Source organism: Gadus morhua, chromosome 18 (genome assembly GCF_902167405.1).
Source record: "Gadus morhua chromosome 18, gadMor3.0, whole genome shotgun sequence".
Taxonomy (NCBI): Eukaryota; Metazoa; Chordata; class Actinopteri; order Gadiformes; family Gadidae; genus Gadus; species Gadus morhua.
The window spans coordinates 268041-328988 of NC_044065.1; the positions used below are offsets into that span (position 1 = coordinate 268041).

Here is a 60948-nt window from a genome sequence, read left to right on the forward strand (position 1 = left end):
AAACATAAGGGGTAACACTGTTGTTTTTTATTGGTCGTCATGAAAAAACAAAAGGGGCAACACTGTCGTTTTTTTTATCAGTCGTCATGAAAAAAACATAAGGGGTAACACTGTCGTTTTTATCAAATGAAACTTGAGGGGTGACACTGTAATTTTTCTTTGGTTGTCATGAAAAAAAACAAGGGGTAACACTGTTGTTTTTTAATCAGTCGTCATGAAAAAAACATAAGGGAAATAATAGAAACACACACATACATTTTAATGTCATGTATATCCTCTCTATTGATGATTGATTATTGTGTATTGTCATCGCCTCAGTGGTGCAGTGGAGTGCACTCTGCATAACCCACTGGAAACCGCTACTCAATTTCTGTGGAAAACACAATATCTTCGATTTGAAACGTAATGCTATCATGTCTATTGCATATATATTGTCATATATAATCACAGACATATTTAATTTATAAAACCAAGTGGGATGTGGATAGAGCTGTGACCTTACCCTCTGGAGACCGGGGTTCAAGCTTGATGTCCTCTGTAGGAAGTCTCTTATTTCTATTTCATGCGAATTATAAAGTCAAGTATAACCATTGTGATGACTTCATTCGGTGTCTTGATGGTGCATTGATAAGTTCGGAGGTTAACACTCTAAACAGCTCAGGTTTGGATCCCCGCAATAACGTCGACAGGGGTAATACTGTGGTTTTATATTGGTCAACATGGAAAAAACATGAGGGGTAACTCTGTCGTTTTTTTATCGGCCGTCATGAAATGAACATAAGGGGTAACACTGTCGATATTCATCAAATAAAACATTGGGGGTAACACTGTCGTTTTTATCAAATGAAACATGAGGGGTAACTCTGTCGTTTTTTTATCGGCCGTCATGAAATGAACATAAGGGGTAACACTGTCGATATTTATCAAATAAAACATTGGGGGTAACACTTGTTTTTCTTTGGTCGTCATGAAGAAAAACAAAAGGGGTAACACTGTCGTTCATATCAAATAAAACATGAGGGGTAACACTGTCGATATTTATCAAATAAAACATAGGGGATAACACTGTCCTTTTTTTTATCGGTCGTCATGTAAAAAACATAAGGGGTAACACGGTCGATATTTATCAATTAGTACATAGGGGGTAACACTGGCGTTTTTATGAAATGAAACATGAGGGGTGACACTGTTGTTTTTCTTTGGTCGTCATGAAAAAAAACATAAGGGGTAACACTGTTGTTTGTTTATTGGTGGTCGTGATAAAAAACATAAGGGGTAACACTGTCGTTTATATCAAATGAAACATGAGGGGCAACACTGTCGATATTTATCAAATAAAACAAAGGGGGTAACACTGTCCTTTTTTATCGGTCGTCATGAAAAAAACATTAGGGGTGACACTGTCGATACTTATCAATTAGTACATAGGGGGTAGGGGTAACACTGTCGTTTTTACCAAATGAAACATGAGGGGTGACAGTGTCGTTTTTCTTTGGTCCTCATGAAAAAACACATAAGGGGTAACACTGTTGTTTTTTATTGGTCGTCATGAAAAAAAACATAAGGGGTAGCACTGTTGTTTTTTATTGGTTGTCATGAAAAAAATCACAAGGGGTAACACTGTTGTTTTTTATTGGTCGTCATGAAAAAAACATAAGGGGTAACACTGTCGTTTTTTATTGGTCTTCATGAAAAACACATAAGGGGTAACACTGTCGAAATGTATCGAATAAAACATAGGGGGTAACACTGTCGTTTTTATCAAATGAAACATGAGGGGTGACACTGTCGTTTTTTATTGGTCATCATGAAAAAAAACATAAGGGGTAACACTGTTGTCTTTGTCAAATAAAATGTAAGGGGTAACACTGTCGTTTTTTATTGGTCGTCATGAAAAAAAACATAAGGGGTAACACTGTTGTTTTTTTATTGGTCGTCAAGAAAAAAACATAAGGGGTAACGCTGTCGTTTTTTTATTGGTCGTCATGAATAAAAACATAAGGGGTAACACTGTGTTTTTTTTATTGGTCGTCAAGAAAAAAACATAAGGGGTAACACTGTCATTTTTTTATTGGTCGTCATGAATAAAAACACAAGGAGTAACACTGTTGTTTTTTTATTGGTCGTCAAGAAAAAAACATAAGGGGTAACAATCGTTTTTTTATTGGTCGTCAAGAAAAAAACATAAGGGGTAACACTGTCGTTTTTTTATTGGTCGTCATGAATAAAAACATAAGGGGTAACACTGTTGTTTTTTATTGGTCGTCATGAAAAAAAACATAAGGGGTAACACTGTCGTTTTTTTATTGGTCGTCATGAACAAAAACATAAGGGGTAACACTGTTGTTTTTTTATTGGTCGTCAAGAAAAGACATAAGGGGTAACACTGCTGTTTTTTATTGGTCGTCATGAAAAAAAACAAAAGGGGTAACACTGTTGTCTTTGTCAAAAAGAATTTAAGGGGTAACACTGTCGTATTTTATTGGTCGTCAAGAAAAAAAAAACATTAAAAAAAGAAAGAAAAGTGTCCTTATCAAATAAAATATAAGGGGTAACACTGTCGTTTATATCAAATGAAACATGAGGGGCAACACTGTCGATAATTATCAAATAAAACAAAGGGGGTAACACTGTCTTTTTTTATCGGTCGTCATGAAAAAAACATTAGGGGTGACACTGTCGATACTTATCAATTAGTACATAGGGGGTAGGGGTAACACTGTCGTTTTTACCAAATGAAACATGAGGGGTGACAGTGTCGTTTTTCTTTGGTCGTCATGAAAAAACACATAAGGGGTAACACTGTTGTTTTTTATTGGTCGTCATGAAAAAAAACATAAGGGGTAGCACTGTTGTTTTTTATTGGTTGTCATGAAAAAAAACACAAGGGGTAACACTGTTGTTTTTTATTGGTCGTCATGAAAAAAACATAAGGGGTAACACTGTCGTTTTTTTATTGGTCTTCATGAAAAACATATAAGGGGTAACACTGTCGAAATGTATCGAATAAAACATAGGGGGTAACACTGTCGTTTTTATCAAATGAAACATGAGGGGTGACACTGTCGTTTTTTATTGGTCGTCATGAAAAAAAACATAAGGGGTAACACTGTTGTTTTTTCATTGGTCGTCAAGAAAAAAACATAAGGGGTAACAGTCGTTTTTTTATTGGTCGTCAAGAAAAAAACATAAGGGGTAACACTGTCGTTTTTTTATTGGTCGTCATGAATAAAAACATAAGGGGAAACACTGTTGTTTTTTATCGGTCGTCATGAAAAAAAACATAAGGGGTAACACTGTCGTTTTTTTATTGGTCGTCATGAAAAAAAACATAAGGGGTAACACTGTTGTTTTTTTATTGGTCGTCAAGAAAAAAACATAAGGGGTAACACTGTTGTTTTTATCAAAAGATACGTAAAGGGTAACACTGTCGTTCTTTATCTGTCATCATGAAAAACCCATAAGGGGTAACACTGTTGAAACGTAGAGAATAAAACATTGGGGGAAACACTGTTGTTTTTATCAAATGAAACATGAGGGGTGACAGTGTCGTTTTTCTTTGGTCGTCATGAAAAAACCATAAGGGGTAACACTGTTGTTTTTTATTGGTCGTCATGAAAAAAAACATAAGGGGTAACACTGTTGTTTTTTATTGGTCGTCATGAAAAAAAACATAAGGGGTAACACTGTTGTTTTTTTATTGGTCGTCAAGAAAAAAACATAAGGGGTAACACTGTCGTTTTTTATTGGTCGTCATGAATTAAAACATAAGGGGTAACACTGTTGTTTTTTATTGGTCGTCATGAAGAAAAACATAAGGGGTAACACTGATGTCTTTGTCAAATAGAATTTAAGGGGTAACACTGTCATATTTTATTGGTCGTCATGAAAGAAAAAACATTAAAAAAAAAAAGAAATGTGTCCTTGTCAAATAAAATATAAGGGGTAACACTGTCGATAATATATCAAATGAAACATGAGGGGTAACACTGTCGATATTTATCAAATAAAACAAAGGGGGTAACACTGTCCTTTTTCATCGGTCGTCATGAAAAAAACATAAGGGGTGATACAGTCGATATTTATCAATTAGTACATAGGGGGTAGGGGTAACACTGTCGTTTTTGCCAAATGAAACATAAGGGGTAACACTGTCGTTTTTCTTTGGTCGTCATGAAAAAACACATAAGGGGTAACACTGTTGTTTTTTATTGGTCGTCATGAATAAAAAACATAAGGCGTAACACTGTCGTTTTTTATTGGTCTTCATGAAAAACACATAAGGGGTAACACTGTAGAAATGTATCGAATAAAACATAGGGGGTAACACTGTCGTTTTTATCAAATGAAACATGAGGGGTGACACTGTCGTTTTTTATTGGTCGTCATGAAAAAAAACATAAGGGGTAACACTGTTGTTTTTTTATTGGTCGTCATGAAAAAAAACATAAGGGGTAACACTGTTGTCTTTGTCAAATAGAATTTAAGGGGTAACACTGTCGTATTTTATTGGTCGTCATGAAAAAAAAAACATTTAAAAAAAAAAAAGAATGTGTCCTTGTCAAATAAAATATAAGGGGTAACACTGTCGTTTATATCAAATGAAACATGAGGGGTAACACTGTCGATATTTATCAAATAAAACAAAGGGGGTAACACTGTCCTTTTTTATCGGTCGTCATGAAAAAAACATAAGGGGTGATACTGTCGATATTTATCAATTAGTGCATAGGGGGTAGGGGTAACACTGTCGTTTTTACCAAATGAAACATGAGGGGTGACAGTGTCGTTTTTCTTTGGTCGTCATGAAAAAACACATAAGGGGTAACACTGTTGTTTTTTATTGGTCGTCATGAAAAAAAACATAAGGGGTAGCACTGTTGTTTTTTATTGGTCGTCATGAAAAAAAACATAAGGGGTAACACTGTTGTTTTTTTATTGGTCGTCAAGAAAAAAACATAAGGGGTAACACTGTCGTTTTTTATTGGTCTTCATGAAAGACACATAAGGGGTAACACTGTCGAAATGTATTGAATAAAACATAGGGGGTAACACTGTCGTTTTTATCAAATGAAACATGAGGGGTGACGCTGTCGTTTTTTATTGGTCGTCAAGAAAAAAACATAAGGGGTAACAGTGTTGTTTTTTTATTGGTCGGCATGAATAAAAACCTAAGGGGTAACACTTGTTTTTTATTGGTCGTCATGAAAAAAAACATAAGGGGTAACACTGTTGTCTTTGTCAAATAGAACTTAAGGGGTAACACTGTCGTATTTTATTGGTCGTCATGAAAAAAAAAACATTTAAAAAAAAAAAAAAAAAAGTGTCCTTGTCAAATAAAATATAAGGGGTAACACTGTCGATATTTATCAAATAAAAAAAAGGGGGTAATACTGTTGTTTTTCATCAGTCATCATGGGAAAAAAACATAAGGGGTAACACTGTTGTCTTTGTCAAATAGAATTTAAGGGGTAACACTGTCGTATTTTATTGGTCGTCATGAAAAAAAAAACATTTAAAAAAAAAAAGAAATGTGTCCCTGTCAAATAAAATGTAAGGGGTAACACTGTTGTTTATATCAAATGAAACATGTGGGGTAATACTGTCGATATTTATCAAATAAAACAAAGGGGGTAACACCGTCCTTTTTTATCGGTCGTCATGAAAAAAACATAAGGAGTGATACTGTCGATATTTATCAATTAGTACATAGGGGGTAGGGGTAACACTGTCGTTTTTACCAAATGAAACATGAGGGGTGACAGTGTCGTTTTTCTTTGGTCCTCATGAAAAAACACATAAGGGGTAACACTGTTGTTTTTTATTGGTCGTCATGAATAAAAAACATAAGGGGTAGCACTCTTGTTTTTTATTGGTCGTCATGAAAAAAACAAGGGATAACACTGTTGTTTTTTATTGGTCGTCATGAAAAAACATAAGGGGTAACATTGTCGTTTTTTATTGGTCGTCATGAAAAAAAAACATAAGGGGTAACACTGTCGTTTTTTATTGGTCGTCATGAAAAAAAAACATAAGGGGTAACACTGTTGTCTTTGTCAAATAGAATATAAGGGGTAACACTGTTGTTTTTATCAAAAGATACGTAAAGGGTAACACTGTCATTCTTTATCTGTCGTCATGAAAAACCCATGAGGGGTAACACGGTCGAAATGTATCGAATAAAACATTTTTATTGGTCGTCATGAAAAAAAACATAAGGGGTAACACTGTCGATATTTATCAATTAGTACATAGGGGGTAACACTGTTGTCTTTGTCAAATAGAATATAAGGGGTAACACTGTTGTTTTTATCAAAAGATACGTGAAGGGTAACACTGTCATTCTTTATCTGTCGTCATGAAAAACCCATGAGGGGTAACACGGTCGAAATGTATCGAATAAAACATTTTTATTGGTCGTCATGAAAAAAAACATAAGGGGTAACACTGTCGATATTTATCAATTAGTACATAGGGGGTAACACTGTCGTTTTTATGAAATGAAACATGAGGGGTGACACTGTTGTTTTTCTTTGGTCGTCATGAAAAAAAACATAAGGGGTAGCACTGTTGTTTGTTTATTGGTGGTCGTGATAAAAAACATAAGGTGTAACACTGTTGTTTTTTATTGGTCGTCATGAAAAAAAACATAAGGGGTAACACTGTTGTTTTTTATTGGTCGTCATGAATAAAAACATAAGGGGTAACACTGTTGTCTTTGTCAAATAAAATGTACGGGGTAACACTGTCGTTTTTTATTGGTCGTCAAGAAAAAAACATAAGGGGTAACACTGTCGTTTTTTTATTGGTCGTCATGAATAAAAACATAAGGGGTAACACTGTTGTTTTTTATTGGTCGTCATAAAAAAAAACATAAGGGGTTACACTGTTGTCTTTGTCAAACATAATTTAAGGGGTAACACTGTCGTATTTTATTGGTCGTCATGAAAAAAAAAACATTAAAAAAAAAAAAAAGTGTCCTTGTCAAATGAAATATACGGGGTAACACTGTCGATATTTATTAAATAAAACAAAGGGGGTAACACTGTTGTTTTTCATCAGTCATCATGGGAAAAAAACATAAGGGGTATCACTGTCTTTTTTATCAAAAGATACGTGAAGGGTAAAACTGTCGTTCTTTATCTGTCTTCATGAATAACCCATAAGGGGTAACACTGTCGAAATGTATCGAATAAAACATAGGGGGTAACACTGTCGTTTTTATCAATTGAAACATGATGGGTGACAGTGTCGTTTTCCTTTGGTCGTCATGAAAAAACCATAAGGGGTAACACTGTTGTTTTTTATTGGTCGTCATGAAAAAAAAATAAGGGGTAACACTGTTGTTTTTTTATTGGTCGTCAAGAAAAAAAACATAGGGGGCAACACTGTCATTTTTTTATTGGTCGTCAAGAAAAAAACAAGGGGTAACACTGTCGTTTTTTTATTGGTCGTCATGAAAAAAAACATAAGGGGTAACACTGTTGTTTTTTATTCGTCGTCATGAAAAAAAACATAAGGGGTAACACTGTTGTTTTTTATTCGTCGTCATGAAAAAAAACATAAGGGGTAACTCTGTTGTTTTTTTATTGGTCGTCAAGAAAAAAACATAAGGGGTAACACTGTCGTTTTTTTATTGGTCGTCAAGAAAAAAAACATAGGGGGCAACACTGTCATTTTTTTATTGGTCGTCAAGAAAAAAAACATAAGGGGTAACACTGTTGTCTTTGTCAAACAGAATTTAAGGGGTAACACTGTCGTATTTTATTGGTCGTCATGAAAAAAAAAACATTAAAAAAAAAAAAAAAAGTGTCATTGTCAAATAAAATATAAGGGACATTAAAAAAAATTATCTACACTGTCGTTTATATCAATTGAAACATGAGAGGTAACACTGTCGTTTTTACCAAATGAAACATGAGGGGTGACAGTGTCGTTTTTCTTTGGTCGTCATGAAAAAACACATAAGGGGTAACACTGTCGTTTTTTATTGGTCTTCATGAAAAACACATAAGGGGTAACACTGTCGAAATGTATTGAATAAAACATAGGGGGTAACACTGTCGTTTTTATCAAATGAAACATGAGGGGTGACACTGTCGTTTTTTATTGGTCGTCATGAAAAAAAACATAAGGGGTAACACTGTTGTTTTTTTATTGGTCGTCAAGAAAAAAACATAAGGGGTAATGCTGTCGCTTTTTTATTGGTCGTCATGAAAAAAAACATAAGGGGTAACACTGTCGTATTTTATTGGTCGCCATGAAAAAAAAAACATTTTTGAAAAAAAGAAAATGTGTCCTTGTCAAATAAAATATAAGGGGTAACACTGTCGATATTTATCAAATAAAACAAAGGTGGTAACACTGTTGTTTTTCATCAGTCATCATGGGAAAAAAACATAAGGGGTATCACTGTCGTTTTTATCAAAAGATACGTAAAGGGTAACACTGTCGTTCTTTATCTGTCGTCATGAAAAACCCATAAGGGGTAACACTGTAGAAATGTATCGAATAAAACATAGGGGGTAACACTGTCGTTTTTATCAAATGAAACATGAGGGGTGACGGTGTCGTTTTTCTTTGGTCGTCATGAAAAAACCATAAGGGGTAACACTGTGGTTTTTTATTGGTCGTCATGAAAAAAAACATAAGGGGTAACGCTGTTGTTTTTTTATTGGTCGTCAAGAAAAAAACATAAGGGGTAACACTGTTGTTTTTTTATTGGTCGTCAAGAAAAAAACATAAGGGGTAACACTGTCGTTTTTTATTGGTCGTCATGAATAAAAACATAAGGGGTAACACTGTCGTTTTTTTATTGGTCGTCATGAATAAAAACATAAGGGGTAACAATGTTCTTTTTTATTGGTCGTCATGAAAAAAAACATAACCAATAAAATACTGTCGTATTTTATTGGTCGCCATGAAACATAACCAATAAAATACTGTCGTATTTTATTGGTCGCCATGAAAAAAAAAAACATTTTTGAAAAAAAGAAAATGTGTCCTTGTCAAATAAAATATAAGGGGCAACACTGTCGATATTTATCAAATAACACAAAGGTGGTAACACTGTCGTTTTTCTTTGGTCGTCATGAAAAAACCATAAGGGGTAACACTGTGGTTTTTTATTGGTCGTCATGAAAAAAAACATAAGGGGTAACACTGTGGTTTTTTCATTGGTCGTCAAGAAAAAAACATAAGGGGTAACACTGTTGTTTTTGTATTGGTCGTCATGAAAAAAAACATAAGGGTTAACACTGTCGTTTTTTATTGGTCATCATGAAAAAAAACATAAGGGGTAACACTGTCGTTTTTTTATTGGTCTTCATGAAAAAAAACATAAGGGGTAACACTGTTGTTTTTTTATTGGTCGTCAAGAAAAAAACATAAGGGGTAACGCTGTCGTTTTTTTATTGGTCGTCAAGAAAAAAACATAAGGGGTAACACTGTCGTTTTTTTATTGGTCGTCATGAATAAAAACATAAGGGGTAACACTGTGGTTTTTTATTGGTCATCATGAAAAAAAACATAGGGGGTAACACTGTTGTTTTTTATTGGTCTTCATGAAAAACACATAGGGGGTAACACTGTCGAAATGTATCGAATAAAACATAGGGGGTAACACTGTCGTTTTTACGAAATGAAACATGAGGGGTGACAGTGTCGTTTTTCTTTGGTCGTCGTGAAAAAACACATAAGGGGTAACACTGTTGTTTTTTTATTGGTCGTAATGAAAAAAAACATAAAGGGTAACAATGTCGTTTTTTATTGGTCGTCATAAAAAAAAACATAAGGGTTAACACTGTTGTTTTTTATTGGTCGTCATGAAAAAAAACACATTTGAAAAAAAAAAAAGATTTTCCTTGTCAAATAAAATATAAGGGGTAACACTGTTGTTTTTATCAAAAGATACGTAAAGGGTAACACTGTCATTCTTTATCTGTCGTCATGAAAAACCCATAAGGGGTAACACTGTCGAAATGTATCGAATAAAACATAGGGGGTAACACTGTCGTTTTTATCAAATGAAACATGAGGGGTGACACTGTCGATATTTATCAATTAAAACATAGGGGGTAACACTGTCGTTTTTATCAAAGGAAACATGAGGGGTGACACTGTTGTTTTTCTTTGGTCGTCATGAAAAAAACCATAAGGGGTAACACTGTTGTTTTTTATTGGTCGTCATGAATAAAAACATAAGGGGTAACACTGTTGTTTTTTATTGGTCGTCATGAAAAAAAACATAAGGGGTAACACTGTGCTTTTTTTATTGGTTGTCATGAAAAATAACATAAGGGGTAACTGTTGTTTTTTATTGGTCGTCATGTAAAATAACATAAGGGGTAACACTGTTGTTGTTTTTTGGTCGTCATGAATAAAAACATAAGGGGTAACACTGTTGTTTTTTATTGGTCGTCATGAAAAAAAACATAAGGGGTAACACTGTTGTCTTTGTCAAATAAAATATAAGGGGTAACACTGTTGTTTTTATCAAATGCAACCTAAAGGGTAACACGGTATAGAATAGAATAGAATAGAAACACACATGCACACACTCGCACATGCACACACACACACACACACACACACACACACACACACACACACACACACACACACACACACACACACACACACACACACACACACACACACACACACACACACACACACACACACACACACACACACAGGATCCGATCGGGATTTCCGTTGCGATGGGTTTCCTCCATCAGCGACTTATACAATAAACAAATTATGTAAAACAAAACCCCTCTTTCATTTTAAAAGTATGCAAATATGTTGAATAGGACTCCATCTTTTTTATACTTTTAAAATGTTCCTATATAGCCTATTTTATAGCTTACACACTGATATTTTAAAACAGGAATGCGATTTGCGAAATGCGAAATGCATCCTGGGATATTTAACGGTCCCAAGTCCACACCATGGACATATTGGGCTAGCCCCACCAATAACTAAAATAATCTCCGTCCACTTCAACAGAGAAACACTCTGAGCATGCGCATTTCAATGTTTCCAGTCCAATACACATTGCATTGGGCTGGTGGGGCTAGAGCCCCTCTTGCCCCTCCAGACGAACTCAGCCGGAAGAAGCAAGCCAGGGTCGACTTAACATTAAATAAACGAGCCAAACTTATTATTTTATAGTACTTTCTGGGGAGATTATTTTTTTTAAATATATATATATATATAAAAAGATATATATGTTCTATTTTTTATATATTTCCTTTTTTTCATTTTCATTTTCTTTTCTTTTTTTCTTGTGAGAGTAGCGACTTGCCCCTAATGACCAGTAGCCACTGGTCATTCTGACCTGTGACATTTAGAATTGTCGGTCCTCCTCATTTTTTTCCGGTCATTGACCGGTAATAACCGAAAACTGAAACTCTGCTATAAACCGGCCTAACTTTCACCGTCAACACCGAACCCCTTCTTCTTCGCACGGCTGTCAACATCCGAAACATACGCTAGTTAGATTTTCTCAAACAGCAGTTTCAAGTACGGGTAGCATAGAACTAACGTTAGCCAAGTGGGGGCTCCATGATTGCTAAATCTAATGAGAGAGGTAAAATTGCCATTAAGGAAGGAAAGCATAGTATGCCTTGCGACTGTGCTTCGCAGTATGCCTTGCGGAACCCAGTATGCCTTTCGAAACACCTCGTGATTGGTCGATGAAACGCTACCAGGAACGCCTAAAGGGCGTCCTTGTGTCATGACAGAAACGCCCAAGCCTGCAGCTGGACCCTTCTCGTAGGTTCACGATACAACCCCCCCCCCCCCCCCCCCCCCCCCCCTGAAGATAGTCTTGCCCGGGGCGTAACTGGACGTAGAACCGCCACTGGGCATCATCAACCTCTAACCTCTAACCTCCTCTGCTTCAATGACCGACGCTAACTGAAAGGAACGACTGAAGAATGAACATTCAATTAATTTAATTTTAAAAATCTCTATTTTAATGAGAAAATACAGTTGGTACACAGAGCATTTGCATTAACTACAGGAAGCCAGTGCATATTTATATATATATACAATATAAAACACAACTACAAGCAAGAAGGTTAAAAAAAATGTTATTGGTCGTTAAAACGATAAACGGAATTTAAAGAATGTTCACAGGAGCTCTTGTCACCGTGACAACCTGTCGACGTCAGGAGCTGCACCTTACAAAAGAGTTAAAAAAATAAATACTATAAAGATGTGTCTGTACTTTGAACCAGTTTTGTGGCCGGAGAAGGCACTCCTTGTATCACTAAGATATAAAAACAACTAGAATACACGGGACCACCCACGACGGTCATGATATATAAACAATAACTGGTAGAGCTGACGGTGTTGTGCTGGCGTCTCGGTGCTGCAGGACGATGTGCTCGAGTCAGGCTCTCACTTCATCTGGGCCTTCAACAACAGTTAGTGGGGTCAGCTCGGCAGGGTTAGGAAGGTACTGGAACAGGGAGACATTCAGGCTGAATGCTGCAGGATTCTTACAAAAATAGAACTACGTCACATTAAAAACAGGAGAAGGCCCGCCGTGATGTGTTTGGTTTCCTAGGATTCCCAGTGTGCTGAACGGGCTCACCCCTGTTCCCTTGAGCAACATGAACTCCTGATGTTCAGTCTGCAGGGGCCTGTTTCTACGAGGAGCCATTGTTCAGACGCTACATTCAAAAGGCTGTGATGTTCCCGCTGATGTCTGTTGGTCCCGGCCAGCGTCCCCCGCCACAGAGCTGGGGGGCCCCTGGCTCTGGGGGGCCCCATGCTGCCGGTGAGGTCCCAGGGGCCCCCTGGGTCCTCAGCGGCCTCCCGGGGCCCTGCTGCTGGTGGTGGTGGTGAGGAGGGCGAGTCGGGGGCCCCTGAAGAGACGTCCCTTCACTTCCTCTGAATGGTTTAGATTTCTAATATAAATGACGAGGTAGTCCGTCATAAACCATATATATATATATATATATATATATATATATATATATATATATATATATATATATATATATATATATATAAATATGTATATAGATACATATATATATACATATACATGTATACATATACTATAAAGGATAATTATACATATACTATAAAGCTTAAGTATATATTATAAAAGTGTTTCCTTGTCTCCGCGGTAACCTGAACTTGATGAGGATGATGATGATGAGGCTGTGGGTGAGAGGTTTCTCCTTCAGATCACATGATTACAGTCCATGTTCCATATGTTCATCAGGACGCTCCATGAGACCCTCTGGGGTCAGGCCTGGTACAGGGGGCCGGCCGTCTCCTCAATGGGCTCTGGGGACACAAGACAGGGCGTTACTCCCTGAACCCGCTGGCTCCTACGCCCTGAACTCCGTCAGCTCCTCCTACACCCTGAACACGTCAGCTCCTCCTACCCTGAACTCCGTCAGCTCCTCCTACCCTGAACTCCGTCAGCTCCTCCTACGCCCTGAACTCCGTCAGCTCCTCCTACACCCTGAACAAGTCAGCTCCTCCTACCCTGAACTCCGTCAGCTCCTCCTACCCTGAACTCCGTCAGCTCCTCCTACACCCTGAACTCCGTCAGCTCCTCCTACCCTGAACTCCGTCAGCTCCTCCTACACCCTGAACTCCGTCAGCTCCTCCTACCCTGAACTCCGTCAGCTCCTCCTACACCCTGAACTCCGTCAGCTCCTCCTACCCTGAACTCCGTCAGCTCCTCCTACCCTGAACTCCGTCAGCTCCTCCTACACCCTGAACTCCGTCAGCTCCTCCTACCCTGAACTCCGTCAGCTCCTCCTACCCTGAACTCCGTCAGCTCCTCCTACCCTGAACTCTGTCAGCTCCTCCTACACCCTGAACTCCGTCAGCTCCTCCTCCACCCTTTCTGATCCGGCTCAGCTCCCTCTCCACGCTCTCAGCCAGAGCCAGCCTGTTCCTCGTGCGGTGGTGACCTTCGACCCGGGCACTCACCCCGTAGCGGGCGTTTCTGCGCCCTGCGGCGATGCAGCGTCAGCCCGACCAGCAGGGCGGCGCCCAGGAGCACCACGGCCAGCACCGAGAAGCTGCTGATGGCGGCGAGACGCCACACATCAGACGTCTCCTCCATGTACACCCGGCCTGAGGACAGAGGGACAGACGGACGTGGTTGTGGACAGAGGGACAGACGGACAGAGGGACAGAGGGACAGACGGACGTGGTGGTGGACAGAGGGACAGACGGACGTGGTGGTGGACAGAGGGACAGACGGACGTGGTTGTGGACAGAGGGACAGAGGGACAGACGGGCGTGGTTGTGGACAGAGGGACAGAGGGGCGTGGTGGTGGACAGAGGGACAGAGGGGCGTGGTGGTGGACAGAGGGACAGAGGGGCGTGGTGGTGGACAGAGGGACAGAGGGGCGTGGTGGTGGACAGAGGGACAGAGGGACAGACGGGCGTGGTTGTGGACAGAGGGACAGAGGGGCGTGGTTGTGGACAGAGGGACAGAGGGGCGTGGTTGTGGACAGAGGGACAGACGGGCGTGGTTGTGGACAGAGGGACAGAGGGGCGTGGTTGTGGACAGAGGGACAGAGGGGCGTGGTTGTGGACCGTGGACACGCCTCCCCCGCGGGCGGGAACCAGAGCCAGCGGGCGCTGAATGCATCCGTCAGCGGGGGCCTCAACACACCCTGATGGCTCCACATAAACATTTCATGCAGCCTGAACCGGGTAAATGCTTACATGTGTTGCATGATGGGGTCTTGGGGTATTGCTTGCATGACGCACATGGCACACACATTTCCAAATCCGAATTCCAGAACTGGGAACTGCTGCACTGGCCTGCAGAGAGAAACGCAATGGAAAGGCGCTGTTAGCTCATGTCATGGAGGTCCCATGAGTCACGGCTCTGGACGCCCCGACCGTCACGACGCCGGCCGTCGGGTTTCCATAGCGCCGCAGCACTCCTCCTCCGCCTTGTGGAGCCAGGTCAGCCGGGAGGAGAAGGAAGAACAAACAGGAGGACAGAGCGGACCAGGAAGAAAACGGGATCGCTGCGCAGCGCAGGTCCCGGGAGACCCCAGCAGATGGTTTGGAGAACGAGAGAACACAATAACAGGTCCTCTGGAAAACACAGAGACAAACTGGGAAACACAGAGACAAACTGGGAAACACAAGGAGACAAACTGGGAAACACAGAGACAAACTGGGAAACACAAGGAGACAAACTGGGAAACACAAGGAGACAAACTGGGAAACACAAGGAGACAAACTGGGAAACACAGAGACAAACTGGGAAACACAGAGACAAACTGGGAAACACAGAGACAAACTGGGAAACACAAGGAGACAAACTGGGAAACACAAGGAGACAAACTGGGAAACACAGAGACAAACTGGGAAACACAGAGACAAACTGGGAAACACAAGGAGACAAACTGGGAAACCAAGGAGACAAACTGGGAAACACAAGGAGACAAACTGGGAAACACAAGGAGACAAACTGGGAAACACAGAGACAAACTGGGAAACACAAGGAGACAAACTGGGAAACACAAGGAGACAAACTGGAAAACACAGAGACAAACTGGGAAACACAGAGACAAACTGGGAAACACAAGGAGACAAACTGGGAAACACAGAGACAAACTGGGAAAAACAAGGAGACAAACTGGGAAACACAAGGAGACAAACTGGGAAACACAAGGAGACAAACTGGGAAACACAGAGACAAACTGGGAAACACAGAGACAAACTGGGAAACACAGAGACAAACTGGGAAACACAAGGAGACAAACTGGGAAACACAAGGAGACAAACTGGGAAACACAAGGAGACAAACTGGGAAACACAAGGAGACAAACTGGGAAACACAAGGAGACAAACTGGGAAACACAAGGAGACAAACTGGGAAACACAAGGAGACAAACTGGGAAACACAAGGAGACAAACTGGGAAACACAGAGACAAACTGGGAAACACAGAGACAAACTGGGAAACACAGAGACAAACTGGGAAACACAAGGAGACAAACTGGGAAACACAAGGAGACAAACTGGGAAACACAGAGACAAACTGGGAAACACAGAGACAAACTGGGAAACACAAGGAGACAAACTGGGAAACACAGAGACAAACTGGGAAACACAAGGAGACAAACTGGGAAACACAAGGAGACAAACTGGGAAACACAGAGACAAACTGGGAAACACAAGGAGACAAACTGGGAAACACAAGGAGACAAACTGGGAAACACAGAGACAAACTGGGAAACACAGAGACAAACTGGGAAACACAAGGAGACAAACTGGGAAACACAGAGAAAAACTGGGAAACACAGAGACAAACTGGGAAACACAAGGAGACAAACTGGGAAACACAAGAAGACAAACTGGGAAACACAGAGACAAACTGGGAAACACAGAGACAAACTGGGAAACACAAGGAGACAAACTGGGAAGCACAGAGACAAACTGGGAAACACAGAGACAAACTGGGAAACACAAGGAGACAAACTGGGAAACACAGAGACAAACTGGGAAACACAGAGACAAACTGGGAAACACAAGGAGACAAACTGGGAAACACAAGGAGACAAACTGGGAAACACAGAGACAAACTGGGAAACACAGAGACAAACTGGGAAACGCAAGGAGACAAACTGGGAAACACAAGGAGACAAACTGGGAAACACAGAGACAAACTGGGAAACACAGAGACAAACTGGGAAACACAGAGACAAACTGGGAAACACAAAGACAAACTGGGAAACACAAGGAGACAAACTGGGAAACACAGAGACAAACTGGGAAACACAGAGACAAACTGGGAAACACAGAGACAAACTGGGAAACACAGAGACAAACTGGGAAACACAAGGAGACAAACTGGGAAACACAGAGACAAACTGGGAAACACAGAGACAAACTGGGAAACACAGAGACAAACTGGGAAACACAGAGACAAACTGGGAAACACAGAGACAAACTGGGAAACACAAGGAGACGAACTGGGAAACACAAGGAGACAAACTTGAAAAGACCAGGAGACAAACTGGGAAACACAAGGAGACAAACTGGGACGCTTGTGAGTGGGACTCAGAGAGCGAGAAAACAAAGCCAAACTTCAGAGAAAAAAACAACGCTGGTTTCCGCTGCTTGTGAAATCGAGACGGGAAAGTCCTCGCTGAGGCCGACTTTCACACAATGAGACTCCGGCTCTGATGTGGTGGCAAAGACATGCATCAACACACACACTCATCACATTGTGTGAGAACGGCCGCGCTCGTGCGTGTGTGTGTGTGTGTGTGTGTGTGTGTGTGTGTGTGTGTGTGTGTGTGTGTGTGTGTGTGTGTGTGTGTGTGTGTGTGTGTGTGTGTGTGTGTGTGTGTTCTCGCTATGGTTTCCTGGTGAATGCTCTTGAAGATTGTATAGACGTGACACCAGACAATAATCAGATGTGGTCGATGGTATCTCCCTGAAGGGAGCCGCAGTCACACCAAGAACCAGCCGGTCACAACAAGAACCAGCCAGTCACACCAAGAACCAGCCGGTCACACCAAGAACCAGCCAGTCACACCAAGAACCAGCCGGTCACACCAAGAACCAGCCAGTCACACCAAGAACCAGCCGGTCACACCAAGAACCAGCCAGTCACACCATGAACCAGCCGGTCACCAGCCCCCCCCCCCTTCCCCCTGCCCTTGGTCTGACACAAGAGAGAGAATCAGCCTCAGTCTACGGGACACAATGGAGGCCATGTCTCCTAAGGGAGGCAAGGCCCTTCCTAGGTGATAAGAGAGGAAGTGACCTCAGAGCCGCCCGGTTAAAGGTCCAGGCTCCTTCTTAGACGAGAGGAGCCTGGAACCCGGTTCTTCACCTGGAACCCGTTCCTTCACATGGAACCCGGTTCTTCATGGGGAACCCGGCTCCTCTCGTAGAACCCGTCTCCTCACGTAGAACCCGGTTCCTCGCGTAGAACCCGGCTCCTCACGTAGAACCCGGCTCCTCACGTAGAACCCGGCTCCTCACGTAGAACCCGGCTCTTCACAAGCATTCGGGCCGTGTGAGGCGGGGGTATTTCTCAATAGTTTGGCCGCCGTCTGGAGTTGTTCATGGTAAGATGGATGTGATTAGCAGCAACACAATGACATCAGGGATCCTGAGGGCAGGAATTAAAACCAGCGGTTGAATAGCGGAGTGTGAACCAGGGGGGGGGGGGGGGGGGGGGGGGGGGGGGGCGGGGGGGCCATCCTGTCTTCACTGCTCACACCGTGGAACGGGTTCATTTGAAACAGAACTCGTAGTGGGGATATTAATTAAAAGGCCAGTTGTTTCCAAAACAAGGATCCAGCATTAATGTGTGCTTCACGTTTGTCAGCCTGGAAGAGGATCCGAGTTCTTGTGTCTGACGAGCCTCCGAGCAATGACTAGAGCAGCCAGCGATCAAAGACCTCAGCTTCCTGCAGGATGACAACATGAGAGCTGTGGCCGCAATAGCAAACATCTTCCTGGAGTTTACATCTCCTGGATAAAACTGTTTGAAGTATTAATGGAAACTGAAATATCTAATGGGAGAATAACTTTAGAGTGCAACCACAGATATGCACAAGAAAAAGTACCTTTTCTTCTGAGAAAATAAAGGCTAGCCTTGCTGACCGTTGGCTGAGATGACCAACCAGAGCACCTTTCAAATCAAAACAATCCTTGTTTCCACATAGTGGCGCCCAATAAAAGAATGCATTTCTACTCCCTATTCAACCAAGCAGATCTGAATAATTTGCTTCCACAGCTGAATAGGAGAAATCCAATCCTGTACCTGTGATGTCACATCCGTGGGACGCCGGCTCAATTCAAACAGGCTTCCTATTTTCATAGCGCTATCAGAGCAGCTCGACGCCCCACAGAGGAGAGGGTATTGGAGCAGTTCCTCAGGGTCGAGATAGAAGTGTCCTGTTGAGAACCCTGAGACCACTTAGAATATTTCAATCCAGATGCTGAATTATACTGTTGAGAGCTGTTCATATTATTATTATTATCTAACCTTCTGTGTAATCTAAGGAAAGGGAAAAGGAAAGAACTTCAGAACTCCTAACTAAATCACTGACTGCATGGGCTCGAAATCAGGATCTGATGACATTGTTTGAAAATGTCATTTCAATGTTTAAAGTGGAAATGTTTCAAGACGTGACCGCAAATAAGGTTAGTGGAACATGAATGGAACAGAAGACTAAAGGTTGTTCAGCGCTAAAGAACCCTACAGTATGGCAGTGTTCCCTTAGAAAGATCTCAACACTTTGTCTCTTAAAGAATGTCCCTGTTTAGAGTGAACCTGTGCATCTGCTAAATAACCACCTTACCCTAACCCTAACCTTACTTTAACCCTAAACTTAACCTTTACCCTAACCCTGACCCCAGCGCCTGACAGATGGTCTTAGTGGTTCCTAAAGGTTCAATTCCCTGTTTAGTGAAGGCGGTCCGATTGATCAGATAATGGCCAGCGAGTTGAGCAGTGACTGTCAGACAGAACCGAACCCTAACCCTAACCCTAACCCATACCCTAATCTCACCTTTTACCCAAAGAGCTGGAGTGGACAAAATACCAGAACATTTCGCAGTTTTAAGGAAACCGAGGCAGAAGTCAGAGAGATACAGTCCGACTAGATTAATACCTACAGAACCTCTGAGAGATACAGTCCTACTAGATAAACACCTACAGAACGTCAGAGAGATAACAGTCCTACTAGATTAATACCTACAGAACCTCTGAGAGATACAGTCCTACTAGATTAATACCTACAGAACGTCTAAGAGATAGTCATACTAGATAAATACCTACAGAACCTCAGAGATACAGTCCTACTAGATAAACACCTACAGAACGTCAGAGAGATACAGTCCTACTAGATAAACTTTTACAGAAGTCAGAGAGATACAGTCCGACTTGATAAATACCTAGGGAACGTCAGAGAGATAAAGTCCTACTAGATAAACACCTACAGAACGTCAGAGAGATACAGTCCTACTAGATTAATACCGACAGAACGTCTAAGAGATAGTCATACTAGATAAATACCTACAGAACCTCTGAGAGATACAGTCCTACTAGATTAAAACCTACAGAACCTCTGAGAGACACAGTCCTACTAGATAAATACCTAGGGAACGTCTGAGAGGTATTTTGAGGCATAGATGATATTTGCTCTGAGTGAAGCGCTCAGATGACTGTTGTTTGCTTGTAGGAACGTGGAACCGGACCTCGTCTAACGCTCATAAACAGATCAGGGAATGGAGGAGAACCTTCTAGTTCTCTGCTTTGTTTATGTTCCTACAGGAACTCCTTGCTGATTTTGTTGCTGATTTTCTTCTACAATCCAACGTGGCCGCGTTCTGAGTAAGACTGACAGCCGGGAGGAAGAAAAGGATCCTTCATATCTCCAGAATAATAATAATAATAATAACAATGGACTATGATACTGGTCAGGGTTACTGGTCCCCTCACAGGGTAACTGGTCAGGGTTACTGGTCAAGTGGTAACTGGTCCCCTAACAGGGTTAATGGTCCCCTAACATGGTTACTGGTCCCCTAACAGGGTTATTGGTCAGAGTTACTGGTCCCCTAACAGGGTTACTGGTCCCCTAACAGGGTTATTGGTCAGAGTTACTGGTCCCCTAACAGGGTTACTGGTCCCCTAACAGGGTTATTGGTCAGAGTTACTGGTTCCCTAACAGGGTTATTGGTCAAGGTTACTGGCTCCCTAACAGGGTTACTGGTCCCCTAACAGGGTTATTGGTCAGATTTAGTGGTTCCCTAACAGGGTTACTGGTCAGGGTTACTGGTCCCCTAACAAGGCAGGGCTGCGGTGAATTCAGGAGATCGGAATGCGGAACCGGTGGCCGTGAGGCTGCGGAGGAAGCGGCTCGAGCGGCTCGTTATCGGAGGCGCTCGTGAGCAGGACGTCCCGTGAGGCAGACAACTCCTCGAACATATACTTTGTAAAACTTGATAGGACATGATATTACATCCCAATATTATCAGATAAATTCCTCATACAATCCTGCATGAACGTTTATTTTTTTTGTAAAGATATTTTCTAAGAACTAAAATAAATATTAAAATCAAAACTTTTGTACTTACTCTTCTGCGCGTGGACTCCAGAGAAGTTGGCCGCCGCCGCCATGATAAGTCCGAGCAGGGCGCAGACGGCGCTGGGAGCCATGATGTTCAGGTTCCTCTAGGTTCCTCTGGTTCCACCATGGAGGAGAACATGAGAGTGAGTCACGCGCTCTGCGCCTCGCTTTAATAGACACACCCACGCGCCCCCGCCAATGACTCATTTCCTATGAAGTCTCCGCGGGTCTCCGGGAGGCTCGCGGGCTGAACGCTGCCGTGTTCGCGCTAGTTTAACCAGTTATGGTACTTAACTTAAAGTTCCGTTTTAGAACCAGAAAGTCTGTGGTGGTTCATCATTTCAGACATTTATATTGTTTTATTTTCTTTAAGAGCCCACTCCGCCCCGGGGTCTCGCGGCTACGCTCTTCTAGAGCTGCACGAGCTGCAGTCTGGAAGTGATGAAGGTCTCATGTTTTGACCACGCCTGGTGACGTCATCCATACACTCACTGGTGGGTCCGGGACCGACGAGCCAGAGACCCACCAGAGAGAAACCACAGGGACCCGGGACCCGGACAACTTAATAAGTTACGTTTACGGTCTGGTCCAACAGACACCTACACTACGGGTGTGGGAGCACCTATACTATATGTTATAGATAATATATTATAATATATGGCTGTAATCAGCGCGAGGCAAATATGCGAGACGGATGGTCGCGTGAGCACTAACGTCATCAGGCGCTTGGCCCCCTTTAGCACCTCTGGCCCCCCCGGGGAGATAGCACACACAGAGACCTCTGCCCCCCACCCCACACACAGACCTCAGGCCCCCCCAGGGGAGACACCTCACACACACACACACACACACACACCTCTGCCCCCCCCCCACACACACACACACAGTCTACCCCCCCCCCACCCAACACACAGAGACCTCTGCCCCCCCCCCCCCCATCCTTTTTATACTTTCTATACTTCTAGGTCTATACCTCCTTCTATATGTCTAGTTCTATACAGCTAGGTCTATACCTCTCCTTCAATATGTCTAGTTCTATACCTCTCCTATACATCTAGTTCTATACCTCTCCTTCTATACTTCCTCTCGTTCTTTGGGTTCTTTCCTCATGTCCTCTCTCCTGGTTCCTCGCGGACTTCCTTTCCCATAACGTCGCCCCCCCGCTGGCCCCGCCCACCAGGGAGTCACTGCTTCAATTACGGAACACGACGATGTTGTTACGGCGAGCAGATGTTTTTCTGCTCGATGTCACGGATAACCTTTATTAAAGGGTCTCGGCTAAGGACGCCCAGATGAGACCACTTTCCACTGGAGCGAGTGCAGCATGAGCTGCAGATGTTGTGCAAACTCTCCCACGGTTTCCATGGCTACGGGATGAACACACACGGACGAGCCCAAGGTGATCCACACGCTCCGCTGACCAGGGGCCAAAGTAAACTGACGTCACGCTCTCGGCGGACACGGACCCCCCACAGAGCGGTGACGTCATCAGTCCTTAAACAGGACCTTGTTTTTCTCCGTGTCCTCGGGATGCGGGGAGCGGCTCGCAGGCGGGCTCGCAGCGCCGCTGGGGGGCGGGCTCGCAGCGCCGCTGGGGAGCGGGCTCGCAGCGCCGCTGGGGAGCGGGCTCGCAGCGCCGCTCGGGGAGCGGCCTCGCAGCGCCGCTGGGGAGCGGGCTCGCAGCGCCGCTGGGGAGCGGCGCCCTGAGCCCGCTCCCGAGCGGTCCTTTATTCAGAGAGCCCCCCAGGGGTGGACGCATGGCGCTGGAGCTCCAGGTCAGCGCTGGTCACTAAAGGAGGACATGTTCATATCAGGGTACCACAAAGAATGTTTATTAGCTACACAAATCACTCACACTGTCATGGCGTCATGGCGTCAGCCCACGGACAACGAGCCGCTAAAATGAGTCTTTTCACAAGAGAGTGAAGCCGGGGGCCCGAAGCCGGGGGCCCGAAGCCGGGGGCCCGAAGCCGGGGGCCTGAAGCCGGGGGCGCGGGGCCTCAGCGCCCTCTAATTAATGTACAGTCTCGGGACATTGGTCCCTCTCTCCTCTCCTGGCAGGGGAGGGGCTGGTGGGGGGCCTGGATGGGGGAGGCTTTGGGGGGGGGGGAGGCTTGGGGGGGGGAGGCTGAAGGGGGGGGGGGGGTCCTAGGTGATGTAGATGCGGTGGAAGTCGTTGGCTCCGAAGGCGCAGTTGCACTTGGGGCACTTCCTCTGGCGCGTGTCGTAGCGCGTCTTCAGGCACTCGTAGCAGAACACGTGGAAGCACTTGGTGAGCACCGTCTCCTTGTCCCGCGTGTTGCAGCACGGGCAGCGCAGCTTGGCCTGCAGGGGGACACGTTACCACGGGGACACGTTACAGGGGGACGCGTTACCAAGGGAACATGTTACCAGGGGGACACGTTACAGGGGGACACGTTACAGGGGGACACGTTACCACGGGGACACGTTACCACGGGGACGCGTTACCACGGGGACGCGTTACAGGGGGACGCGTTACCAGGGGGACGCGTTACCAGGGGGACGCGTTACCAGGGGGACGCGTTACCAGGGGGACGCGTTACCAGGGGGACGCGTTACCAGGGGGACGCGTTACCTGGGGGACACGTTACCAGGGGGACACGTTACCAGGGGGACACGTTACCAGGGGGACACGTTACCACGGAGACACGTTACCTGGGGGACGCGTTACCTGGGGGACGCGTTACCAGGGGGACACGTTACCAGGGGAACATGGGTCGTAAACCAGGACACGCCCCGCAACAAAGAGGTAAAGTACCGCTCAAACAACACACCCCTCCATGTTCTGATCACCGGGCTGTCCCCCCCCCTGTGTCCCCCCCCTCCCCCTGTGTCCCCCCCCTCCCCTGTGTCTCTCCCCCCTCCCCCTGTGTCCCCCCCCCCCTCCCCTGTGTCTCTCCCCCCCCCTCCTCCTGTGTCTCTCCCCCCCCCTCCTCCTGTGTCCCCCCCCTCCCCTGTGTCTCTCCCCCCCCCCTCCTCCTGTGTCTCTCCCCCCCCCCCTGTGTCCCCCCCTCCCCCTGTGTCCCCCCCCCCCTCCCCTGTGTCTCTCCCCCCCTCCCCTGTGTCCCCCCCCCCCCCTCCCCCTGTGTCTCTCCCCCCCTCCCCTGTGTCCCCCCCCCCCTCCCCTGTGTCTCTCCCCCCCCCTCCCCCTGTGTCCCCCCCCCCTCCCCCTGTGTCTCTCCCCCCCCCCCCTCCCCCTGTGTCCCCCCCCTCCCCTGTGTCCGTCCCCCCCTCCCTCTGTGTCTCTCTCCCCCCCCCCCCCCCCTGTCCGTCCGTCCGTCCCCCCTGCCCCCCCCCCCCCCTCACCTTGTACTGGTTGATCTCCTCCTGCAGGATCTCGTCGGCGTCGGTGTAGACCTCCACCTTCTTCTGCTTCTCCAGCCGGCGCCGCAGCCTGGAGAGGTCCTCCTGGGCCCTCTTCAGGTTCCCGCTCTCCCTCTCGCGGGCCGTGCGGTTCTCCGCCACCGAGACCTGGATCTCCTTCAGCTTGGCCTGCGTGTGCTCCAGCTGCACCTTCAGGTCCTCCGCCAGCTGGGCCGCCTCCACCGCCTGGTCGCCAGGGGAACCGTGGTGTTAGAGCACGCTGCTACGTCAGGAGGCCCTGCCCCCCCTTCTACGTCACGAGCCCCCCCTTCTACGTCACGAGGACCCCCCCGGGTTCTACGTCACGAGGACCCCCCCGGGTTCTACGTCACGAGGACCCCCCCCGGGTTCTACGTCACAAGGACCACCCCGGGTTCTACGTCACAAGGACCACCCCGGGTTCTCCGTCACCAGACCTGGTTCTCCGTGGAGGCGGGCCTCACCTTCCTCTTGTGGAGCTCCAGGGCCTGGGTGCGGACGGCCAGCTCCTTCTCCAGCGCTGCCAGGGCGCTCTGCAGCACCCCCTCCTTCTCCTCCAGGCGCTGCACCACCAGCAGCTGGGCGTCCACCTGACGGACAGGGACAGCGGCCATCAGGGGGGAGGACACACACACCTGGTCTGAAGGGACGGACCTGTACCTGGTCTGAGGGAGGGGACGGACCTGGACCTGGTCTGAGGGGGGGGGGCGGGGACCTGGACCTGGTCTGAGGGAAGGGGGGGGGACCTGTACCTGGTCTGAGGGAGGGGGGGGACCTGTACCTGGTCTGAGGGAGGGGGGGGGGACCTGTACCTGGTCTGAGGGAGGGGGGGGAGGACCTGTACCTGGTCTGAGGGAGGGGGGGAGGACCTGTACCTGGTCTGAGGGGGGACCTGTACCTGGTCTGAGGGAGGGGGGGGACCTGTACCTGGTCTGAGGGAGGGGGGGGGGACCTGTACCTGGTCTGAGGGAGGGGGGGAGGACCTGTACCTGGTCTGAGGGGGGGGGGGCTGTACCTGGTCGGTCAGGGGGGGACCTGTACCTGGTCTGAGGGGGGACCTGTACCTGGTCTGAGGGGGGACCTGTACCTGGGTCTTGAAGGTGAGGACCTGGTCCGCCAGCTCCTCCTTCTCCTCCTTCAGCAGCTTGTAGATCTGGTTGGATTTGATGCGCTCACTCATCAGCTTGAAGTTGGCGTCGTCCTTCTCGCGGAGCTGCTGCAGCAGACGGCTGTTCTGCTCCTGCATGTCCTCGAAGGCCTGCCCCGTCACGTCCATCTCGCTCAGCAGGGCCTCCTCCTCCTGGGGGGACAGGGCTCCATCATCATCATCAGCCTCTTCATCACCACCATGTGTAAACACAGCCACGGTGCTCGTGGTAAAGACTGAACCATGGAGCTGGGTGATTCATTCAATCATCTGAAGCCACTTCTGAAAACATTATTAACCCCATGTTCATTCCCCTCTGCAGACGTGAGACCGAACAGAGGACGACTCCCCCGCTGACGGGGGAGGACGACTCCCCGCTGACGGGGGGAGGGCGGAGGGACACACCAGCTCTGGTCTCCACTCGGACACAAGTCAGATCACCAACATAGTGTCTCATTGTCCTGACGCAGCGCAGAGCAACAGGCCCTAGCTCCCCTAGCCCTAACCCAACAGGCCCTAGCTCCCCGAGCCCTAACCCAACAGGCCCTAGCTCCCCTAGCCCTAACCCAACAGGCCCTAGCTCCCCTAGCCCTAACCCAACAGGCCCTAGCTCCCCTAGCCCTAACCCAACAGGCCCTAGCTCCCCGAGCCCTAACCCAACAGGCCCTAGCTCCCCTAGCCCTAACCCAACAGGCCCTAGCTCCCCTAGCCCTAACCCAACAGGCCCTAGTTCCCCTAGCCCTAACCCAACAGGCCCTAGTTCCCCTAGCCCTAACCCAACAGGCCCTAGCTCCCCTAGCCCTAACCCAACAGGCCCTAGCTCCCCTAGCCCTAACCCAACAGGCCCTAGTTCCCCTAGCCCTAACCCAACAGGCCCTAGTTCCCCTAGCCCTAACCCAACAGGCCCTAGTTCCCCTAGCCCTAACCCAACAGGCTGTAGCTCCGCTGCTCAGTGGGAGTCTCCCTTAAGGCGCTGCCGCCCCAGATGTGTTTCCAATTAGCTGGTGTTTATCCTCTGCTCCGTCACACCGTCAGACCCCAACCCCCCCCTACCCTCCTCCACCTCCCCCTCCCCCATCACCTCCAACACCCCCCCCCCCCGGCCCTGAGCTGACACCAATGAGTAGTGGCAGCCTGGGTCAGATACCAGAGCCACAAGGGGCCCGGGGGGGGTGGGTGAGTGCAGTGCGGGCGTGGCCCATCTGCTGTGACGTAGCGGGGCTCGGCGGAGGGGCTCGTAACATACCACAGGGGTGAGGCAACGTGTTCACAGCGCTCTCCGGTGTGGAGCCCCTCTCCAGGACGCAGTGTCCTGTTCCAACAACACACCAAGCAGCCTCATCTGCAATTAATGAAATGCAGATCCAGCATTGAGCAGGTCTGGTCCTGCATTCATGCACCATGACGCTGGGTCCCAGGAGGCCTTCTGCCCAGGGCGGAGCTGCTAATGCTGTCCATTCACTCTGCAGGGCTGGAGCTAGCTTCAGGATGCTAATGCTGTCCATTCACTCTGCTGGGCTGGAGCTAGCTTCAGGATGCTAATGCTCTCCATTCACTCTGCTGGGCTGGAACTAGCTTCAGGATGCTAATGCTCTCCATTCACTCTGCTGGGCTGGAGCTAGCTTCAGGATGCTAATGCTCTCCATTCACTCTGCTGGGCTGGAGCTAGCTTCAGGATGCTAATGCTGTCCATTCACTCTGCTGGGCTGGAGCTAGCTACAGGATGCTAATTCTCTCCATTCGCTGGGCTGGAGCTAGCTTCGGGATGCTAATGCTCTCCATTCACTCCGCTGTGCTGGAGCTAGCTTCAGGATGCTAATGCTGTCCATTCACTCCGCTGGGCTGGAGCTAGCTTCAGGATGCTAATGCTCTCCATTCACTCCGCTGGGCTGGAGCTAGCTTCAGGATGCTAATGCTCTCCATTCACTCCGCTGTGCTGGAGCTAGCTTCAGGAAGCTAATGCTCTCCATTCACTCCGCTGGGCTGGAGCTAGCTTCAGGAGGCTAATGCTGTCCATTCACTCTGCTGGGCTGGAGCTAGCTTCAGGATGCTAATGCTGTCCATTCACTCTGCTGGGCTGGAGCTAGCTTCAGGATGCTAATGCTGTCCAATGCCATTCACTCTGCTGGGCTGGAGCTAGCTTCAGGATGCTAATGCTCTCCATTCACTCCGCTGTGCTGGAGCTAGCTTCAGGAAGCTAATGCTCTCCATTCACTCTGCTGTGCTGGAGCTAGCTTCAGGATGCTAATGCTGTCCATTCACTCTGCTGGGCTGGAGTTAGCTTCAGGATGCAAATGCTCTCTATTCACTCCGCTGTGCTGGAGCTAGCTTCAGGAAGCTAATGCTCTCCATTCACTCTGCTGTGCTGGAGCTAGCTTCAGGAGGCTAATGCTGTCCATTCACTACATCAATGCATTCTACACGACGGAGTTGGGTATCTTACATTATGCCAAATTAAATTACTTAGTTCAACGTAATTCCCCCGAAATTATTGCATTAACATGCCGCAAGTGTCCTTCAATGTACTTTAATGCTCTGCTTGGATGATCTCAGTGTAGTTTGAAAAATGCACCCCCTGCCGGCGACTTTCATTGGTTACTGCTGCAATTTAGTCCCGCCCACGGACGCTCCGCCTCATACGGATGCAAATCATTTTTGCTACACATGTACCACCTAGACGTGTTGCAAAACTACCTGCGAAAAACCTTGAGACTTGCAGGAGCATATTCCCGCAGTTGTAACGATGGACTTGTGCTCGCTCATTAAAATGCTGAATCAACATAGCGTTCTATATCATTTTATTTGTGAGGATTTTTTTCAAAGATGTGTTAGTTCACATTTGGGTTTACGAATGCACACATTCTGGGCATGTTCTCAGATTATGAAACACGGGTATGCAAATGTGTTTTGCACCATCTGCGCTGCAACGATTGTATCGAAAGTATAGGATAGGATTTGTGCACCTGTAACAGACTTGTGAACTTGTAGACCCTATTTTGTGTTTACAACGGTAGAAAAAAATATTTACGACTTCAAATGTACTGTTACACATTTCTGACTTTAGTGTACGCATACAAAATCTGCAGTTACAGGTGAGGAGGACTGTTGCTACGATAATACCTTCGTACTTATGGAGACATGAAAGGAAAATTAAATAAGAGTTGCCTCGATGAAACGCTCATCACAGAACACACACACACACACACGTGTGTGTGTGTATGCACTCATGCCGCGTGTGAATACATGCGTGCCCTGCGTGTGTGTGTGTGTGCGTGCGTGCGTGTACCTGCTTGGTGGCGGCCAGCTTCTTCTGCAGGTGGTCGATGGTCTCCTCGGCCACGCGGATCTTCCTCAGAGCGTCTTCGTCAGCCAGCTTCTTGCTCTCCTTGCGCTCGCGCTCCTCCAGCTCCCGAACGCGCACCCTCAGCTCGTCCACCTGGGGGGGGGAGGGGGGGGGGGGCGCGTCAGAGCAGGGGCGTGGGCCGGGGCTCTCTCCTTACCCAAGAGGCTGAGGTTCATGAGTTCATGTGAGGCCTTCATGCAGACCCACTGCCCACTTTATATCTATCAGCCAGAGAACCCAACACAAGCCTGTCCCCCTGCCCCCCCACCCTCCCTGTGGACCCCCTCCCCCCTGGAGGGTTGAGGGTGGACCACCGCTCCCCCATAGGATAGAGGGTGGACCACCGGTCCCCCAGAGGGTAGAGGGAGGACCAGCGCTCCCCCTGGAGGATAGAGGGAGGATCAGCGCTCCCCCAGAGGGTAGACCCCCTCAGAGGAGCCTCACCTCTGCCTTGGACTTGCGCTCGGCGGCCATGAGCTGGACCTTGTCCCTCTGCTCCTTGGGGGCCGACTTGTACATGTCCAGCAGCAGCTTCATCTCCTTCTGGGACTCCTGCGCCTTCCTGCAGGGACACAGCAGGACCGTTACAGTCAGGCCTTAACCCCGCCCCCGCCCCGCCCCGCCCCGCCGACAGACGACCCCGCGGGACCTACTTGAGCTCGGCTCTCAGCATCTTCAGCGTGTCAGAGTCCTTCCTCTTCAGCTCCTCGCTGCGCTGCCGCTCTCTCTCCCGCTCCCTCTCACGCTCCCGCTCCACCTCGCGCTCCCGCTCCCGGGCCCTCTGTCGCTCCAGCTCCTTCCGCCTCTCCTCCTCCTCCTCCTGGTCCTCCTCCTCCTCCTTCTTCACGTCCAGGGCGTCCCCTGGAGGCTCGTCCAGGACCAGGACGCCGGAGTCTCCGCCCTGGCAACGCAGCTGGGAGGAGGAGGAAGAGGAGGTCAGACACACAACATCAACCACTCATCTCTTCAAAACAAAGGCGTGGAGCACATGAGCCTCAAACTCTCCAGGACCAATCCCGTCGTCCTGAGGCACCACCTCTCTCTCATCGGTTCAGGCAGCTCTTCTGGAGAAGGGGGAGCTAAACCGGGCTGACCCGAGCCCCCACTACCCACCCCCAGTGCGGCAGGCTGACGGAGGCCCCCCACCTTGTTGATCTCCATCTGCGTCTCCCTGAGCTTCCTCTTGTAGCGCTGCACGTCCCCCTTCAGCTGCAGGTTGTGGTTCTGCAGGCTGCTGATCAGGTGGCGCATCTCCCTGTTGATAGGGCCTGGAGAACATGTTCTGTATTATGAACTATAAAGATTCACTTAACAGGCAAGAGATCATTCTTTAGCATGACCAACACAACGTTGGAAGCAGTCAGAATGTAAACTGATCTTTGCTTCAGGCCAGGCCGAATGGTGGAGTTAATTGATCTTAACATCTTTATTTAACTATTGTAAAAGAAAAATGTACATAAATCGTACTGATATGCAGTCAGTAACGCTAGCAAATCCCGAAAATACACATATATACATATATATACATATATATATACATATATACATATATACATATATACATATACATATATACATATATATATATATATACATATACATACATACATACATACATACACACACACACAATAAAAATAACATTATTTTACGCAATTACATCGCAACTTCCACCCGGTACAACCCCCCCGTCAGTACTGACCCACCCGGTATAACCCTCTCCTGTCAGTACTGACCCACCCGGTACAACCCCCCGTCAGTACTGACCCACCCGGTATAACCCTCTCCTGTCAGTACTGACCCACCCGGTACAACCCTCTCCTGTCAGTACTGACCCACCCGGTATAACCCTCTCCTGTCAGTACTGACCCACCCGGTATAACCCTCTCCTGTCAGTACTGACCCACCCGGTATAACCCTCTCCTGTCAGTACTGACCCACCCGGTATAACCCTCTCCTGTCAGTACTGACCCACCCGGTATAACCCTCTCCTGTCAGTAGTGATTGATGGCATCACCCCGTCAGTACTGGTCCACGTGGCTTAACCCAGTCAGTATTGATCCAGTCAATACTGGTATAGCCCCGTCAGTAGTAGTACTGGTATAACCCGGTCGGTACTGATCCAGGGTCAGTATAGTATAGGGTTAGTTGGTATAACCCGGTCGGTACTGATCCAGGGTCAGTATAGTATAGGGTTAGTTGGTATAACCCGGTCGGTACTGATCCAGGGTCAGTATAGTATAGGGTTAGTTGGTATAACCCGGTCGGTACTGATCCAGGGTCAGTATAGTATAGGGTTAGTTGGTATAACCCGGTCGGTACTGATCCAGGGTCAGTATAGTATAGGGTTAGTTGGTATAACCCGGTCGGTACTGATCCAGGGTCAGTATAGTATAGGGTTAGTTGGTGTAACCCGGTCGTTGCTCCTACCTGCTTGCTCGTTGGCGGCCAGGTTCTGCTCGAACTCGATGCGCAGCATCTCGTACTCCTTCCTGACCTGGGCTAGTGTGTCCTCCAGCTGGATCACCTCCGTCCTCAGCTTCTTCTGCAGGGACAGCTCGTCGCTCTGGGGTCAGAGGGGTCAGAGGACACAGCGGGGTCAGAGGGCACAGGGGGGTCAGAGGGCACAGCGGGGTCAGAGGGCACAGCGGGGTCAGAGGGCACAGCGGGGTCAGAGGGCACAGCGGGGTCAGAGGCCACCGCGGGGTAAGAGGCCACCGCGGGGTCAGAGGGCACAGGGGGGTCAGAGGGCTCAGAGGGCACAGCGGGGTCAGAGGCCACCGCGGGGTAAGAGGCCACAGAGGGGTCAGTGGCCCCTCTGGGGTCAGAGGGCACCGCGGGGTCAGAGGGGGGTCAGAGGGCACCGCAGGGTCAGAGGACACAGCGGGGGTCAGAGGGCACTGCGGGGGTCGGAGGGCACAGCGGGGGTCAGAGGACACAGCGGGGGTTCCCCTCCCTTCCCCCCTCATTGGTTTATACCCTCTAAACCCATTGTTTGAGGACTTATTTCTGCTGCCATTGTAAAGCACTTAGCAGCATGCACTTTGAAGATCCTCAATAAGATTATTATAAGATAGCATAAAGAAAAAGATAGCATAAAGATAGCATAAAGATAAAGATAGCATAAAGGTAAAGATAGCATGAAGGTAAAGATAGCATAAAGGTAAAGATAGCATAAAGATAGCATGAAGGTAAAGATAGCATAAAGATAAAGATAGCATAAAGATAGCATAAAGGTAAAGATAGCATAAAGATAGGATAAAGATAGCATTAAGATAAAGTTAGCATAAAGGTAAAGATAGCATAAAGATAGCATGAAGGTAAAGATAGCATAAAGATAAAGATAGCATAAAGGTAAATATAACATACAGATAGGATAAAGATGGCATTAAGGTAAAGATAGCATAAAGATAGCATAAAGGTAAAGATAGCATAAAGATAGCAGAAAGGTAAAGATAGCATAAAGATAAAGTTAGCATGAAGGTAAAGATAGCATAAAGATAAAGATAGCATATAGATATCAAGGTAAAGATAGCATAAAGATAAAGATAGCATAAAGATAGCATGAAGGTAAAGATAGCATAAAGATAGCATGAAGGTAAAGATAGCATAAAGATAAAGATAGCATAAAGGTAAAGATAGCATAAAGATAAAAATAGCATAAAGATAGCATAAAGATAAAGATAGCATAAAGATATCATAAAGGTAAAGATAGCATAAAGATAGCATGAAGGTAAAGATAGCATAAAGGTAAAGAAAGCATAAAGGTAAAGATAGCATAAAGGTAAAGATAGCATAAAGGTAAAGATAAAGATAGCATAAAGATAAAGATAGCATAAAGATAAAGATAGCATAAAGAAAGGAGAGCTTTTGGTTGGGGGCGGGGCTTCAGTCCCTGGGCTCCGGGGACCGGCCCGTGTCGGGGACCGGCCCGTGGCGGGGACCGGCCCGTGGCGGGGGCCAGTGGTCGTAGTACAGGGGCTGAACTGGTTACCGCAGCAGCAGCTGGCCCTGCTTAGCGATCACTGATTGGTGGTAATGATCTGGATTCTATTGTGTATGAAGGAACGTGAGCGTGTAAACAGGCTGGGAGGAGAACATGGCAGTGCTGTGTACTCATGAAAAAACAACAACAGCATTGTTGCCCAGGCTGTGATGAATGTTCTGCTCCAACACTGCCCCGCAGCCCGCCTGGATGTCATCACAAGCATCCATCCTGTTTAGCATCCACACATTTGTTTGTAAACACGTGTGTGCGTGTGCATATTTATGAAATGTGTGTGTGATGATAATGAAGCCTTCCCCCTTAGCGACAGAAACCCTGTTTGGAAACAAGGCCTGGTGGGCCTGGTGGGAACCTCTAGCAGGAACCAGTAGCAGGAACCAGTAGCAGGAACCTCTAGCAGAGGAACCTTGAGCAGGAACCTGTAGCAGAGGAACCTGTAGCAGAGGAACCTGTAGCAGAGGAACCTGTAGCAGAGGAACCTGTAGCAGGAACCTGTAGCAGAGGAACCTGTAACAGGAACCTCTAGCAGAGGAACCTGTAGCAGAGGAACCTGTAGCAGGAACCTCTAGCAGAGGAACCTGTAGCAGAGGAACCTGTAGCAGAGGAACCTGTAGCAGAAACCTGTAGCAGGAACCTGTAGCAGGAACCTCTAGCAGAGGAACCTGTAGCAGAGGAACCTCGAGCAGGAACCTGTAGCAGAGGAACCTGTAGCAGAGGAACCTGTAGCAGGAACCTGTAGCAGAGGAACCTGTAGCAGAGGAACCTGTAGCAGAGGAACCTGTAGCAGGAACCTGTAGCAGAGGAACCTGTAGCAGGAACCTGTAGCAGGAACCTGTAGCAGAGGAACCTGTAGCAGAGGAACCTGTAGCAGGAACCTCTAGCAGAGGAACCTGTAGCAGAGGAACCTGTAGCAGAGGAACCTGTAGCAGAAACCTGTAGCAGAGGAACCTGTAGCAGGAACCTGTAGCAGGAACCTGTAGCAGAGGAACCTGTAGCAGAGGAACCTGTAGCAGAGGAACCTGTAGCAGGAAACTGTAGCAGAGGAACCTGTAGCAGGAACCTGTAGCAGAGGAACCTGTAGCAGAGGAACCTGTAGCAGAGGAACCTGTAGCAGGAACCAGTAGCAGGAACCAGTAGCAGGAACCTCTAGCAGAGGAACCTCGAGCAGGAACCTGTAGCAGAGGAACCTGTAGCAGAGGAACCTGTAGCAGGAACCTGTAGCAGAGGAACCTGTAGCAGGAACCTGTAGCAGGAACCTCTAGCAGAGGAACCTCGAGCAGAGGAACCTGTAGCAGGAACCTGTAGCAGAGGAACCTGTAGCAGAGGAACCTGTAGCAGAGGAACCTGTAGCAGGAACCTGTAGCAGAGGAACCTGTAGCAGAGGAACCTGTAGCAGAGGAACCTGTAGCAGAGGAACCTGTAGCAGAGGAACCTGTAGCAGGAACCTCTAGCAGAGGAACCTGTAGCAGAGGAACCTGTAGCAGAGGAACCTGTAGCAGGAACCTGTAGCAGAGGAACCTGTAGCAGAGGAACCTGTAGCAGAGGAACCTGTAGCAGGAAACTGTAGCAGAGGAACCTGTAGCAGGAACCTGTAGCAGGAACCTGTAGCAGAGGAACCTGTAGCAGAGGAACCTGTAGCAGGAACCAGTAGCAGGAACCTGTAGCAGGAACCTCTAGCAGAGGAACCTCGAGCAGGAACCTGTAGCAGAGGAACCTGTAGCAGAGGAACCTGTAGCAGGAACCTGTAGCAGAGGAACCTGTAGCAGGAACCTGTAGCAGGAACCTCTAGCAGAGGAACCTGTAGCAGAGGAACCTGTAGCAGGAACCTCTAGCAGAGGAACCTGTAGCAGAGGAACCTGTAGCAAAGGAACCTGTAGCAGGAACCTGTAGCAAAGGAACCTGTAGCAGGAACCTGTAGCAGAGGAACCTGTAGCAGAGGAACCTCTAGCAGGAACCTGTAGCAGAGGAACCTCTAGCAGGAACCTGTAGCAGAGGAACCTGTAGCAGGAACCTGTAGCAGGAACCTCTAGCAGGAACCTGTAGCAGAGGAACCCGTAGCAGGAACCTCTAGCAGAGGAACCTGTAGCAGGAACCTCTAGCAGAGGAACCTGTAGCAGGAACCTCTAGCAGAGGAACCTGTAGCAGAGGAACCTGTAGCAGGAACCTGTAGCAGAGGAACCTCTAGCAGAGGAACCTCTAGCAGGAACCTGTAGCAGAGGAACCTGTAGCAGGAACCTGTAGCAGAGGAACCTCTAGCAGGAACCTCTAGCAGAGGAACCTGTAGCAGAGGAACCTGTAGCAGAGGAACCTGTAGCAGAGGAACCTCTAGCAGGAACCTGTAGCAGAGGAACCTGTAGCAGGAACCTGTAGCAGGAACCTGTAGCAGAGGAACCTCTAGCAGAGGAACCTGTAGCAGAGGAACCTGTAGCAGAGGAACCTGTAGCAGGAACCTGTAGCAGAGGAACCTCTAGCAGGAACCTCTAGCAGAGGAACCTGTAGCAGAGGAACCTGTAGCAGAGGAACCTGTAGCAGAGGAACCTCTAGCAGGAACCTGTAGCAGAGGAACCTCTAGCAGGAACCTGTAGCAGAGGAACCTCTAGCATGAACCTGTAGCAGAGGAACCTGTAGCAGAGGAACCTGTAGCAGGAACCTGTAGCAGAGGAACCTCTAGCAGAGGAACCTGTAGCAGAGGAACCTGTAGCAGAGGAACCTCTAGCAGAGGAACCTGTAGCAGGAACCTGTAGCAGAGGAACCTGTAGCAGAGGAACCTGTAGCAGAGGAACCTGTAGCAGAGGAACCTGTAGCAGAGGAACCTCTAGCAGGAACATGTAGCAGGAACCTGAAGCAGCTCCCCCCCCAGGTCAGGTCAGGTCAGGTCAGGTCAGGTCAGGTCAGGTGCCCCCCCCCCCCCCAGGTCAGGTCAGGTGCCCCCCCCCCTCCCCCCCAGGTCAGGTCAGGTGCCCCCCTCCCCAGGTGGCAGCCCGGTACCTCCATGTGCTCTATCTGCCGGAGGTGGGCGTTCTTGGCGGTCAGCAGCAGGGCCCTGGCCTCGTCCAGCTGGGTCTTCACCCCCAGAGACTCGTTGTACAGCAGGGAGAACTGGGACTGGAGACACTTGTACTCTGACGTCTCCTTCACCACCTCCTCTGGGATGTTACGCAGGTCCATCTGGGAGGAGGAGAGAGGGAGGAGGAGGAGAGGAGAGAGGGGAGGAGGACGAGGAGGACGAGGACGAGGAGGAGGAGGACGAGAGCGAGAGCGAGAGAGAGAGAGAGGAGGAGGAGGAGAGAGAGAGGAGGAGGAGAGAGAAGGAGGAGGAGGAGGAGGAGGAGGAGGAGAGAGTTTGAGAAGAGAAAGAGGAGGTGGTCTGCTCTGAGCGTAGGGCTTCCTGCCCTCACTGGTGGCTCTCTGTGAACGTGTTGGTTGTTTTTGAGGACTCCTCAGTTGCTCAACGGGATGAGGGCAGTAAGGACTGGACCAACTGGATAAGGGCGGTAAGGACTGGACCAACGGGATAAGGGCGGTAAGGACTGGACCAACTGGATAAGGGCGGTAAGGACTGGACCAACTGGATAAGGGCGGTAAGGACTGGAAAGGTGAACTCCACACGGCCTCATGATGGGGACAGAATGTGGGCGGAGGAGGAAGGGAAGACTGGCAGTGGTTAAGGTGAAAGGTCATGGTCTTCCATGACCCGTTTGATTAACGACTGTGGTAGAGTGGGGCTCTGAGAGGTGAACTCCCTCTGGACCAATAGAAGGGCTCTGAGAGGTGAACAGGACTCCCTCTGGACCAATAGAAGGGCTCTGAGAGGTGAACTCCCTCTGGACCAATAGAAGGGCTCTGAGAGGTGAACAGGACTCCCTCTGGACCAATAGAAGGGCTCTGAGAGGTGAACAGGACTCCCTCTGGACCAATAGAAGGGCTCTGAGAGGTGAACTCCCTCTGGACCAATAGAAGCGCTCTGAGAGGTGAACTCCCTCTGGACCAATAGAAGGGCTCTGAGAGGTGAACAGGCCTCCCTCTGGACCAATAGAAGGGCTCTGAGAGGTGAACTCCCTCTGACCAATAGAAGGGCTCTGAGAGGTGAACAGGACTCCCTCTGACCAATAGAAGGGCTCTGAGAGGTGAATCCCTCTGGACCAATAGAAGGGCTCTGAGAGGTGAACAGGACTCCCTCTGGACCAATAGAAGGGCTCTGAGAGGTGAACAGGCCTCCCTCTGGACCAATAGAAGGGCTCTGAGAGGTGAACTCCCTCTGGACCAATAGAAGGGCTCTGATAGGTCAACAGGCCTCCCTCTGGACCAATAGAAGGGCTCTGAGAGGTGAACAGGACTCCCTCTGGACCAATAGAAGGGCTCTGAGAGGTGAACTCCCTCTGACCAATAGAAGGGCTCTGAGAGGTGAACAGGACTCCCTCTGGACCAATAGAAGGGCTCTGAGAGGTGAACTCCCTCTGGACCAATAGAAGGGCTCTGAGAGGTGAACAGGCCTCCCTCTGGACCAATAGAAGGGCTCTGAGAGGTGAACTCCCTCTGGACCAATAGAAGGGCTCTGAGAGGTGAACAGGCCTCCCTCTGGACCAATAGAAGGGCTCTGAGAGGTGAACAGGACTCCCTCTGGACCAATAGAAGGGCTCTGAGAGGTGAACAGGACTCCCTCTGGACCAATAGAAGGGCTCTGAGAGGTGAACTCCCTCTGGACCAATAGAAGGGCTCTGAGAGGTGAACTCCCTCTGGACCAATAGAAGGGCTCTGAGAGGTGAACTCCCTCTGGACCAATAGAAGGGCTCTGAGAGGTGAACTCCCTCTGGACCAATAGAAGGGCTCTGAGAGGTGAACTCCCTCTGGACCAATAGAAGGGCTCTGAGAGGTGAACAGGACTCCCTCTGGACCAATAGAAGGGCTCTGAGAGGTGAACAGGACTCCCTCTGGACCAATAGAAGGGCTCTGAGAGGTGAACAGGACTCACCTTCAGCTTCTCGCTCTCTCTCACCGCCTCCTGCAGCTCCAGCTGCAGCTTCTCCAGCTCCGCCATGCGGCTGTTGGCCACCTCCTGGTTCTGCTCCAGCTCTGCATTCAGGCTCTCGAACTGAAGTCAACATAAACACACACACACACACACACACACACACACTGTGTAAACACAGGTCGGATGGAAGAAATGTGGAACGTAAACAAACGCATGCACCGCATCTCTCTGTGTGATGTCACCGGGCCTTGAATAAGACGCTCTATACAGTCTGCATAGACCCACTCTATATAGACTGACTCTATAGTCTCCAGACTAACTCTAGTCTCACTCTATATAGACCCACTCTATATAGACCCATAGACCCACTCTATATAGACCCACTCTACATAGTCTCTATCTACATAGACCCATAGACCCACTCTATATAGACCCACTCTACATAGTCTCACTCTACATAGACCCATAGACCCACTCTACATAGACCCACTCTACATAGTCTCACTCTACATTTTCCCACTCTATATAGACCCACTCTATATAGACCCACTCTACATGGACCCACTCTACATAGACCCACTTTACATAGTCCCACTCTATATAGTCTCACTCTATATAGACCCATAGACTCACTCTACATAGACCCACTCTACATAGTCTCACTCTACATAGACCTACTCTACATAGACCCACTCTACAGTCCCGAGGGCACCAGGTGTGTCCCATGCCCCCCCCCCCCCCCCAGTAGGGTCTCAGAGGACCCCTGAGGTCTGACATGAGGAACCCGTCTGCTGAAGGCCCATGTTTACGTCTCTAAAGTGTGCTGAGCGTTAGGATAAACCCGCTTTGATCTCCTCCACTGATTAGTTTACATTATTCATTGTTTCCCCGCCGGCCGCCAACTCAAACAGCACCGAGCGCTGGGAGTGAGTCAGGGGCGCACGGCCTCAGCACCGAGCTGGGAGTGAGTCGGGGGCGCACGGCCTCAGCACCGAGCTGGGAGTGAGTCAGGGGCGCACGGCCTCAGCCCCGAGCTGGGAGTGAGTCAGGGGCGCACGGCCTCAGCCCCGAGCTGGGAGTGAGTCAGGGGCGCACGGCCTCAGCCCCGAGCTGGGAGTGAGTCGGGGGCGCACGGCCTCAGCCCCGAGCTGGGAGTGAGTCAGGGGCGCACGGCCTCAGCCTGAGCAGCTAGAGGGCCTCACTGAGCAGCAGGGGGGCTGTGGGGTACGGCTGGGGGGTACGGCTGGGGGGTACGGCTGTGGGGTACGGCTGGGGGGCTGTGGGGTACGGCTGGGGGGTACGGCTGGGGGGCTGTGGGGTACGGGGGTACGGCTGGGGGGTACGGCTGAGGGGCTGGGGGGTACGGGGGTACGGCTGGGGCAGACTGGAGGCTCTGGGACATGGAGCCCCCTGTCCTTCCTCTAGAGCTAACGGGGGGGTCATGGGGTGGATACCTTCTGGATGTTGAGGGTGATCTGGCCTCCTGGAAGGCCTCCTGAGCTGCCCGTGCTGTTGTACCCCGAGTTCAGCTGTGGACCACAAACACATCAGAGCCCGACTCAGAGGCAGGAGTAAAGCAGAGGAGCGTCTGTGCCTTTAAAAGGTTTAGCGGGAGGCTGGTGTTTGTTGACATTGTGATGTTGAGATGTAAACAATATGAGCTGCAGGCACGCTCTCATGACAACGTCACCGCCAGACCAGCTGGTCAGCAGACATCCCGTACAACAGACACACACAACCCAGTGGTCCACACGCACCTGGTCCATCCCCTCCGCCAGCAGCTTGTTCAGCTTCTGCTCTCTCTTGCGGAGCTTCTCGATGTCCCACTGCAGGTCCTCCACCGTGGTCTCCATCTCAGACACCTTGGTCTCCGAGCCCATCACCTTGTCCACCAGCTCGTTGTGCTGCCGGGGGGGGGGAGACCGGAATCATGAATCCTTTAGAGCGCCCCCCAGTGGCGACCAGCCGTAAGGCCTCTACCTCCGTAGCAGTAAGGGTTGTTACGGTGGCAGGTCGTTAGGTGGGCAGGTCGATAGGGTAGTGGATGTTAGGGTGGTAGTCGCTAGGGTACGGGTCGTTACAGTACGGCTCGTTAGGGTGGCAGGTCGTTAGAGTAGTAGGTCGTTAGGTTGGCAGGTCGTTAGGTGGGCAGGACGTTACGCTACGAGTCGTTACGGTAACAACCTGTACTGTAACGACCTGTACCCTAAGTGGTCGTTGCTTATTGAGCTTTTGTTGACAATTAATTTAGTTCATATGCATTTCCCTCCCTCTCCGCTACGCAGCGCTGACTTCATGCTCCCCATCTCCCAGTAACCCCCCCGGACGGTGCGTACCTCCAGGGACATCTTGTGGTGCCTACCCTGCAGGAAGGAGGCCAGGTCCTGTCTGCGGCCGTTCTCCTCCAGCAGGGCGCGGTTCATCCCCAACACGTCTGAGCGGGGCTCGTCTCCGCTCGCTGGGGACCGAGGGACACGGTTACACAACGGCCGGGTCCTTTAGATATCAGCAGGATGGAGCCTGCCTCAGCCCTCTAATGCAGACATCGCCCCCTCCAGGTGAGGGCCCTCATTGGGCAATGGTAAGACAAGCGCATGCACAGATGTCCATCCTTAAGTATCAGATACAGCCGACCAAGACCCTTGCTTGTATTTCAGTGATGTTCCTGCTTTGACGGGGTGTACACCACGTCACACCCCCCCTCTAAGCCCTGGTCCTCACCTGCTTCCTGCACGTGTCTACACAGGCTGTTGATGTGGGAGTGCAGCCGGTCGAACACGCACACCAGGCAGGCCACCGCCTCCTTGCTGAACTGCATGCGGTCCTGCAGCTGCAGGGCGACCTCCTCCTCGCCGCTGTGGTCCAGCGTGGCCAGCAGCACCTTGGCCGGCTCGCTGAGCGCAGGCCCCGCCGCGCCGTCTGGAGGGGGGGCAGGGTTAGCGCTGGGTTCGCTGCTTCAAAGGCGGCAGCGGCTGTATGATGCTGAACGCCAACGCACGCTTTGGACTTGGGGCAGCCAACAACGACGCTGGATGTTATCATCCCAGCAGGGAAGGCCCACCTATCAGAGGCTTTGTACGAAGCCACAGTACAGAGCTGGTCGAAGGACGCTCTCTTATGCTCCTCCTCCTCATGCTCTGATTAACAGTCCGTGACATGGGTCACAACACAAGGTACGAACCCAGTTTAGAAAAACTAAATAGATCAAGCAGATAGAAGGAGAATCATTCAAAAGACAAAGGACATCATTGGTGCATTTCCTGTACTTTGTTTGGCTGCAGCCTCTCCCTAGTCGGCCGGACCGATGGTACGGTGCTACCGGGAAGTCTCTCACCGAGGGCGGCTGGGTGGGGGGGCTCCGTGGGCCGGGGCGGGGCCTCGGCCCCTCCATCAGGGGGTGGGGGCGGCTCCTTCTGCTGCTCCTCCTGGGCATCTCCGTCGGGAGGTGGGGGTGCAGTGGGGGCCGGGGGGGCCGGAGCCCCGCCGTCCTCCATGGGGGCCGGGGGCGGGGCTGAGGAGGCAGGGGGACTGGCTGAGGGGGCAGGGGGGGGGGGAGCGGCCGGTTTGATGCGTTGGCGCATGACGCCGACTTTTTCCTCCAACTGTGGAACGGAGAGGGTATTAAGAGACATAGCTGGACCAGTACAACGTCTGAACAGGACGTAGCTGGGACCAGTACAACGTCTGAACAGGACGTAGCTGGGACCAGTACAACGTCTGAACAGGACGTAGCTGGGACCAGTACAACGTCTGAACAGGACGTAGCTGGGACCAGTACAACGTCTGAACAGGACGTAGCTGGGACCAGTACAACGTCTGAACAGGACGTAGCTGGGACCAGTACAACGTCTGAACAGGACGTAGCTGGGACCAGTACAACGTCTGAACAGGACGTAGCTGGGACCAGTACAACTTCTGAACAGGACGTAGCTGGGACCAGTACAACGTCTGAACAGGACGTAGCTGGGACCAGTACAACGTCTGAACAGGACATAGCTGGGACCAGTACAACGTCTGAACAGGACGTAGCTGGGACCAGTACAACGTCTGAACAGGACGTAGCTGGGACCAGTACAACGTCTGAACAGGACGTAGCTGGGACCAGTACAACGTCTGAACAGGACGTAGCTGGGACCAGTACAACGTCTGAACAGGACGTAGCTGGGACCAGTACAACGTCTGAACAGGACGTAGCTGGGACCAGTACAACATCTGAACAGGACGTAGCTGGGACCAGTACAACGTCTTGACAGGACGTACCCGAGACCAGTACAATGTCCTAACATGACATACCTGAGACCAGTACCGGTTCACGATCAGGAGGGTTGTGTCGTCCGTGGCCTGTCTCTTCTCCAGCTTCTCGATTTTCTCTCGCAGCTCATCCTCCATGGCCTGCCTCTGCTCCAGGCGCTCACACAGCTTCTTGTTCTTGAACTGAATTACTTTAAGGTCCATTTCCTCCTGCATCACATAAGACAGTATACAAGTCAACCATGCGAGTCCAAAATAGTACTAAGCATCGTGTGGCATCTTATCCTAGCGATCTCTGCTGGAATGGGTTAACCTAGTGATTCTTAGTGCTTGGCACTCGTTTCTACTAACATCCTGAATGAACCGACAGCGATTGTTGTTTCTCTTTCTTCTGACAAATGTACTTATTGGTTGCTGTGGATAAAAGCGTCTGCTGAATGTTCTAAATGTAAATGTAAAATGGACGTAGATGTGAACCCCCTGGACACAGGTAGACCATCACAGGTAGACCATGTTGTGAGGCGGGCAGCAGCCACTCACCGTAGATGACACGCCGCCGATCCGGATGGGCTCGATCAGCGTTGTTGTGGTCTTCTCCTCTTTTTTGCTCTTCTTCTCCGGTGGGCCCGGGGGGCTATCCCCTCCCGAGGGTCGCTTCCCTCCCCCGGTACCTGACATGATGATATCTGAGATAAAAATAAAATATAGGTTCAAGATTAAGCATGAAGTACTACCATATAAACATTTACGTTTTTATTTGTTTTTAAACTGATTCCTGGTCAGTGATGGGACATATACTGGAAACCGATTGAAAGGTTGAGCAATTGATGATCGTCTTCATTATAATATATTTCGTCTTTCGATATTTATTTTGTTTATTACTTTAAGATCACGGTAGCTTATCTTTCCAAGCTAGCGATGCAGTCTTGCTAATAGGCTAGCGCAGTAGCTTCATTAGTTATTGTAAATTAATGAATCAACAATAGTCCGAATTTTCTATGAACGCAAAGCAAACCACAAACGACATAAACATCTGTTGCCACCATGTAGGAATATATTGCCATATCTTTCTGTTTTCCAACAAATAATACAAACCTCTTAACAGGTAGCAACTGCAGCCGAGGAGTCCGGACGCCACAGGAAATGACCATGAGCCATTTCCGGTATTGCTATTGTTTTTAATTTACAAAACTACCAATGCTGTCATTTGACTCGAATATATTACTTTATATCAGTTTATTTGTTTTCTGAAACTCTATATATTAAAAAACACGTTATTTCTGCTGCCGGAAAACTGGAGACTCCTACACTCCCGGTCACAAGGTGGCGCTGCGCTCCGCGGCTCCTGGTGGCAGACGGCAGTCGAGGAGGAGCGCTCTCGGTCTACGGTTCCAGGAGTGTTGACATTTCTTTGGTTATTTTAGATCCCTAAATGTCTTTTTATTACCGTATATCTAAATGGTAAGTCGTTTCCTGTTGGGAGAATGGGGTAAACATTTTGAAGACCAAGATAACCTGGCTACCCACGGTGTCCTCTATACGTTTATAAGTGTTTATAACTCATTCATGTAGTCCCGACGTTCTCTAATTAAATTACTTGAAACAAGCGGTTCTCGGGTGAGCGTTGTCAAACTTTAACATCGGCTATTATTTATCTGACTGTTTCCTCTTTTCATCAATCGTCATAGATTTCTAACTTGGTGCGATGACGAAAGATATACTAGTTGGAGATGAACTGCCCGACTGGGTAGGGGCCAAGGAATTCTACCAGAAGTATGATCCTAAGGAGGTGATCGGCAGGTCAGTCCGTTACTAAAGGCGATCGATACAAACCGAGTCGAATCGGCCTGATGGTTGTCATGAGCGGCTGCCTCCCTGCTGTTTCAGGGGTGTGAGCAGCGTGGTGCGCCGGTGTGTGCACAGACACACGGGACAGGAGCTGGCGGTGAAGATCATTGAGATCACAGCCGAGAAGATGACAGCGGAGCAGCTGGAGGAGGTGAAGAGCGCCACGTTAAAGGAGATACAAGTTCTTAACATGGTGAAGGGACATTCCTCCATCAGTAAGTTGGTGTTTCCCTCTCCGTAGGTGTTAAAGATGCGGCTGTTGTAGCTCAATAGTAACTGATATTCAAATCGATCCCTCAGTTACCCTCATCGATTCCTACGAATCCACCACCTTCATCTTTCTGGTGTTTGACCTGTGAGTATGAACTATTCAGTGATGTCGGGATTGGCAAGGCATGAGCAACAAGGCTGGCTGGGTAATGATTGTCTTGTTGTTACTTTTCCACTTAAAGCATGCGGAGAGGAGAACTCTTTGACTACCTCACAGAGAAGGTGACTCTGAGTGAGAAGGAGACCAGGTGAGCCCACAGTAACGCTGTTCTACCGTTGACCACACGTATGACCCTGTACCTGTCTGTGGCGCTGCCTGCCCCCCTCCTCTGAGGATCCATCAGCTGTCTGTGTCTGCCAGGAGCCTGATGCGGGCTCTGCTGGAGGCCGTCCAGTACCTCCACTCCCGGAACATCGTCCATCGCGACCTGAAGCCCGAGAACATCCTGCTGGACGACCAGGGACTCCTCAAGCTCTCCGACTTCGGCTTCTCCGTGCAGCTGCCGCCCGGGCAGAAGCTGAGAGGTAGAGGGCCTCGGCTCAGCCTCCACAGGGCAGTAGTGGCCTCCTCCTGGAGCTGGGGTCCTACTCAGTGTGTAGTGGCCTCCTCCTGGTGCTGGGGTCCTACTCAGTGTGTAGTGGCCTCCTCCTGGAGCTGGGGTCCTACTCAGTGTGTAGTGGCCTCCTCCTGGAGCTGGGGTCCTACTCAGTGTGTAGTGGCCTCCTCCTGGTGCTGGGGTCCTACTCAGTGTGTAGTGGCCTCCTCCTGGAGCTGGGGTCCTACTCAGTGTGTAGTGGCCTCCTCCTGGAGCTGGGGTCCTACTCAGTGTGTAGTGGCCTCCTCCTGGAGCTGGGGTCCTACTCAGTGTGTAGTGGCCTCCTCCTGGAGCTGGGGTCATACTCAGTGTCTAGTGGCCTCCTCCTGGAGCTGGGGTCATACTCAGTGTGTTGTCGTGTGTTCCAGAACTCTGTGGAACCCCGGGCTACCTGGCTCCAGAGATCCTGAAATGCTCCATGGATGAAACGCACCCCGGTTATGGGCAGGAGGTGGACCTGTGAGTTGTTGACCTGAACTAGGCACTGTTGGGGTTAGGGGTTGAGTCCCCCTGGTGTCCCCTGACCTTCACCTCTCTGTGTCTCTGACTCCTCCCCTGTGTCTCTGACTCCTCCCCTGCGTCTCTGACTCCTCCCCTGTGTCTCTGACTCTTCCCCTGTGTCTCTGACTCCTCCCCTGTGTCTCTGACTCCTCCCCTGTGGAGGGCAGCTGGGCGTGTGGTGTGATCCTGTACACGCTGCTGGCCGGCTCGCCGCCCTTCTGGCACCGGAAGCAGATGCTGATGCTGCGGATGATCATGGAGGGGCGCTACCAGTTCAGCTCCCCGGACTGGGACGACCGCTCGGACACGGTCCGGGACCTGGTGAGCCTCGTCCCCCTAACAGACCCCTGGGTGGACCGGGGACACTACGGGCCCCCCCTGACGGACCCCTGGTGGACCGGGGACACTACGGGCCCCCTGACGGACCCCTGGGTGGACCGGGGACACTACGGGCCCCCCCTGACGGACCCCTGGTGGACCGGGGACACTACGGGCCCCCTGACGGACCCCTGGTGGACCGGGGACACTACGGGCCCCCTGACGGACCCCTGGTGGACCGGGGACACTACGGGCCCCCTGACGGACCCCTGGTGGACCGGGGACACTACGGGCCCCCTGACGGACCCCTGGGTGGACCGGGGACACTACGGGCCCCCTGACGGACCCCTGGTGGACCGGGGACACTACGGGCCCCCTGACGGACCCCTGGTGGACCGGGAACACTACGGGCCCCCTGACGGACCCCTGGTGGACCGGGGACACTACGGGCCCCCTGACGGACCCCTGGTGGACCGGGGACACTACGGGCCCCCTGACGGACCCCTGGGTGGACCGGGGACACTACGGGCCCCCTGACGGACCCCTGGGTGGACCGGGGACACTACGGGCCCCCTGACGGACCCCTGGTGGACCGGGGACACTACGGGCCCCCTGACGGACCCCTGGTGGACCGGGGACACTACGGGCCCCCTGACGGACCCCTGGGTGGACCGGGGACACTACGGGCCCCCTGACGGACCCCTGGTGGACCGGGGACACTACGGGCCCCTCGCTGAGCACAACAAACACAGTGCTTAGAAAGAACATTGAGAGGCAGACAGTTGAAGGCGCTGCAGCTATCACCAGAATACAATCAGTGATGACAGGGTTAGCCAATCGACAAGCAGAACCCATCAGGTCCATGGTGGGGGTACAGACCATCAGACCCCCATCAGGTCCATGGTGGGGGTACAGACCATCAGACCCCCATCAGGTCCATGGTGGTCTAATGGTCATTGGTTCCTCTCCCCCAGGTGGCCCGCCTGCTGCTGGTGGAGCCGGCGGGCCGCCTGACCGCCCAGCAGGCCCTGGCCCACCCCTTCTTCAGGCAGTACCAGAGGGAGGACGCCCGCGTCTTCAGCCCCAGGAAGAGCTTCAGGGTGAGGCCGGGGGGGGGGGGGGGGGGGGGGGGAGGGGGGGGGCAGGGGGTGAGGCCAGAAGGGGAGGGGACCCAGCTCCATTTCTGTTCCCAGTATTCATCTTTCTCTTTACTCTGACTCTCAGCTTCTATTAAGACCCGTCATGATGAGCAGGAGGGCTCGCCCGGGAGGACCAGGCCCCGGGCCCCGGGGTCTGAACCCGGGGCCCGAGGCCTGACCCTCTAACCTGGTGCCTGTCTCTGGTCTGGACCCTGACCCTCTAACCTGGTGCCTGTCTCTGGTCTGGACCCTGACCCTTTAACCTGGTGCCTGTCTCTGGTCTGGACCCTGACCCTCTAACCTGGTGCCTGTCTCTGGTCTGGACCCTGACCCTCTAACCTGGTGCCTGTCTCTGGTCTGGACCCTGACCCTCTAACCTGGTGCCTGTCTCTGGTCTGGACCCTGACCCTCTAACCTGGTGCCTGTCTCTGGTCTGGACCCTGACCCTCTAACCTGGTGCCTGTCTCTGGTCTGGATCCTGACCCTCTAACCTGTTGCCTGTCTCTGGGCGCGATGCAGGTTCTGATCCTGAGCGTGCTGGCCTGCATCCGGATGTACGGCCGCTACCGCCGGCTGCGCCCCCTGACGCGGGAGGTGCTGGCCCGGGACCCCTACTCCGTCAGGGGCATCCGCCGGCTCATCGACGGCTGCGCCTTCCGGATCTACGGCCACTGGGTGAAGAAGGGCGAGCAGCAGAACCGGGCCGCTCTCTTCCAGAACACCGCCAAGATCATGCTGCTGGGTCTGGAGGAGCTGGAGCCTTAAGGAACAGCGAGGTTCCCTCAAGGTTCCCTGTGGTTCTGTGTGTTCCTATGAATACACTTATCAAGGTTCTGTGTGTTCCTCTGAACACCCTGATCAAGGTTCTGTGTGTTCCTCTGAACACACTGATCAAGGTTCCCTGTGGTTCTGTGTTCCTCTGAATACACTGATCAAGGTTCCCTGTGGTTCTGTGTGTTCCTCTGAACACACTGATCAAGGTTCCCTGTGGTTCTGTGTTCCTCTGAATACACTGATCAAGGTTCCCTGTGGTTCTGTGTGTTCCTCTGAACACACTGATCAAGGTTCTGTGTGTTCCTCTGAACACACTGATCAAGGTTCCCTGTGGTTCTGTGTTCCTCTGAATACACTGATCAAGGTTCCCTGTGGTTCTTTGTGTTCCTCTGAACACACTGATCAAGGTTCCCTGTGGTTCTGCATGTTCCTCTAAATACACTGAAGATGATTTACAGACAAGGTTCTGTTGGCTGTAACTTCTGTTACAGCCAACAGGTCAAGAGTATGTCCTCGTATTCCATTGTTCTCTTTATCTATCAGGTCGTGAAACGTGAGTACCAGTACCTACTTTACTTCCAGGTACTGCAGTACCTACTTCCAAATAATGCAGTACCTACTTTCAGATACTGCAGTACCTACTTCCAGATACTGCAGTACCTACTTCTCAATACTGCAGTACCAACTTCAGATACTGCAGTAGCAACTTCCAGGTACTGCAGTACCAACTTCCAGTTACTGCAGTAATATAATGATAATACTGCAGTACCAACTCAAGGATACTGCAGTACCAACTTAAGGATACTGCAGTACCAGGTTCAGTACTGCAGTAATGTAAAGATAATGCTGCAGTACTGACACCTGCTGGTGCTTTCATCTCCAACTGCCTTGTCCTCATTCAGTCTCTAAATCCATCTGCTTAACCCTCACCCCTAACCCCTAACCCTCACCCCTAACCCTCACCCTCACCCCTAACCCCTAACCCTCACCCTCACCCCTAACCCTCACCCTCACCCCTAACCCTCACCCTCACCCTCACCTTCTAACTCTAACCCTCACCCTCACCCCTAACCCTCACCTTCTAACTCTAACCCTCACCCTCACCCCTAACCCTCACCTTCTAACTCTAACCCTCACCTTCTAACTCTAACCCCTAACCCTAACATGAATACACTGTGATTGGTGATGCTATTAATGTGTAAATACATATTGCTAAATATATATTTAATGACCATTGAATTATGTGATGCATTGGAATGCTTTTATTCATTTCTATTTTCCTTGTTCCATTTTATTTGACGTAATGGTTACCATGGTAACTGTGTCCTGCTATGACACAGTCCAGCGCTGTGTGAAAATAAACATATTATATATTATACCATCTCTGTAGAACTTGGGTTTGTTGGATACTTGGTTGTAACATATCTATAATTCAGATCATTCATAGGTACGCCTTGACCTCCAGAAAGAAAAATAAATAATATAAAATGTGTATATTTCTGAAAGTTGATTTATTTATATTAATATGAATAAAAAGTAAAAACAAAAAATACTTCAGGCTTATCATTTGTGAGAGCGAGAGAGAGAAGTGTTGGTTGGTTTAATCTAAGAGTTAAAGGAGAATCCACATGCTGACCTCCACATCTGAAAGGTCTGGGGCTAGGGCTAACCCTGGGGCTAGGGCTAGCCCTGGGGCTAGGGCTAGCCCTGGGGCTAGGGCTAACCCTGGGGCTAGGGCTAACCCTGGGGCTAGGGCTAACCCTGGGGCTAGGGCTAACCCTGGGGCTAGGGCTAACCCTGGGGCTAGGGCTAGCCCTGGGGCTAGGGCTAGCCCTGGGGCTAGGGCTAACCCTGGGGCTAGGGCTAACCCTGGGGCTAGGGCTAGCCCTGGGGCTAGGGCTAACCCTGGGGCTAGGCCTAGGGCTGGGCCCGGCCCTGGGACGAGGCCTGGGAGAGCCGGCTGTTGAGCTGCTCACAGCTCTCCCTCAGACTCTGGTCCAGCTGAGCTGACACACGCTGGAGCTCCTCCGAGAGCGCCCGCTGGACCACCTGCCTCAGAGCGGCCCTGGACCCTGACACACACACACACACACACACACACACACACACACACACACACACACACACACACACACACACACACACACACACACACAATGAAAGAGTTAGATTGAACCCCTCAGTGGGTGACCGTGATGGAGGTTCATCTCCTGGTGAAAGAGGGTTCTGGTTCGGGTCTCACCAGGTGCTGCTTCGACGGGGCCCGGGATCTGGGGGGTCTCCTGGTTCTGGGTGGCCTGTGGGGAACCCACCGCTTCTGTTTCTCCTAACTCATTTTCTCTGTCTGAGGGAAATGATGAGGGCAGGGTCACGGGACTATAGTTGGCACTAATTGACCACTAAACAATACAAAGTAAACGTGATTAAAGAGGTCGAACTGTATTGGATAGAGTTCCTTAATACTAATGTCCCAAACAAATCCTACAAAGCAAACGACGTGTGTATCTACTGGATAAACAATAAGGTCTCAAGGACGAAGGAATAGTGTTGATTCACTCAGGCATCAGGAGCAGCGCGGTTCACCTGGGGAGGGGGGGTCGTCAGCAGGGAGGGGGTCCGCTGTCCCTCCATAAGACAGCGCTAGATCCAGTCGCACCTGGAGGAGCCAACGGGAGGAGCAGATCATCTGACCTCCGTTTGAAGGTCCACCTTCCACCTGATATCTGATCTACTACACAGTCTCCGGTGCATTACCTGGGGGGTGAAGATGTATTTGTAGAGGGTGTAGTTCCTCATGTACGTGTTGTTCACGTGCTCCAGAATCCGAGTCACCTCGTGGGATTTCAGAAGGTCAACGCTGAAAGGGGGTCGCTGTATCAGAGTGAACCGAGCAGGGTTAGTTAGTGAGTTAGTTGGAAGGGTTAATCCCGGAGCAGGTTAGGGTTAGGGTTAGGGTCCTGGGAGGCCCGTACACACCCGCACGGAGTGGCAGAGCAGCAGCTCAGTGCAGTAGTCCCAGCACTGCTCCACGTTGTTCAGGGAGGTTCCTGGTTCACACACCAGACGCATGGGATGGAAAGGAAGTCAGATATACGGGCTCACCTGTAGGGGCTCACCTGTAGGCTCACCTGTAGGCTCACCTGTAGGCTCACCTGTAGGCTCACCTGTACGGGCTCACCTGTAGGGGCTCACCTGTAGGCTCACCTGTACGGGCTCACCTGTAGGCTCACCTGTACGGGCTCATCTGTAGGGGCTCACCTGTAGGCTCACCTGTAGGCTCACCTGTAGGCTCACCTGTACGGGCTCACCTGTAGGGGCTCACCTGTAGGCTCACCTGTAGGGGCTCACCTGTAGGCTCACCTGTACGGGCTCACCTGTAGGCTCACCTGTACGGGCTCACCTGTAGGGGCTCACCTGTACGGGCTCACCCGTAGGCTCACCTGTACTGGCTCACCTGTGTTGAGCTGGTGCACGCGCTTCATGACGGACAGCAGGACAGACGTCTGCTCGCGGCTGAAGCCACTGCGCCGGCAGAACTGGACGGTCTGGACGTAGAGCGCGAGCAGCACCTCCCCCGGCGGCCCCCGGAGCTCCACCTGGAGCACCCTGCAGAGAACCCTACAGCAGGAGGAGGCGGCCGTGAACCCAGACACAACTCAACTAAGAAACACTATGGACTACTAACTATGAAGTATGTCATTGGCTTGAACCTCTCCAAGTCCGGGATGGATTGGGCTTTATCGATGTCGCACATGTCAGAATACCCAGCATCCGCCCTGAGGACATCAAAATAAATCATTGTTTTAAAGTTCCATCACATCCATATGGAAAGGAGAGCGATATTCACACATGCAACCCACACATAATTCACTTTTTCTCTGATTCCTGGCCTTGAACAAAAACCTTCCCCCGACGGGTTTGTGGAAGGAATCACATGGTTCTAGATTCTACCCCTTCTGGGAATATGGACGGATCGCACAAGAGATGAATAAAAGGTGTCCAGGTTGCAACTTTGAATTCAAGTCTTCCTTTTAGTCCGACCCTTTACCCTTAACTCCAAGTTCCACAATCCACCTTTCCATATTCGATCGATATTCTGAACCGATGAAACCTTCTTATGACGTAAATTATAAGAAGGTTCAACTTGTACTACCTTTGAAAAATATTATATGATATATATATAGCTCCATACTAGACAATCGTGTTACTTGACATTCAGTGGGATAATTCTCCAACATAAGCTACTATTATACCAGCGGTAATGTTATGAGATTGAGTAATGACGAGTATAAACTTGTTCTTGAACAGAATACAGCTGAATGTCAAAAACGTCCATTTACGTGTAGATAGAAGACCATGAATGTATTATAAGAAGTTAAAGACTGATAGTTTGTTCTAGTTTATATTAGAGTTCATTCTGCTTCTGCCGACACTCCGCCGTAATTACGCATATATACACGCAGCGTAAAAACGAACGCGTCTCACTTGACTCCAGCGTCAGCAATCTAAATACATGACGAACATATGCGAATACATGGTGAATACATGATGAATACATGGTGAATACATGTTGAATATGATACTCACCACAGCACCACTCTTGGCTTCAGAGGTTCTGGAATCTAAGAGGAAAGAGAAAAGGCTTTCGTTCACAATTGTCAAAACTTGACTACAAACAACCATTCTCCGACTCCGGAAGTTCTCCTTACCTTTATTTTTGTGTGCATTTTAATTTTAATTGGGTTGTAAACTCTACTATAGACATACCATTTTACACAAATAGCAATTCGATGTTGCGATTGTGTAAATATAACGAATATAGCGAAATTAACTTTGTTACCCAGAGCGTTCACTATTGGTTAGTTTACCGCCCTTGTATCCTAGCAACAGGCTGGACCTTCAGCTTCCGGCGTCTCATAGCATCCTGCAGACCGAATAAAGTCACATTTAAATAATGCAGGTACTAGATAGATTAAAATGTATTCAAACATAGTATGAAAGGTGTATGAAGTGTTTCTATTTCGTTTTTGGTTTTGTTATTGTGCAAATAGACCCTAAATGCTATGGTTTATTGTTTTATTAAGATGGCTATATGGATAAAAAATATATGCTTAACCATGGATTCCTTATTATCCATGTTAGGACCGGCCCGTTCTATTGTAAACAGAACAGTCCTAATCACAGGATGTCTCCTGAGAGTTAGACCCAAACCCCATCGCCAAACTTAACAAAGGCAAAGCAGCATAATTTGAAAGGAAATTCATAACTCTGAATATAACTCTGAACATAGAGTAGGACCGATGTTCAATCACAACAAGAGCTCTTCCTCCGTGTTCCTGGCCTGGCCACGGCTCTGTTTGCAGCTCCACGGCAAGCCTTTAAGAACATTATCCTCCTTAATCCATTCGTCTGCTGCGCAGAGGAGGGCGAGGGGCACACAGCGTCTTGTTCAGGAGCAGACACCGTCATATCAACGTATCTGTGGCCTGAGAACACGACTGATTCAACCCCAGGACTTCTTTATGGACCAGGAGATCCCTTTAGCCCCTTATTGGAGACCAGGAGACATTGTCATTGACTCTAATCCAAGCCATGGAGGAGCCCGGGATCCGGAGCCAGAAGCTGGACAACCAGGTAAGGAAGGTTCCTTCAGAAGGGGGGTGAAGGACCTCAGGAGGACCTCAGGAGGACCTCAGGAGGACCTCAGGAGGAACTCAGGAGGACCTCAGGAGGAACTCAGGAGGACGTCAGGAGGAACTCAGGAGGACTTCAGGAGGACCTCAGGAGGACCTCAGGGGGGCCTCAGGAGGACCTCAGGAGGAACTCAGGAGGACCTCAGGAGGACCTCAGGAGGACTTCAGGAGGAACTCAGGAGGACTTCAGGAGGACCTCAGGAGGACCTCAGGAGGACTTCAGGAGGGCCTCAGTAGGACCTCAGCAGGACCTCAGGAGGACCTCAGGCTCCATGGAGCTCTATAGGGGGGCAGGAGCAGCAGTTATACAATCAAACCTTATCCTGCATGGGAGGGTGGAGGCATTCTGATGGCTCACCGTTGTTACACTTAAGCGTCTTAGAGTACCATATTAAGCGCTATATAAATTTCATTTATTATTATTATTATTATTATTACACTTGTGTATACGTATACTTACAGTATATATATATATATATATATATATATATATATATATACACATACATTTATATATATATATGTATGCATTGATACAGATACATATATGTTATATATATGCATGTATTGATACAGAAACACATGTTATATATATGTATGTATTGTTACAGATATATGTTGTTACGTACAGAGTGTGAGTAACTGCGTCCCCCCTCAGCGGTCGGTCCTGATTAAGAAGCAGCAGAAGAAGCGGGCCGACGCCCAGATGGTGAAGGCCAATAGCGACACTCGACCCAAGAACCGCAAACACAAGCCCCGCCCCTCGGATGACACAGCACTGCTGATCAGCCAATCACAGAGCAACACTTCACTGAGTGGTATTTATCTAAATAATTATGCTATAATTTGTATTGTGTGTTCATTAATGCGTTTGTTTTAGCCGTTAGGGTTAGGGTTAGGGTAGGAAGTAATAAAGACAAAATGAATATCAGTCGTTATTTAGTTTTTTTTTACTAGTTATTTGAAGCGGTGTGTGCTAGCGACTCGTTTCAAAGGAGTTTTAATGTCCACTAGAAGACTTCCAGGTGGAGCACGCCCACGACAACCCGCTGGAGGAGATCCTCCTGGGGGCCCGTGGCGTCACCACCACCATGACCGCCGACGAGGGCCCCCTGGAGAGGGCCCCGGAGAGGCCCCCCTGCGCCCCCGGGACCTGGACCCTGGAGGGGCGCCGGGAGGCGGGGCCTCAGCAGGAGGGGGAGGAGGACGGAGGGCGGGAGGAGGAGATAAACACCAAGAAGAAAGCCGGGAAGAAAGCCAAAGGTAAGGCCATGTAGCGGCTGGTGTTGGATTCCCAGCGCAGCCCCTCTGTGTGGTCAGAGCAGGAACCCTTATCTGAGTGAAGCGTGTCTGAGCAGCGTGGGTAGAACCGTCTGCTCAACCAAGAGTACGGGGGGGGGGGAAAGTCCAAGTTTGAGAAACAGAAAGAAATGATATTTCCAGGGTTGCAGCCAAGCGAGATAGAAGAGAGAGAGAAGAACAAGAGGAAGGAGAAGAAGAGCAAGAAGAAGGAGACGGAGGGCCGAGGAGCAACCTTTGACCCCGAGCAGGAAGGCAAAGAGCCCACGAGGGGAGAAGGTAAGGCACTGCAGATGTATCCTCAACAATAGATATCCTTCCTTTAGAACTGATCCCCTACAGCAGGGGTCACCAGGGCGTGGCAGGTTAACAAGTGGTCCCGTTCAGCCTGAAGGTCCCCCAGTGGTCAAACACCAAAGCATGACTCAATAGGACAGGTCAGCCGTTAGGCGCCACAGTGGTCGAACATCTGCCCGATTCTTACAGAGAAGGAACTCTTGGAGCCCCTAGACACCGCGACGGATTCTGGGGTGGGATTTGCGACTGCCGCAGACGACAAAACGAGTGACAGTGAAGAGAAGAGCTGCCCGCCCGCCCCACGGAAGAAACAGCAGCTCTCCACATGTGAGTTATAACCCTAGTGACATGTTACAGTCACATGTTACAGTCACATGTTACAGCCATGACCAACCCAGTCACATGTTACAGTCACATGTAGAACCATGACCAACCCAGTCACATGTTGCAGTCACATGTTACACCATGTTCCCACCTGGGCGTCCTCTCCACAGTCACATGTTACAACATGTTCCCACCTGGGCGTCCTCTCCACAGTCACATGTTACACCATGTTCCCACCTGGGCGTCCTCTCCACAGTCACATGTTACACCATGTTCCCACCTGGGCGTCCTCTCCACAGTCACATGTTACACCATGTTCCCACCTGGGCGTCCTCTCCACAGTCACATGTTACACCATGTTCTCACCTGGGCGTCCTCTCCACAGTCACATGTTACAACATGTTCCCACCTGGGCGTCCTCTCCACAGTCACATGTTACACCATGTTCCCACCTGGGCGTCCTCTCCACAGTCACATGTTACACCATGTTCCCACCTGGGCGTCCTCTCCACAGTCACATGTTACAACATGTTCCCACCTGGGCGTCCTCTCCACAGTCACATGTTACACCATGTTCCCACCTGGGCGTCCTCTCCACAGTCACATGTTACACCATGTTCCCACCTGGGCGTCCTCTCCACAGTCACATGTTACAACATGTTCCCACCTGGGCATCCTCTTCACAGCCAGGTGCCAAATAAGCGACGACAAGAGTGATGACCAAGCAGAGGTTCCTGAGGGAGAAAGAACTCTGAAGAAGAAGAAAAAAGAAGAAAAGAAGAAAAGTCTGGCCTTGCTGAACTCCAATCCCAGGGGGGGGTCGTGGGCGTCCGGCTCCGTGGAGAGGGTGAGGAACAAAGGGACCCAAGCGGGGGAAGAGGAAGCCAACATGAGAGCCCTGTTATACTGACGCTCTCCTCCTGCCGTCTCCAGTGCACCTCCCCCGTCTCCCAGGAGGACCTGCTGGGGTTCGCCCTGAACCCGGCCCCCAGGGAGCAGACCCTGCAGTGCCGGATAACCAGGGACCGGAGGGGCGTGGAGAAGGGCATGTACCCCACCTACTACCTGCACCTGGAGAAGGAGGACGGCAAGCGGGTACCCGTCTAGAACCACCTCCTCTAGAACCTCCTCCACCTCCTCTAGAACCTCCTCTAGAACCTCCTCCACCTCCTCTAGAACCTCCTCCTCCACCTCCTCCACCTCCTCTAGAACCTCCTCCACCTCCGCTAGAACCTCCTCCACCTCCTCTAGAACCTCCTCTAGAACCTCCTCCACCTCCGCTAGAACCTCCTCCACCTCCTCTAGAACCTCCTCCAACTCCTCTAGAACCTCCTCCACCTCCTCTAGAACCTCCTCTAGAACCTCCTCCACCTCCGCTAGAACCTCCTCCACCTCCTCTAGAACCTCCTCCACCTCCTCTAGAACCTCCTCCTCCTCCACCTCCGCTAGGACCTCCTCCACCTCCTCTAGAACCTCCTCTAGAACCTCCTCCACCTCCTCTAGAACCTCCTCCACCTCCTCTAGAACCTCCTCTAGAACCTCCTCCACCTCCGCTAGAACCTCCTCCACCTCCTCTAGAACCTCCTCCACCTCCTCTAGAACCTCCTCTAGAACCTCCTCCACCTCCGCTAGAACCTCCTCCACCTCCGCTAAAACCTCCTCCACCTCCTCTAGAACCTCCTCCACCTCCTCTAGAAGCTCCTCCACCTCCTCCTCCACCTCCGCTAGAACCTCCTCCACCTCCTCTAGAACCTCCTCCACCTCCTCTAGAACCTCCTCCAACTCCTCTAGAACCTCCTCCACCTCCTCTAGAACCTCCTCCTCCACCTCCGCTAGAACCTCCTCCACCTCCTCTAGAACCTCCTCCACCTCCTCCTCCACCTCCTCTAGAACCTCCTCCACCTCCGCTAGAACCTCCTCCACCTCCTCCACTTCCTCCTCCACTTCCTCCTCCACCTCCTCCTCCACCTCCGCTAGAACGTCTTCCACCTCCTCTAGAACCTCCTCCACCTCCTCTAGAACCTCCTCCACCTCCTCCTCCTCCACCTCCTCTAGAACCTCCTCCACCTCCGCTAGAACCTCCTCCTCCACCTCCTCCTCCACCTCCTCCTCCACCTCCGCTAGAACGTCTTCCACCTCCTCTAGAACCTCCTCTAGAACCTCCTCCACCTCCGCTAGAACCTCCTCCACCTCCTCTAGAACCTCCTCTAGAACCTCCTCCACCTCCGCTAGAACCTCCTCCACCTCCTCTAGAACCTCCTCTAGAACCTCCTCCATCTCCTCTAGAACCTCCTCCACCTCCTCTAGAACCTCCTCCACCTCCTCTAGAACCTCCTCCACCTCCTCTAGAACCTCATCCACCTCCTCTAGAACCTACTCCACCTCCTCTAGAACCTCCTCCACCTCCTCTAGAACCTCATCCACCTCCTCTAGAACCTCCTCCAACTCCTCTAGAACCTCCTCCACCTCCTCTAGAACCTCCTCCACCTCCTCTAGAACCTCATCCACCTCCTCTAGAACCTCATCCACCTCCTCTAGAACCTACTCCACCTCCTCTAGAACCTCCTCCACCTCCTCTAGAACCGGGTGGATCTTGCCAACATTCTGTTTTAGTTACTTTACGTTTGTACTATTCTGTATTAACTGCTGATTTGGGATTTTTCTTTTTACTGCGTTAACTGGCAGATCCAAATACATCTGTTGTTAATTCACGCCATGAATAAGTAGGAATAGGACCCCTTGGTCAAGACACGTGGGAATCTAACCCAGTTATTTTCAGTGAACACCCTAGCCGCTATATAAAAAAAGCTGCCTTTTGACTCTTTACACTATGTACTGGTGGATTTGATTATTGATTACTCATTTCCTCTCAGGTGTTTCTGATGGCTGGCAGGAAGAGGAAGAAATGCAAGACATCCAACTACCTCATCTCCATCGACCCCACGGACCTGTCTAGAGAGACCCACAGCTACATCGGAAAACTCAGGTTGACTGTCTCTCTGGTATCTCCACAGCTAAATAGGAGACCTCAGGTCTAGCTTTCCCCCCAGGTTCTCCCATCCTCCTGGTCTCTCAAGAGGCTGAAGCTCACAGGTTGGTCTTCTTCCCTTTTTCAGGTCCAACATTCTGGGCACAAGGTTCAGCGTCTACGACGGAGGGGAGAACCCGGAGAAGAAGCCCTTCGTCAAGGAGTGTGAATCGGTTCGGCAAGAGCTAGCAGCCGTTTGCTACGTGAGTGGATCAGGGTTCACGCCCAAAGTCCCTGAACCTCAACCATCACACTGTCCCTTCAGAGGGTAACACTAACCCTAACCCTAACCCTAACCCTAACCCTGAACCTCAACCATCACAGTGTCCGTTCAGAGGGTAACACTTTGAACCTCTTCTGGTCCAGGAGAAGAACGTTCTCGGCTTAAAGGGTCCCAGGAAAATGACGGTCATCATTCCTGGCATGCTGGCAAACGACGAGCGAGCGTGCATCCGCCCAAAGACCGTAGGTGTTTAGTGTAAGTGTTGATGTTGTGTCGTGTTGACATCATGGCGTGAGTGTACCGGGTTCTGATGACCCCTGCAGGACACCGAGACGCTACTGGTTCGCCATGACAACGGGAACACAGACAACCTGGTGACGCTGGTCAATAAATCCCCCAGCTGGAACGAGCAGAGCCAGTCCTACGTGCTCAACTTCCACGGCCGCGTCACCCAGGCCTCCGTCAAGAACTTCCAGATCGTCCATCCAGATAACGGTGAGTTGGGACCGACTCACTTCAGTGCCTCTGAGCCGACCTGTGTTCATGGAGACACAGTGTACAGGCTCCGGTCGGTGTGAACCAGTCCTGTTCCTCCCTCTCTATAGAGGACTACATCGTGATGCAGTTTGGCCGGGTGGCGGAGGACGTGTTCTCCATGGACTACAGCTTCCCGCTGTGTGCCCTCCAGGCCTTTGCCATCACACTCTCCTCCTTCGACGGCAAACTGGCCTGTGAGTAGGAGTAGGAAAGGGGCTTTTTCACCTGGTCTCCACCCGTCTCCACCCGTCTCCACCTGGTCTCCACCTGGTCTCCACCTGGTCTCCAACCGTCTCCACCTGGTCTCCACCCGTCTCCACCTGGTCTCCACCCGTCTCCACCCGTCTCCACCTGGTCTCCGCCTGGTCACCACCTGGTCTCCACCTGGTCTCCACCCGTCTCCACCTGGTCTCCACCCGTCTCCACCCGTCTCCACCTGGTCTCCACCCGTCTCCACCTGGTCTCCACCTGGTCTCCACCTGGTCTCCACCCGTCTCCACCTGGTCTCCACCCGTCTCCACCTGGTCTCCACCCGTCTCCACCTGGTCTCCACCTGGTCTCCACCCGTCTCCACCTGGTCTCCACCCGTCTCCAGCTGGTCTCCACCCGTCTCCACCTGGTCTCCACCCGTCTCCACCTGGTCTCCACCCGTCTCCACCTGGTCTCCACCCGTCTCCAGCTGGTCTCCACCTGGTCTCCACCTGGTCTCCACCCGTCTCCACCTGGTCTCCACCTGGTCTCCAACCGTCTCCACCTGGTCTCCACCTGGTCTCCACCTGGTCTCCAACCGTCTCCACCTGGTCTCCACCTGGTCTTCAGCTGGCGCCTCATCGTTTGGTGGGACTCATGGGTCAGGGTCCAGGTCTTAAAGAGGACCAGGACTCATGGGTCAGGGTCCAGGTCTTAAAGAGGACCAGGACTCATGGGTTAGGGTCCAGGTCTTAAAGAGGACCAGGACTCATGGGTTAGGGTCCAGGTCTTAAAGAGGAACAGGACTCATGGGTCAGGGTCCAGGTCTTAAAGAGGACCAGGACTCATTGGTTAGGGTCCAGGTCTTAAAGAGGACCAGGACTCATGGGTCAGGGTCCAGGTCTTAAAGAGGACCAGGACTCATGGGTCAGGGTCCAGGTCTTAAAGAGGACCAGGACTCATGGGTTAGGGTCCAGGTCTTAAAGAGGAACAGGACTCATGGGTCAGGGTCCAGGTCTTAAAGAGGACCAGGACTCATGGGTCAGGGTCCAGGTCTTAAAGAGGACCAGGACTCATGGGTCAGGGTCCAGGTCTTAAAGAGGAACAGGACTCATTGGTCAGGGTCCAGGTCTTAAAGAGGACTAGGACTGGAATCAGTTATTAGAAATGTGTCCTTATTGTTCATTAGTTAATCATTGTTCGATTTGTTTTGACCTTGTATATATTTGTTTTGTGCAATTTAATTATGAGTGAGACCTTCTTATAATATGACTTAAAACATTGAATATATATAATGTACCAGTTTATTTCCATAATAAGTCAGGCCCATTAAAGCGACTGTGACACTTTTAATGTGAAAACCAATTAATTCACTACCTGCTGCGTTACGAACCCCTTCAGCGTCACGGTGCGACCTGATAGGTGACCTTTAACCTCCTTACCGCATCACCGGACCAACAGTGGAGCTGGACTCGTGTTGCTTAAAGGAGCTGAATGGAACTCATTCAATGTACTGAAATTAACACAGTCATCATCCTATGAGAAGGTGATCCTCCTACTGAAGGCCCTCTCTGGGGCCCTCTCTGGGGCCCTCTCTGGGGCCTCTCTGGGGGCCTCTCTGGGGCCTCTCTGGGGCCTCTCTGGGGCCTCTCTGGGGCCTCTCCGGGGCCTCTCTGGGGCCTTCTCTGGGGCCCTCTCTGGGGCCTCTCTGGGGCCTCTCTGGGCCCTCTCTG

At 50.1% G+C, this 60948-nt stretch overlaps 5 protein-coding genes across 15 annotated transcripts; 2 read left to right on the forward strand and 3 right to left on the reverse strand.

Annotated features, from left to right (window-relative positions):
* Nucleotides 1–11958: 11958 nt before the first annotated feature.
* si:rp71-1c10.7 (tumor necrosis factor receptor superfamily member 12A) lies at nt 11959–21837 on the reverse strand. Of its 2 annotated transcripts, XR_003973797.1 has the most exons (5): nt 21105–21837; nt 14713–14811; nt 13966–14112; nt 13150–13308; nt 11959–12920 (listed from the first exon to the last, which is right to left on the reverse strand). XR_003973797.1 is itself a non-coding variant. In XM_030339634.1 (4 exons), the coding sequence occupies exons 1-4, from the start codon at nt 21184–21186 to the stop codon at nt 13268–13270; spliced, it is 369 nt and encodes a 122-aa protein (XP_030195494.1). In that variant the 5' UTR covers nt 21187–21836; the 3' UTR covers nt 12992–13267. The 2 variants fall into 2 exon arrangements, 1 of the variants encoding a protein (XP_030195494.1); XM_030339634.1 differs by lacking the exon at nt 11959–12920 and having other exon boundaries at nt 12992–13308; nt 21105–21836.
* Nucleotides 21838–22907: 1070 nt separating this feature from the next.
* rnf40 (ring finger protein 40) lies at nt 22908–43420 on the reverse strand. Its single transcript, XM_030339635.1, has 19 exons — nt 43275–43420; nt 42720–42865; nt 42222–42389; nt 41263–41530; nt 40650–40847; nt 40265–40386; nt 39686–39832; nt 39383–39457; nt 37929–38048; nt 35945–36124; nt 31381–31516; nt 30097–30218; nt 29604–29863; nt 29395–29512; nt 28894–29043; nt 25548–25760; nt 24925–25050; nt 24425–24667; nt 22908–23422 (listed from the first exon to the last, which is right to left on the reverse strand). The coding sequence occupies exons 2-19, from the start codon at nt 42855–42857 to the stop codon at nt 23246–23248; spliced, it is 2961 nt and encodes a 986-aa protein (XP_030195495.1). The 5' UTR covers nt 42858–42865; nt 43275–43420; the 3' UTR covers nt 22908–23245.
* Nucleotides 43421–43522: 102 nt separating this feature from the next.
* On the forward strand, nt 43523–49003 carry phkg2 (phosphorylase kinase, gamma 2 (testis)). Of its 8 annotated transcripts, XR_003973803.1 has the most exons (12): nt 43523–43640; nt 43868–43979; nt 44067–44242; nt 44328–44382; nt 44480–44545; nt 44659–44822; nt 45262–45352; nt 45562–45715; nt 46687–46812; nt 47371–47648; nt 47715–47831; nt 47916–49003. XR_003973803.1 is itself a non-coding variant. In XM_030339639.1 (11 exons), exons 2-10 carry the CDS (start codon nt 43885–43887, stop codon nt 47614–47616), a joined length of 1173 nt encoding a protein of 390 aa, XP_030195499.1. In that variant the 5' UTR covers nt 43523–43640; nt 43868–43884; the 3' UTR covers nt 47617–47648; nt 47715–49003. The 8 variants fall into 8 exon arrangements, 2 of the variants coding, with proteins under 2 accessions (XP_030195499.1, XP_030195498.1); XR_003973798.1 differs by having other exon boundaries at nt 47371–47915; nt 47949–49003; XR_003973799.1 differs by having other exon boundaries at nt 47371–47882.
* Nucleotides 48920–52878, reverse strand: cfap119 (cilia and flagella associated protein 119). Of its 2 annotated transcripts, none has more exons than XM_030339641.1 (9): nt 52335–52878; nt 52213–52247; nt 51336–51401; nt 51080–51243; nt 50602–50672; nt 50380–50496; nt 50209–50281; nt 49868–49969; nt 48920–49697 (listed from the first exon to the last, which is right to left on the reverse strand). In XM_030339641.1, exons 1-9 carry the CDS (start codon nt 52350–52352, stop codon nt 49543–49545), a joined length of 801 nt encoding a protein of 266 aa, XP_030195501.1. In that variant the 5' UTR covers nt 52353–52878; the 3' UTR covers nt 48920–49542. The 2 variants fall into 2 exon arrangements, with proteins under 2 accessions (XP_030195501.1, XP_030195502.1); XM_030339642.1 differs by having other exon boundaries at nt 52466–52864.
* Nucleotides 52879–53050: 172 nt separating this feature from the next.
* Nucleotides 53051–60568, forward strand: LOC115530837 (tubby protein). 2 transcript variants are annotated; one of them, XM_030339636.1, is made up of 12 exons: nt 53051–53259; nt 53977–54136; nt 54333–54581; nt 54762–54896; nt 55104–55241; nt 55925–56085; nt 56172–56333; nt 58112–58224; nt 58355–58469; nt 58633–58731; nt 58813–58984; nt 59095–60568. In XM_030339636.1, exons 1-12 carry the CDS (start codon nt 53218–53220, stop codon nt 59226–59228), a joined length of 1680 nt encoding a protein of 559 aa, XP_030195496.1. In that variant the 5' UTR covers nt 53051–53217; the 3' UTR covers nt 59229–60568. The 2 variants fall into 2 exon arrangements, with proteins under 2 accessions (XP_030195496.1, XP_030195497.1); XM_030339637.1 differs by having other exon boundaries at nt 54336–54581.
* Nucleotides 60569–60948: the final 380 nt, after the last annotated feature.

What these genes read in the sequence shown, in the direction of transcription:
- rnf40 (XM_030339635.1), bottom strand. Translation starts at nt 42,857, where the DNA reads ATGTCAGGTACCGGGGGAGGGAAGCGACCCTCGGGAGGGGATAGCCCC. An exon ending in AGCGCAAGTCCAAGGCAGAG is followed by an intron (nt 29,044 to 29,394) that starts GTGAGGCTCCTC and finishes TCCCCCCCCCAG; the next exon opens with GTGGACGAGCTGAGGGTGCG. An exon ending in TCCTCACCTTCAAGACCCAG is followed by an intron (nt 25,051 to 25,547) that starts GTACAGGTCCCC and finishes CCTGTCCGTCAG; the next exon opens with GTGGACGCCCAGCTGCTGGT.
- cfap119 (XM_030339641.1), bottom strand. An exon ending in AATACATCTTCACCCCCCAG is followed by an intron (nt 50,282 to 50,379) that starts GTAATGCACCGG and finishes TGGCTCCTCCAG; the next exon opens with GTGCGACTGGATCTAGCGCT. An exon ending in TGACGACCCCCCCTCCCCAG is followed by an intron (nt 49,970 to 50,208) that starts GTGAACCGCGCT and finishes CATTTCCCTCAG; the next exon opens with ACAGAGAAAATGAGTTAGGA.
- phkg2 (XM_030339638.1), top strand. Translation starts at nt 43,885, where the DNA reads ATGACGAAAGATATACTAGTTGGAGATGAACTGCCCGACTGGGTAGGG. An exon ending in ATCTTTCTGGTGTTTGACCT is followed by an intron (nt 44,383 to 44,479) that starts GTGAGTATGAAC and finishes TTCCACTTAAAG; the next exon opens with CATGCGGAGAGGAGAACTCT. An exon ending in CTGAGTGAGAAGGAGACCAG is followed by an intron (nt 44,546 to 44,658) that starts GTGAGCCCACAG and finishes TGTGTCTGCCAG; the next exon opens with GAGCCTGATGCGGGCTCTGC.
- LOC115530837 (XM_030339636.1), top strand. Translation starts at nt 53,218, where the DNA reads ATGGAGGAGCCCGGGATCCGGAGCCAGAAGCTGGACAACCAG. An exon ending in GAGCAACACTTCACTGAGTG is followed by an intron (nt 54,137 to 54,332) that starts GTATTTATCTAA and finishes AATGTCCACTAG; the next exon opens with AAGACTTCCAGGTGGAGCAC. An exon ending in GATCGTCCATCCAGATAACG is followed by an intron (nt 58,985 to 59,094) that starts GTGAGTTGGGAC and finishes CCCTCTCTATAG; the next exon opens with AGGACTACATCGTGATGCAG.
- si:rp71-1c10.7 (XM_030339634.1), bottom strand. Translation starts at nt 21,186, where the DNA reads ATGGCTCCCAGCGCCGTCTGCGCCCTGCTCGGACTTATCATGGCGGCG. An exon ending in TGGAGTCCACGCGCAGAAGA is followed by an intron (nt 14,812 to 21,104) that starts GTAAGTACAAAA and finishes TTCTCTCTGCAG; the next exon opens with GCCAGTGCAGCAGTTCCCAG. An exon ending in GCAGAAACGCCCGCTACGGG is followed by an intron (nt 13,309 to 13,965) that starts GTGAGTGCCCGG and finishes TTGTGTCCCCAG; the next exon opens with AGCCCATTGAGGAGACGGCC.